Genomic DNA, 72,089 nt, shown 5'->3' with positions numbered 1-72,089 from the left:
ATCAGGGGTTTCATGCCCTCGCATGCTCTGGATACAGGCTGCCACTCTAGGGCACATTAAGGCATCATCAGGTTTTTCATGCCCTCACATGCTCTGGATAAAAGCTGCCACTCTAGGGCACATTAAGGCATCATCAGGGTTTTCATGCCCTCGCATGCACTGGATGCAGGCTGCCACTCTAGGGAACATTAAGGCATCAGCAGGGTTTTCATGCCCTCGAATGCACTGCATGCAGACTGCCACTCTAGGGCACATTAAAGCATCATCAGGGCTTTCATGCCCTTGCATGCACTGCATGCAGGCTGCCACTCTAGGGTACATTAAGGCATAATCACGGCTGGCATGCCCTCGCATGCACTGGATACAGGCTGCCACTCTAGGGCACATTAAGGCATCATGAGGTTTTCCATGCCCTCGCATGCTCTGGATACAAGCTTCCACTCTAGGGCACATTAAGGCATCATGAGGGGTTTCATGCTCTCGCATGCACTGTATACAGGCTGCCACTCTAGGGCACATTAAGGCATCATCAGGGTTTTCATGCCCTCGCATGCACTGCATGCAGGGTGCCACTCTAGGGCACATTAAGGCATAATCACGGCTGGCATGCCCTCGCATGCTCTCGATACAGGCTGCCACTCTAGGGCACATTAAGGCATCATGAGGTTGTTCATGCCCTCGCATGCTCTGGATACAAGCTTCCACTCTAGGGCACATAAAGGCATCATCAGGGGTTTCAGGCCCTCACATGCTCTGGATACAAGCTGCCACTCTATGGCACATTAAGGCATCATCAGGGTTTTCTTGCCCTTGCATGCACTGGATACAGGCTGCCACTCTAGGGCACATAAAGGCATAATCAGGGGTTTCATGCCCTTGCATGGTCCTGATACAAGCTGCCACTCTAGGGCACATTAAGACATCATCAGGGTTTTCCTCCCCTCGCATGCACTGGATACAGGCTGCCACTCTAGGGAATATTAAGGCATCATCATGGTTTTCATGCCCTCGCATGCACTGCATGCAGGCTGCCACTCTAAGGCACATTAAGGCATCATCACGGCTGTAATGCCCTTGCATTCACTGGATACAGGCTGCCACTCTAGGGCGTCTTAAGGCATCATCATGGCTGTCATGCCCTCGCATGCACTGGATACAGGCTTCCACTCTAGGGCACATTAAGGCATCATCAGGGATTTCATGCCCTCCCATGCACTGGATACAGGCTTCCACTCTAGGGTACATTAAGGCATCATCAGGGTTTTCATGCCCTCGCATTCACTGGATACAGGCTGCCACTCTAGGGCGCCTTAAGGCATCATCAGAGGTTTCATGCCCTCACCTGCCTTGGATACAAGCTGCCACTGTAGGGCACATTAAGGCATCATCAGGGTTTTCATGCCCTCGCCTGCACTGGATACAGGCACATTAAGGGCACATTAAGGCATCATCAGGGTTTTCATGTCCTCGCATGCACTGCACGCAGGCTGCCACTCTAGGGCACATTAAGGCATCATCGCGGCTGTCATGCCCTCCCATGCTCTGGATACAGGCTGCCACTCGAGGGCACATTAAGGCATCATCAAGTTTTTCATGCCCTTGCATGCTCTGGATACAAGCTGCCACTCTAGGGTACATTAAGGCATCATCAGGGGTTTCATGCTCTCGCATTCACTGGATACAGGCTGCCACTCTAGGGCACATTAAGGCATCATTCATCACGGCTGTCATGCCCTCGCATGCACTGGATAAAGGCTGCCACTCTAGGGAATATTAAGGCATCATCAGGGGTTTCATGCCCTCACATGCACTGGATACAGGCTGCTACTCAAGGGCACATTAAGGCATCATCAGGGGTTTCATGCCCTCGCATGCACTGGATACAGGCTGCCACTCTAGAGCACATTAAGGTATCATCAGGATTTACATGCCCTCGCATGCACTGGATGCAGGCTGCCACTCTAGGGAACGTTAAGTCATCAGCAGGGTTTTCATGCCCTCGAATGCACTGGATACAGGCTTCCACTCTAGGGCATCATCAGGGGTTGCATGCCCTCGCATGCACTGGATACAGGCTTCCACTCTAGGGCACATTAAGGCATCATTAGGGTTTTCATGCCCTCGCATTCACTGGATACAGGCTGCCACTCTAGTGCGCCTTAAGGCATCATCAGGGGTTTCATGCCCTCACCTGCTTTGGATACAAGCTGCCACTGTAGGGCACATTAAGGCATCATCAGGGTTTTCATGCCCTCGCCTGCACTAGATACAGGCTGCCACTCTAGGGCTCATTAAGGCATCATCAGGGTTTTCATGCCCTCGTATGCACTGCACACAGGCTGCCACTCTAGGGCACATTGAGGCATCATCACGGCTGTCATGCCCTCGCATGCACTGGATACAGGCTGCCACTCTAGGGCACATTAAGGCATCATCAGGGGTTTCATGCTCTCGCATGCTCTGGATACAAGCTGCCACTCTTGGGCACATTAAGGCATCATCAGTGGTTTCATGCCCTCACATGCACTGGATACAGGCTGCCACTCTAGGGCACATTAAGGCATCATCAGGGTTTTCATGCCCTCGCATGCACTGGATGCAGGCTGCCACTCTAGGGAACATTAAGGCATCAGCAGGGTTTTCATGCCCTCGAATGCACTGCATGCAGACTGCCACTCTAGGGCACATTAAAGCATCATCAGGGCTTTCATGCCCTCGCATGCACTGGATACAGGCTTCCCCTCAAGGGCACATTAAGGCATCATCAGGGGTTTCATGCCCTCGCATGCACTGTATACAGGCTGCCACTCTAGGGCACATTAAGGCATCATCAGGGTTTTCATGCCCTCGCATGCACTGCATGCAGGCTGCCACTCTGGGGTACATAAAGGCATAATCACGGCTGGCATGCCCTCGCATGCACTGGATACAGGCTGCCACTCTAGGGCACATTAAGGCATCATGAGGTTTTCCATGCCCTCGCATGCTCTGGTTACAAGCTTCCACTCTAGGGCACATTAAGTCATCATCAGGGGTTTCATGCTGTCGCATGCACTGTATACAGGCTGCCACTCTAGGGCACATTAAGGCATCATCAAGGTTTTCATGCCCTCGCATGCACTGCATGCAGGCTGCCACTCTAGGGCACATTAAGGCATAATCAAGGCTGGCATGCCCTCGCATGCTCTGGATACAGGCTGCCACTCTAGGGCACATTAAGGTCATGAGGTTTTTCATGCCCTCGTATGCTCTGGATACAAGCTTCCACTCTAGCGCACATAAAGGCATCATCAGGGGTTTCAGGCCCTCACATGCTCTGGATACAAGCTGCCACTCTATGGCACATTAAGGCATCATCAGGGTTTTCTTGCCCTCGCATGCACTGGATACAGGCTGCCACTCTAGGGCACATAAAGGCATCATCAGGGGTTTCATGCCCTTGCATGCTCTTGATACAAGATGCCACTCTAGGGCACATTAAGACATAATCAGGGTTTTCCTCCCCTCGCATGCACTGGATACAGGCTGCCACTCTAGGGAACATTAAGGCATCATCATGGTTTTTTAGCCCTCGCATGCACTGCATGCAGGCTGCCACTCTAAGGCACATTAAGGCATCATCACGGCTGTAATGCCCTTGCATTCACTGGATACAGGCTGCCACTCTAGGGCGTCTTAAGGCATCATCATGGCTGCCATGCCCTCGCATGCACTGGATACAGGCTTCCACTCTAGGTCACATTAAGGCATCATCAGGGGTTTCATGCCCTCCCATGCACTGGATACAGGCTTCCACTCTAGGGTACATTAAGGCATCATCAGGGTTTTCATGCCCTCGCATTCACTGGATACAGGCTGCCACTCTAGGGCGCCTTAAGGCATCATCAGGGGTTTCATGCCCTCACCTGCTTTGGATACAAGCTGCCACTGTAGGGCACATTAAGGCATCATCAGGGTTTTCATGCCCTTGCCTGCACTAGATACAGGCTGCCACTCTAGGGCACATTAAGGCATCATCAGGGTTTTCATGCCCTCGCATGCACTGCACGCAGGCTGCCACTCTAGGGCACATTAAGGCATCATCACGGCTGTCATGCCCTCCCATGCTCTGGATACAGGCTGCCACTTGAGGGCACATTAAGGCATCATCAAGTTTTTCATGCCCTTGCATGCTCTGGATACAAGCTGCCACTCTAGGGTACATTAAGGCATCATCAGGGGTTTCATGCTCTCGCATTCACTGGATACAGGCTGCCACTCTAGGGCACATTAAGGCATCATTCCTCACGGCTGTCATGCCCTCGCATGCACTGGATAAAGGCTGCCACTCTAGGGAACATTAAGGCATCATCAAGGGTTTCATGCCCTCACATGCACTGGATACAAGCTGCTACTCAAGGGCACATTAAGGCATCATCAGGGGTTTCATGCCCTTGCATGCACTGGATACAGGCTGCCACTCTAGAGCACATTAAGGTATCATCAGGATTTTCATGCCCTCGCATGCAATGGATGCAGGCTGCCACTCTAGGGAACGTTAAGGCATCAGCAGGGTTTTCATGCCCTCGAATGCACTGGATACAGGTTTCCACTCTAGGGCACATTAAGGCATCATCAGGGGTTTCATGCCCTCGCATGCACTGGATACAGGCTTCCACTCTAGGGCACATTAAGGCATCATCAGGGTTTTCATGCCCTCGCATTCACTGGATACAGGCTGCCACTCTAGGGCGCCTTAAGGCATCATCAGGGGTTTCATGCCCTCACCTGCTTTGGATACAAGCTGCAACTGTAGGGCACATTAAGGCATCATCAGGGGTTTCATGCTCTCGCATGCTCTGGATACAAGCTGCCACTCTTGGGCACATTAAGGCATCATCAGGGGTTTCATGCCCTTGCATGCACTGGATAAAGGCTGCCACTCTAGGGCACCTTAAAGCATCATCAGGGGTTTCATGCCTTCGCATGCACTGGATACATGCTGCCACTCTAGGGCACATTAAGGCACCATCAGGGGTGTCATGCCCTCGCATGTTCTGGATACAGGCTGCCACTCGAGGGCACATTAAGGCATCATCAGGTTTTTCATGCCCTCGCATGCTCTGGATACAAGCTGCCACTCTAGGGTACATTAAGGCATCATCAGGGGTTTAAAGCTCTCGCATTCACTGGATACAGGATGCCACTCTAGGGCACATTAAGGCATCAGACATCACGGCTGTCATGCCCTTGCATGCACTGGATAAAGGCTGCCACTCTAGGGAACATTAAGGCATTATCAGGGGTTTCATGCCCTCACATGCACTGGATACAGTCTGCCACTCAAGGGCACATTAAGGCATCATCAGGGGTTTCATGCCCTTGCATGCACTGGATACAGGCTGCCACTCTAGAGCACATTAAGGTATCATCAGGGTTTTCATGCCCTCGCATGCACTGGATACAGGCTGCCACTGTATGGCACATTAAGGCATCATCAAGGTTTTGATGCCCTCGCATGCACTCGATACAGGCTGCCACTCTAGGGCACATTAAGGCATCATCAGTGGTTTCATGCCCTCGTATGCACTGGATACAGGCTGCCACTCTAGAGCACATTAAGGTATCATCAGGGTTTTCATGCCCTCGCATGCACTGGATGCAGCCTGCCACTCTAGGGAACATTAAGGCATCATCAGGGCTTTCATGCCCTCGCATGCACTGGATACAAGCTTCCACTCTAGGGAACATAAAGGCCTCCTCAGGGGTTTCAGGCCCTCACATGCTCTGGATACAAGCTGCCACTCTAGGGCAAATTAAGGCATCATCAGGGTTTTCTTGCCCTCGCATGCACTGGATACAGGCTTCCACTCTAGGGCACATAAAGGCATCATCAGGGGTTTCATGCCCTTGGATGCTCTTGATACAAGCTGCCACTCTAGGGCACATTAAGACATCATCAGGGGTTTCCTGCCCTCGCATGCACTGGATACAGGCTGCCACTCTAGGGAACATTAAGGCATCATCAGGGTTTTCATGCCCTCGCATGCACTGCATGCAGGCTGCCACTCTAGGGCACATTAAGGCATCATCACGGCTGTAGTGCCCTCGCATTCACTGGATACAGGCTGCCACTTTGGGGTGTCTTAAGACATCATCACGGCTGTCATGCCCTTGCATGCACTGGATACAGGCTTCCACTCTAGGGCACATTAAGGCATCATCAGGGGTTTCATGCCCTCGTATGCACTGTGTACTGGCTTCCACTCTAGGGCACATTAAGGCATCATCAGGGTTTTCATGCCCTCACATTCACTGGATACAGGCTGCCACTCTAGGGCGTCTTAATGCATCATCAGGGGTTTCATGCCCTCACCTGCTTTGGATACAAGCTGCCACTCTAGGGCACATTAAGGCATCATCAGGGTTTTCATGCCCTCGCCTGCACTGGATACAGGCTGCTACTCTAGGGCACATTAAGGCATCATCAGGGTTTTGATGCCCTCGCATGCACTGCACGCAGGCTGCCACTCTAGGGCACATTAAGGCATCATCACGGCTGTCATGCCCTCGCATGCACTGGATACAGGCTGCCACTCTAGGGCACATTAAGGCATCATCAGGGGTTTCATGCCCTCGCATGCACTGGATACAGGCTGCCACTCTAGAGCACCTTAAAGCATTATCAGGGGTTTCATGCCCTCGCATGCACTAGATACAGGCTGCCACTCTAGGGCACATTAAGGCATCATCAGGGGTTTCATGCCCTCGCATGCTCTGGATACAGGCTGCCACTCTAGGGCACATTAAGGCATCATCAGGTTTTTCATGCCCTCACATGCTCTGGATACAAGCTGCCACTCTAGGGCACATTAAGGCATCATCAGTGGTTTCATGCCCTCGCATGCACTGGATACAGGCTGCCACTCTAGGGCACATTAAGGCATCATCAGGGTTTTCATGCCCTCGCATGCACTGGATGCAGGCTGCTACTCTAGGGAACATTAAGGCATCAGCAGGGTTTTCATGCCCTCGAATGCACTGCATGCAGACTGCCACTCTAGGGCACATTAAATCATCATCAGGGCTTTCATGCCCTCGCATGCACTGGATACAGGCTTTCCCTCAAGGGCACATTAAGGCATCATCAGGGGTTTCATGCCCTGCATGCACTGTATACAGGCTGCCACTCTAGGGCACATTAAGGCATCATCAGGGTTTTCATGCCCTCGCATGCACTGCATGCAGGCTGCCACTCTAGGGTACATTAAGGCATAATCACGGCTGGCATGCCCTCGCATGCACTGGATACAGGCTGCCACTCTAGGGCACATTAAGGCATCATGAGGTTTTCCATGCCCTCGCATGCTCTGGATACAAGCTTCCACTCTAGGGCACATTAAGGCATCATCAGGGGTTTCATGCTCTCGCATGCACTGTATACAGGCTGCCACTCTAGGGCACATTAAGGCATCATCAGAGTTTTCATGCCCTCGCATGCACTGCATGCAGGCTGCCACTCTAGGGCACATTAAGGCATAATCACGGCTGGCATGCCCAAGCATGCTCTGGATACAGGCTGCCACTCTAGGGCACATTAAGGCATCATGAGGTTTTTCATGCCCTCGCATGCTCTGGATACAAGCTTCCACTCTAGGGCACATAAAGGCATCATCAGGGGTTTCAGGCCCTCACATGCTCTGGATACAAGCTGCCACTCTATGGCACATTAAGGCATCATCAGGGTTTTCTTGCCCTCGCATGCACTGGATACAGGCTGCCACTCTAGGGCACATAAAGGCATCATCAGGGGTTTCATGCCCTTGCATGCTCTTGATACAAGCTGCCACTCTAGGGCACATTAAGACATCATCAGGGTTTTCCTCCCCTCGCATGCACTGGATACAGGCTGCCACTCTAGGGAACATTAAGGCATCATCATGGTTTTCATGCCCTCGCATGCACTGCATGCAGGCTGCCACTCTAAGGCACATTAAGGCATCATCACGGCTCTAATGCCCTTGCATTCACTGGATACAGGCTGCCACTCTAGGGCGTCTTAAGGCATCATCATGGCTGTCATGCCCTCGCATGCACTGGATACAGGCTTCCACTCTAGGGCACATTAAGGCATCATCAGGGGTTTCATGCCCTCCCATGCACTGGATACAGGCTTCCACTCTAGGGTACATTAAGGCATCATCAGGGTTTTCATGCCCTCGCATTCACTGGATACAGGCTGCCACTCTAGGACGCCTTAAGGCATCATCAGGGGTTTCATGCCCTCACCTGCTTTGGATACAAGCTGCCACTGTAGGGCACATTAAGGCATCATCAGGGTTTTCATGCCCTCGCCTGCACTGGATACAGGCTGCCACTCTAGGGCACATTAAGGCATCATCAGGGTTTTCATGCCCTCGCCTGCACTGCACGCAGGCTGCCACTCTAGGGCACATTAAGGCATCATCACGGCTGTCATGCCCTCCCATGCTCTGGATACAGGCTGCCACTCGAGGGCACATTAAGGCATCATCAAGTTTTTCATGCCCTTGCATGCTCTGGATACAAGCTGCCACTCTAGGGTACATTAAGGCATCATCAGGGGTTTCATGCTCTCGCATTCACTGGATACAGGCTGCCACTCTAGGGCACATTAAGGCATCATTCATCACGGCTGTCATGCCCTCGCATGCACTGGATAAAGGCTGCCACTCTAGGGAACATTAAGGCATCATCAGGGGTTTCATGCCCTCGCATGCACTGGATACAGGCTTCCACTCTAGAGCACATTAAGGTATCATCAGGATTTTCATGCCCTTGCATGCACTGGATGCAGGCTGCCACTCTAGGGAACGTTAAGGCATCAGCAGGGTTTTCATGCCCTCGAATGCACTGGATACAGGCTTCCACTCTAGGGCACATTAAGGCATCATCAGGGGTTTCATGCCCTCGCATGCCCTGGATACAGGCTTCCACTCTAGGGCACATTAAGGCATCATCAGGGTTTTCATGCCCTCGCATTCACTGGATACAGGCTGCCACTCTAGGGCGCCTTAAGGCATCATCAGGGGTTTCATGCCCTCACCTGCTTTGGATACAAGCTGCCACTGTAGGGCACATTAAGGCATCATCAGGGTTTTCATGCCCTCGCCTGCACTAGATACAGGCTGCCACTCTAGGGCACATTAAGGCATCATCAGGGTTTTCATGCCCTCGCATGCACTGCACACAGGCTGCCACTCTAGGGCACATTAAGGCATCATCACGGCTGTCATGCCCTTGCATGCACTGGATACAGGCTGCCACTCTAGGGCACATTAAGGCATCATCAGGGGTTTCATGCTCTCGCATGCTCTGGATACAAGCTGCCACTCTTGGGCACATTAAGGCATCATCAGGGGTTTCATGCCCTTGCATGCACTGGATAAAGGCTGCCACTCTAGGGCACCTAAAAGCATCATCAGGGGTTTCATGCCTTCACATGCACTGGATACAGGCTGCCACTCTAGGGCACATTAAGGCACCATCAGGGGTTTCATGCCCTCGCATGCTCTGGATACAGGCTGCCACCCGAGGGCACATTAAGGCATCATCAGGTTTTTCATGCCCTCGCATGCTCTGGATACAAGCTGCCACTCTAGGGTACATTAAGGCATCATCAGGGGTTTAAAGCTCTCGCATTCACTGGATACAGGATGCCACTCTAGGGCACATTAAGGCATCATACATCACGGCTGTCATGCCCTCGCATGCACTGGATAAAGGCTGCCACTCTAGGGAACATTAAGGCATCATCAGGGGTTTCATGCCCGCACATGCACTGGATACAGGCTGCTACTCAAGGGCACATTAAGGCATCATCAGGGGTTTCATGCCCTCGCATGCACTGGATACAGGCTGCCACTCTAGAGCACATTAAGGTATCATCAGGATTTTCATGCCCTCGCATGCAATGGATGCAGGCTGCCACTCTAGGGAACGTTAAGGCATCAGCAGGGTTTTCATGCCCTCGAATGCACTGGATACAGGCTTCCACTCTAGGGCACATTAAGGCATCATCAGGGTTTTCATGCCCTCGCATTCACTGGATACAGGCTGCCACTCTAGGGCGCCTTAGGGCATCATCAGGGGTTTCATGCCCTCACCTGCTTTGGATACAAGCTGCAACTGTAGGGCACATTAAGGCATCATCAGGGTTTTCATGCCCTCGCCTGCACTAGATACAGGCTGCCACTCTAGGGCACATTAAGGCATCATCAGGGGTTTCATGCTCTCGCATGCTCTGGATACAAGCTGCCACTCTTGGGCACATTAAGGCATCATCAGGGGGTTCATGCCCTTGCATGCACTGGATAAAGGCTGCCACTCTAGGGCACCTTAAAGCATCATCAGGGGTTTCATGCCTTCGCATGCACTGGATACAGGCTGCCACTCTAGGGCACATTAAGGCACCATCAGGGGTGTCATGCCCTCGCATGCTCTGGATACAGGCTGCCACACGAGGGCACATTAAGGCATCATCAGGTTTTTCATGCCCTCGCATGCTCTGGATACAAGCTGCCACTCTAGGGTACATTAAGGCATCATCAGGGGTTTAAAGCTCTCGCATTCACTGGATACAGGATGCCACTCTAGGGCACATTAAGGCATCATACATCACGGCTGTCATGCCCTCGCATGCACTGGATAAAGGCTGCCACTCTAGGGAACATTAAGGCATTATCAGGGGTTTCATGCCCTTACATGCACTGGATACAGTCTGCCACTCAAGGGCACATTACGGCATCATCAGGGGTTTCATGCCCTCGCATGCACTGGATACAGGCTGCCACTCTAGAGCACATTAAGGTATCATCAGTGTTTTCATGCCCTCGCATGCACTGGATACAGGCTGCCACTGTATGGCACATTAAGGCATCATCAAGGTTTTGATGCCCTCGCATGCACTCGATACAGGCTGCCACTCTAGGGCACATTAAGGCATCATCAGTGGTTTCATGCCCTCGTATGCACTGGATACAGGCTTCCACTCTAGAGCACATTAAGGTATCATCAGGGTTTTCATGCCCTCGCATGCACTGGATGCAGGCTGCCACTCTAGGGAACATTAAGGCATCAGCAGGGTTTTCATGCCCTCGAATGCACTGCATGCAGGCTGCCACTCTAGGGCACATTAAGGCATCATCAGGGCTTTCATGCCCTCGCATGCACTGGATACAAGCTTCCACTCTAGGGAACATAAAGGCCTCTTCAGGGGTTTCAGGCCCTCACATGCTCTGGATACGAGCTGCCACTCTAGGGCACATTAAGGCATCATCAGGGTTTTCTTGCCCTCGCATGCACTGGATACAGGCTTCCACTCTAGGGCACATAAAGGCATCATCAGGGGTTTCATGCCCTTGGATGCTCTTGATACAAGCTGCCACTCTAGGGCACATTAAGACATCATCAGGGGTTTCCTGCCCTCGCATGCACTGGATACAGGCTGCCACTCTAGTGAACGCATTAAGGCATCATCATGGTTTTCATGCCCTCGCATGCACTGGATACAGGCTGCCACTCTAGGGCACATTAAGGCATCATCACGGCTGTAGTGCCCTCGCATTCACTGGATACAGGCTGCCACTTTAGGGTGTCTTAAGACATCATCACGGCTGTCATTCCCTCGCATGCACTGGATACAGGCTTCCACTCTAGGGCACATTAAGGCATCATCAGGGGTTTCATGCCCTCGTATGCACTGGATACTGGCTTCCACTCTAGGGCACATTAAGGCATCATCAGGGTTTTCATGCCCTCACATTCACTGGATACAGGCTGCCACTCTAGGGCGTCTTAAGGCATCATCAGGGGTTTCATGCCCTCACCTGCTTTGGATACAAGCTGCCACTCTAGGGCACATTAAGGCATCATCAGGGTTTTCATGCCCTCGCCTGCACTGGATACAGGCTGCTACTCTAGGGCACATTAAGGCATCATCAGGGTTTTCATGCCCTTGCATGCACTGCATGCAGGCTGCCACTCTAGGGCACATTAAGGCATAATCAAGGCTGGCATGCCCTCGCATGTTCTGGATACAGGCTGCCACTCTAGGGCACATTAAGGTCATGAGGTTTTTCATGCCCTCGCATGCTCTGGATACAAGCTTCCACTCTAGCGCACATAAAGGCATCATCAGGGGTTTCAGGCCCTCACATGCTCTGGATACAAGCTGCCACTCTATGGCACATTAAGGCATCATCAGGCTTTTCTTGCCCTAGCATGCACTGGATACAGGCTGCCACTCTAGGGCACATAAAGGCATCATCAGGGGTTTCATGCCCTTGCATGCTCTTGATACAAGATGCCACTCTAGGGCACATTAAGACATAATCAGGGTTTTCCTCCCCTCGCATGCACTGGATACAGGCTGCCACTCTAGGGAACATTAAGGCATCATCATGGTTTTCATGCCCTCGCATGCACTGCATGCAGGCTGCCACTCTAAGGCACATTAAGGCATCATCACGGCTGTAATGCCCTTGCATTCACTGGATACAGGCTGCCACTCTAGGGCGTCTTAAGGCATCATCATGGCTGCCATGCCCTCGCATGCACTGGATACAGGCTTCCACTCTAGGTCACATTAAGGCATCATCAGGGGTTTCATGCCCTCCCATGCACTGGATACAGGCTTCCACTCTAGGGTACATTAAGGCATCATCAGGGCTTTCATGCCCTCGCATTCACTGGATACAGGCTGCCACTCTAGGGCGCCTTAAGGCATCATCAGGGGTTTCATGCCCTCACCTGCTTTGGATACAAGCTGCCACTGTAGGGCACATTAAGGCATCATCAGGGTTTTCATGCCCTTGCCTGCACTGGATACAGGCTGCCACTCTAGGGCACATTAAGGCATCATCAGGGTTTTCATGCCCTCGCATGCACTGCACGCAGGCTGCCACTCTAGGGCACATTAAGGCATCATCACGGCTGTCATGCCCTCCCATGCTCTGGATACAGGCTGCCACTTGAGGGCACATTAAGGCATCATCAAGTTTTTCATGCCCTTGCATGCTCTGGATACAAGCTGCCACTCTAGGGTACATTAAGGCATCATCAGGGGTTTCATGCTCTCGCATTCACTGGATACAGGCTGCCACTCTAGGGCACATTAAGGCATCATTCATCACGGCTGTCATGCCCTCGCATGCACTGGATAAAGGCTGCCACTCTAGGGAACATTAACGCATCATCAGGGGTTTCATGCCCTCACATGCACTGGATACAAGCTGCTACTCAAGGGCACATTAAGGCATCATCAGGGGTTTCATGCCCTCGCATGCACTGGATACAGGCTGCCACTCTAGAGCACATTAAGGTATCATCAGGATTTTCATGCCCTCGCATGCAATGGATGCAGGCTGCCACTCTAGGGAACGTTAAGGCATCAGCAGGGTTTTCATGCCCTTGCCTGCACTGGATACAGGCTGCCACTCTAGGGCACATTAAGGCATCATCAGGGTTTTCATGCCCTCGCATGCACTGCACGCAGGCTGCCACTCTAGGGCACATTAAGGCATCATCACGGCTGTCATGCCCTCCCATGCTCTGGATACAGGCTGCCACTTGAGGGCACATTAAGGCATCATCAAGTTTTTCATGCCCTTGCATGCTCTGGATACAAGCTGCCACTCTAGGGTACATTAAGGCATCATCAGGGGTTTCATGCTCTCGCATTCACTGGATACAGGCTGCCACTCTAGGGCACATTAAGGCATCATTCCTCACGGCTGTCATGCCCTCGCATGCACTGGATAAAGGCTGCCACTCTAGGGAACATTAAGGCATCATCAAGGGTTTCATGCCCTCACATGCACTGGATACAAGCTGCTACTCAAGGGCACATTAAGGCATCATCAGGGGTTTCATGCCCTCGCATGCACTGGATACAGGCTGCCACTCTAGAGCACATTAAGGTATCATCAGGATTTTCATGCCCTCGCATGCAATGGATGCAGGCTGCCACTCTAGGGAACGTTAAGGCATCAGCAGGGTTTTCATGCCCTCGAATGCACTGGATACAGGTTTCCACTCTAGGGCACATTAAGGCATCATCAGGGGTTTCATGCCCTCGCATGCACTGGATACAGGCTTCCACTCTAGGGCACATTAAGGCATCATCAGGGTTTTCATGCCCTCGCATTCACTGGATACAGGCTGCCACTCTAGGGCGCCTTAAGGCATCATCAGGGGTTTCATGCCCTCACCTGCTTTGGATACAAGCTGCAACTGTAGGGCACATTAAGGCATCATCAGGGTTTTCATGCCCTCGCCTGCACTAGATACAGGCTGCCACTCTAGGGCACATTAAGGCATCATCAGGGGTTTCATGCTCTCGCATGCTCTGGATACAAGCTGCCACTCTTGGGCACATTAAGGCATCATCAGGGGTTTCATGCCCTTGCATGCACTGGATAAAGGCTGCCACTCTAGGGCACCTTAAAGCATCATCAGGGGTTTCATGCCTTCGCATGCACTGGATACAGGCTGCCACTCTAGGGCACATTAAGGCACCATCAGGGGTGTCATGCCCTCGCATGCTCTGGATACAGGCTGCCACTCGAGGGCACATTAAGGCATCATCAGGTTTTTCATGCCCTCGCATGCTCTGGATACAAGCTGCCACTCTAGGGTACATTAAGGCATCATCAGGGGTTTAAAGCTCTCGCATTCACTGGATACAGGATGCCACTCTAGGGCACATTAAGGCATCATACATCACGGCTGTCATGCCCTTGCATGCACTGGATAAAGGCTGCCACTCTAGGGAACATTAAGGCATTATCAGGGGTTTCATGCCCTCACATGCACTGGATACAGTCTGCCACTCAAAGGCACACTAAGGCATCATCAGGTGTTTCATGCCCTCGCATGCACTGGATACAGGCTGCCACTCTAGAGCACATTAAGGTATCATCAGGGTTTTCATGCCCTCGCATGCACTGGATACAGGCTGCCACTGTATGGCACATTAAGGCATCATCAAGATTTTGATGCCCTCGCATGCACTCGATACAGGCTGCCACTCTAGGGCACATTAAGGCATCATCAGTGGTTTCATGCCCTCGTATGCACTGGATACAGGCTGCCACTCTAGAGCACATTAAGGTATCATCAGGGTTTTCATGCCCTCGCATGCACTGGATGCAGGCTGCCACTCTAGGGAACATTAAGGCATCAGCAGGGTTTTCATGCCCTCGAATGCACTGCATGCAGGCTGCCACTCTAGGGCACATTAAGGCATCATCAGGGCTTTCATGCCCTCGCATGCACTGGATACAAGCTTCCACTCTAGGGAACATAAAGGCCTCCTCAGGGGTTTCAGGCCCTCACATGCTCTGGATACAAGCTGCCACTCTAGGGCACATTAAGGCATCATCAGGGTTTTCTTGCCCTCGCATGCACTGGATACAGGCTTCCACTCTAGGGCACATAAAGGCATCATCAGGGGTTTCATGCCCTTGGATGCTCTTGATACAAGCTGCCACTCTAGGGCACATTAAGACATCATCAGGGGTTTCCTGCCCTCGCATGCACTGGATACAGGCTGCCACTCTAGGGAACATTAAGGCATCATCAGGGTTTTCATGCCCTCGCATGCACTCCATGCAGGCTGGCACTCTAGGACACATTAAGGCATCATCACGGCTGTAGTGCCCTCGCATTCACTGGATACAGGCTGCCACTTTAGGGTGTCTTAAGACATCATCACGGCTGTCATGCCCTTGCATGCACTGGATACAGGCTTCCACTCTAGGGCACATTAAGGCATCATCAGGGGTTTCATGCCCTCGTATGCACTGTGTACTGGCTTCCACTCTAGGGCACATTAAGGCATCATCAGGGTTTTCATGCCCTCACATTCACTGGATACAGGCTGCCACTCTAGGGCGTCTTAATGCATCATCAGGGGTTTCATGCCCTCACCTGCTTTGGATACAAGCTGCCACTCTAGGGCACATTAAGGCATCATCAGGGTTTTCATGCCCTCGCCTGCACTGGATACAGGCTGCTACTCTAGGGCACATTAAGGCATCATCAGGGTTTTGATGCCCTCGCATGCACTGCACGCAGGCTGCCACTCTAGGGCACATTAAGGCATCATCACGGCTGTCATGCCCTCGCATGCACTGGATACAGGCTGCCACTCTAGGGCACATTAAGGCATCATCAGGGGTTTCATGCCCTCGCATGCACTGGATACAGGCTGCCACTCTAGAGCACCTTAAAGCATTATCAGGGGTTTCATGCCCTTGCATGCACTAGATACAGGCTGCCACTCTAGGGCACATTAAGGCATCATCAGGGGTTTCATGCCCTCGCATGCTCTGGATACAGGCTGCCACTCTAGGGCACATTAGGGCATCATCAGGTTTTTCATGCCCTCACATGCTCTGGATACAAGCTGCCACTCTAGGGCACATTAAGGCATCATCAGTGGTTTCATGCCCTCGCATGCACTGGATACAGGCTGCCACTCTAGGGCACATTAAGGCATCATCAGGGTTTTCATGCCCTCGCATGCACTGGATGCAGGCTGCTACTCTAGGGAACATTAAGGCATCAGCAGGGTTTTCATGCCCTCGAATGCACTGCATGCAGACTGCCACTCTAGGGCACATTAAATCATCATCAGGGCTTTCATGCCCTCACATGCACTGGATACAGGCTTCCCCTCAAGGGCACATTAAGGCATCATCAGGGGTTTCATGCCCTGCATGCACTGTATACAGGCTGCCACTCTAGGGCACATTAAGGCATCATCAGGGTTTTCATGCCCTCGCATGCACTGCATGCAGGCTGCCACTCTAGGGTACATTAAGGCATAATCACGGCTGGCATGCCCTCGCATGCACTGGATACAGGCTGCCACTCTAGGGCACATTAAGGCATCATGAGGTTTTCCATGCCCTCGCATGCTCTGGATACAAGCTTCCACTCTAGGGCACATTAAGGCATCATCAGGGGTTTCATGCTCTCGCATGCACTGTATACAGGCTGCCACTCTAGGGCACATTAAGGCATCATCAGGGTTTTCATGCCCTCGCATGCACTGCATGCAGGCTGCCACTCTAGGGCACATTAAGGCATAATCACGGCTGGCATGCCCAAGCATGCTCTGGATACAGGCTGCCACTCTAGGGCACATTAAGGCATCATGAGGTTTTTCATGCCCTCGCATGCTCTGGATACAAGCTTCCACTCTAGGGCACATAAAGGCATCATCAGGGGTTTCAGGCCCTCACATGCTCTGGATACAAGCTGCCACTCTATGGCACATTAAGGCATCATCAGGGTTTTCTTGCCCTCGCATGCACTGGATACAGGCTGCCACTCTAGGGCACATAAAGGCATCATCAGGGGTTTCATGCCCTTGCATGCTCTTGATACAAGCTGCCACTCTAGGGCACATTAAGACATCATCAGGGTTTTCCTCCCCTCGCATGCACTGGATACAGGCTGCCACTCTAGGGAACATTAAGGCATCATCATGGTTTTCATGCCCTCGCATGCACTGCATGCAGGCTGCCACTCTAAGGCACTGTCAAGACCGGTGGGGGGGTCTGTACTTCCGCTCTCTATATGGTAGAGGAGAGGCACAGAGGACCCCAGCCAAGATTCTCGATTGTGGTAGCAATGGACGAGCAATCAAGGCCTAGCTTCTCAGGAGGTGATGCAGGCTGGTTCTTAAGTACAGTGTATCCCCAAGCCCCCACAAAGGAATGTCCACACACTGTATTACTGAAAACACAGTCTTTATATAATTAATATTCAAAGGTTATGTACACTTATCACAATAACGCACTTTGTGCTCAGGAAAATCAATAATGATAAATATCTACAATTCTAAAGTGGTACCACTAATATTAGACCTCATAACAGTGCATTCACAATACTGTAGCAATGGCACGCGGATCAATAAGAAGGAAACCAGCAATAGAGAGAGGGGAGATACCAGAGGGTTGAAACAATAGGCAGAAGACTGGCCCTTGCTACTGGACACAGTTCTGTGTGGAGATCCCCCCACCTGGGCAACCTGTAAAATAAAGAGATATAACACAAGCCCAGTCCATATATTGTTCAACAGTCTTATTCTCTCCTACAATATTTTTACCCCCCCAATGTACCTGGTGGAGTCGAGTTCTTCGAAGAGGCGTCGACAGATCCTTCTTGAATGACCCCCTTTAAAGCAGGAGTCACGGATCGTCGAGAGGCGTCGAGAAACGTCGAAGACCTCGGGGTTCGGCGACGGGGAATCGACGGCCCTTCTTGAATGCCTTCCCTTTCAAGCGGGAGACACGGGGCGTCGAACGTCCGTCGACAAACGAGGTAGAACGATGTCGAGGAGGCGGCAGCTTTGTCCGAGCGGTGCTCGTCGGCGTCGGGGCGTCGGCGTCCTGCAAGGCGGAGGTGTGCGGGGCACCTCGATGACAATAGTTCTGGACCGCAAAGATTGTAGAGACGGGAGCCCAGCAAGGGCGTCGAGTCGCTCGAGTCTTTGGGATCGTGAGGTGGCGGGAAACCCACCGGCGGATTCTCCTCGGCGCGTTGGTCGTCCTCGACTTTCTCCGGCAGGACAAAAGCGGTCGACGGTGCGGACGAGGGAGTCCTTCGAGTCAAATGTTCTTAGGCAAGGAGCGGACGGCTCCGGTCGTCGGCGGCTCGGCGTCAAGTGGTTCCCACGGCTGGGCAACACAACTTCGACGGGCCTCCAGCGGTTGCACAGACCTGCGAACCCTGGTCGACGGCAATGGACTTCGACAGCGTCGATGTCCGGGTGCTTTACTTCGGTCTCCTCGGCAGTCCCCTTCTCCGGTCGGCAGCCTTTCGATGGTCTGGCGTCCAGGGAGCTTCGGCGAAGATTCAGCGGTGCTCGATGGTCCCTCGGAGCACGGGAAGAGGGCGCCTAGCCAGGTCCTCTCTCGGGTCAGTCCTCGACGATTTCGACAACCTTCAGTTCCGTCGAAGCAAATGCCACAGCAAGTCTTCTTCTTCCAGCTGGACGTCGAGGATCAGCAAATCCAGTTACTCTTGAGTGGAGACTCAACTTCTGAATGCTTCTGAACAATTTCCAGTGGTGAGAGGTCCCCAGATATACTATTCTGTCTCTCATCCACACTGCTGGCACACACACAGCAGCCAATCACACAGAAGGGCATTCATGCAGTCAGTCAGCCAATCAGGCACACAGTGCATTCAGGCCACACTCCTCCCTTTCAGACACTCACAACAAGGAATGTGGATTGGGACAAGTACCCAGCCATTCAACACTACACACTGCATTCAGGCCAGTTTCGGGCAGGGCTGTCTCAGTCTTTGTCTCTCATGCCAGAAACCAGACAACCACAACAAGGAGTGTATATTGGTCACACACTCCATTCACCCAGGTCCCACCCACAGGAGGTACCCATAACATACAGTCACTGGGAAGGCTCCAGTCAGTCTAGCTGGGCCTTCACAACAACACCATATATGGAACTTCCACCCAACAGCCAGCCAGGGGGAAGGGACAGAGCCAGGGCTTCCCAGGACTTTGGGAAAAACAAGACAACAGGCAATAGAAAGCAAGAGGCCACAGGGGCCATCTTGTTTCTATCAGGAATCAACTGATCCCAATGGCAGGGCCTGGGTATCCCAAAATGGAGGACACCCAGAGCACCTGTCAAGTTTAGCATGGAGCTGCCACCAGCCCATACCCTGCTCTGTGGGCCACCCACAGGTGCCCAAAAACATACACTAGGGGCACAGGGTTGTACCCCTACCCATGGGTGCCATAAGGGTATCCCATGGGTCTGTTCACCAAACCAAAAGAGAGCTGCACTGCCAGGAGTCCCTCATGGACTCCTGGGCAGAAAACATGACAGAACACACGGTAAAAACAGAAAAAGGACAAGGATTCAGAGGCCCTGTCCCTCAGATGCATTTCCGGCATCACAGTCGCCCCCCCCAGACTGAGGTGGAGGGTGCCTAATCTCCCACGGGATAGACACCCTCATCCAGACGGTCAACATACCTTCTGGAAAGGCCATCTGCATTATCGTGACTCTTCCCTGGTCTGTGCTCTATGGTGAAGTCTAGCCCTTGTAGGCTAATCGACCACCTGAGCAATTTCGGATTCTCACCCTTCATCTGCATAAGCCACTTCAGGGGCTTATGATCTGTTTGGACCTTGAAGGTGGACCCCGTAAGGTAGGGCCTAAAACGCCTAAGGCTCCAAACTATACTAAAACATTCCTTTTCAACAGTAGCCCACCTAAGTTCTCTACCCTTGAGTTGTCTACTGATGAATATGATAGGATGTTCTCTCCCTTTGTCATCTAACTGGGACAAGACAGCTCCAATTCCGGTGTCGCAGGCATCCGTCTGGACGATAAAGGGTCGGCTGTAGTCAGGCGCACTCAACACAGGTGCCCTACACAGACTTTCTTTCAAGCCATCAAAGGCCCTCTGACAGTCTTCAGTCCAATTAACCTTCCTAGGCTGTTTGGGTGAAGTTAGAGCTGTCAGGGGTGCAGCTATGGTTCCATAGTCTGCCATGAAATTGCGATAGTACCCAGTGAGGCCCAAAAAGGCTCTCACCTGGGTTTGAGTAGTGGGAGTCTCCCAGTTCTGTACGTCCTGTACTTTACTGGAGAGAGGTTGGATTTGACCCCCTCCTACCTCATGACCAAGATAGGTAACTTTCCCCTGAGCTATCTGGCACTTGGTGGCCTTGATAGTGAGGTTAGCCCTTTTCAAGGCCTGCAACACCTTATCCAGATGTGTCAAATGCTCTTCCCAGGTGGAACTGTAGACGGCAATGTCGTCTAAGTAAGCCACACAAAAGGCTTCCAGCCCACTGAGCGCATGGTTGACCAATCTCTGGAAGGTGGCAGGGGCATTCTTCAACCCAAAGGGCATGACCCTAAACTGGTAGAGTCCCTCAGGTGTGGAGAATGCCGTCTTTTCCTTGGCATGGTCCGTCAGAGCTATTTGCCAATAGCCTGAGGTAAGGTCAAAGGTGCTCACAAATTTGGCAGCACCTATAGTGTCCACGAGCTCATCAGCCCTGGGCAATGGGTGCGCGTCAGTTTTGGTGACGGCATTGACTCCTCGGTAGTCCACACAGAACCTCCAATCCTTGGTACCCGCCGGGGAACTTGCCTTGGGGACAAGGACCACTGGACTGGACCAGGGACTGGTGGAGGGTTCAATAACACCCAGATCCAACATCTTGGCGACCTCAGCCTGGATGTGGTTTTTGACGGTATCTGACATACGATAGCTCCTGCTTTTGACAGGCACACTGTCACCAGTGTCAATTTCGTGCTTACACCACGGTGTAAGGCCCGGTGTCAGTGAAAACAGAGGGGCATACTGCTGGAGCAAAGCCCGGCAGGCCCTCTGCTGCTCTGTTGTCAAATCTGGAGAGAGTTGTACTCCCTCCACTGAGCCATCCTGAGGGTTGCTATGCAGCAAATCAGGAAGGGGCTCACTCTCATCCTCTTCTTGCCCTGAAGCTAGCAAGAGACATGAGACCTCTGCTCGCCTGTGGAAAGGCTTGAGCCTGTTGACATGGAATACCTGGGGGGCTACCCCAGAGGCTCCCATGTCCACCAGATAATTGACTTTGCCCATCTTGGAGATGATCCTGAAGGGTCCAGTCCACTTGTCTGCCAAAGCTCTAGGCTTGGTAGGCTCCATCACAAGGATTTCCTGTCCCGGAGTCCAATCCACTTGCGAAGCTTTCAGGTCATGCCAGTACTTATTCAATTCCTGGCTGGCCTTGAGATTTGCTGTTGCCTGACCCATCATTTGTGTCATCCTCCGCCTGAGGCCTAACACATAGTCCCCCACTTGCTTGGCGGGACCTGGAGGGGTGGCTTCCAAGCCTTCTCGGATCAAGGCGAGGGGCCCACTCACGGGATGTCCAAAGAGTAACTCAAAGGGGCTGAAACCAACACCCTCTTGAGGTACCTCTCTGTAAGCAAACAGCAGGCATGGCAGGAGGAGATCCCATTTCCTCCTTAGGGGCTCTTCCAAAGCACCTAGCATGCCCTTGAGAGTTTTGTTAAATCTCTCAACCAGACCATTGGTCTGGGGGTGGTAAGAGGTGGAGAACTTGTAGGTTACCCCGCACTCTTTCCACATGGTTTTCATGTAACTAGACATGAAGTTGGATCCTCGGTCAGAGACAACCTCCTTGGGGAATCCAACACGGGTGAAAATGCCCAGGAGAGCCCTGGCAACCACCTTGGCAGTAACAGTCCGAAGGGGTATTGCCTCAGGGTACCTGGTGGCATGATCTACCAAGACCAGGATGAACCGATGTCCACCTGAAGTGGGAGGGTCAAGGGGACCGACGATGTCGATGCCCACCCTCTCAAATGGTGTGCCAACCACTGGTAATGGCTGCAGTGGGGCAATGACCCTGCCTCCAGTCTTGCCAGACAACTGACAAGTTGGGCAGGTCCTGCAGTGGGACTCCACCTCTACTCCCATCCGTGGCCAGTAGAAATGGGCAGAGAGCCTCTGCTTAGTCTTCTTGGTCCCAAGATGACCAGCCAAGGGCACCTCATGCGCCAACTGCAGTAGGAAGGGCCTGTAAACCTGGGGTACCACCAACCTCTTGCGGGCACCAGGTTCGGGCTTAGTGGGCTAACTAACAAGGAACTCACCCTCCCAATAAATCTTGAATGTCCTAGGCACTTCACCTTGTGCCTGGGACAGGGCCTGTTTCCTCAGGCCCTCGAGAGAGTGGCACTCTCTCTGTCCCTTACAGAAGTCTGCCCGGGAGGGTCCCCCTTCAGCTAACAAGCATTGAAGGTCGGGATGATCCTCCGGGTTGAGAACCTCTCCCACAGGAGAGTCTTCTGTCTCTTCTCCCACAGGAGTTGAGTTTGGGTTTTCCACTGGACCCAGCCCGTCCGGAGCATGGATCCCAATGGGTGCTGTCGGAACAGCAGGAAGAGAAGGTGTTCCCTCCACAGAGGTGGCCTTCTTGGTCTTCCTTCTTCTTGCCTTAGGCCTCGCCTTTGGCTCGGGTACCTGACTCACAGCCAGACCCGGTGTCACCTGTGACCTAGTGACTGCAGCAGCAGTCATGGGAAGACCATCTGAGATCAACCCCAACTCTACTAGATCATTTCCTAACAGAATGTTAGCAGGGACATTGTCCTGAACCAGGACAGGAAGCTTTGCTGTCTTGTCTCCAATCATGAGTGTGACTAGGGCTACAGGCGATAATTTGGGAGGCCCACCAGCTAACCTGGTGGTTCTCAGAGGAGCACCTACATAGTCCTCTGGCTTGAGCAGGGTCCTGTCCACCACTGTCATGCTTGCCCCAGTGTCTCTCAAACCAGTAGAAGGCTGGCCATTCAAGAGGACACTTCTCAAAAACCTACGGGTGTTCTGCGGGATAGTTGCCAGTACTTCTGCGTACTGGTCCCAGGCCCCAAGGGACACTAAGGAAATCTCTACCGGAGCACCAAATGTGATTCCTGTAGAGGAGGGGAGGACAGTGGCCTCCACCTCAGCCACGGGGTAAGGGTAGGTCAGGCTGACAGCCTGTACTCCAAGTGCCTTACCTTTACACTTGGGGTCACCCCTTTTGTGATCCAGAGCCCCACAATCCCAACAAGTGCCAGGAGTGTGGGGTACGGTACTGGAACCACTGGGAACCTGCTTTGCAGCAGGTGGACCACTACTCTTATTCCCACCCACAGAGGACTTATCCCCACCAGATTTTTGGGTCTTAGGAGAGGAAGGTTTTGGTTTACCCGACTGTGATTGCTTTTGGGACTCCTCAGCTTTCTGAGAGGTCCCCTTTTCTTTGTCCTTGTCCTTCCCACTGGAGTCCTTAGGGGACACCCGGTGGGAGACCCACTTGTCAGCCAACCTAGCCAGCTTAAAGGGGTCCAAAATGTTCTGGTCAGCCACATACTGACGCAGCTCTGGTGAACAGGCTTCAGAAAAATGCTCAAAAAACAAGAGGTGGGACAACTCAACAAAAGTTTTCACCTTGTAACCGTCAATCCACCCCATCATGTTCATGTGCGCAGTACTCACCCAGTCAACCCAAGACACATTCTCTCTTTTCTTAAAATCCCTGAACCTTTTAAGGTATTGGGTAGGTGTCTTGCCAAACTTGGCAATCAAAGCAGACTTCATACACTCATACTGACCCCTTTCTTCCACACTCAGCTTCAGAATACAGTCATATCCAGTTTGAGGCACTCTGCTTAACAAACACTTAGCCCAATCTCTTTTATCTACATCATGAATTGCACAAGCCATTTCAAACGCTTCAATCCATTGGAGGATATCTGAACCCTCCACAAACACACCAACCAAATCTTTCATAAACTTGGTGGCTGGGGACCTGCCACTCTCAATTGGTCTAGCTGAAGTCTCCACTCTAGCTCTCTCTAGCTGGATTCTCTGACATTCAGTGTCCTTGTCTTTGAGCGCAAGATCCCTATTCTTGAGTTCCACTTGCTGTGCCAGCTCCTCTTTCTTAAGCTCAGCTTCTATTTCCAACTTGCGATATTCAAAGGCCAATTTCATCCTTAATAACTCAAGTTCCATGGAATTGCTGGGGTTTGGAACAGAGGCAGCAGGAATGGCGGCATTCCCAGAAACAGATTCAGCGACAACCCCAGGGGCAGAGTCCTCACTGGTTGCATCCCCCCCTTCATCAAGGGTTTCACCATCAGTCTGGTAGTCCACCAGGGCAGCTATCAGCTCAGCCCTAGACTTATCCACAAAGTCTAACTCCCTGGCTTCACAACCACTCTGGAGAGCCTCTAAGCTCATCCGAGTCAATTTACCATTTGCAATGGGCTCCATTGCCTGTAATGCAGTTATTTGGTACACACCCAAACCTTAATCTAATAAAGTGCGGATATTTTGTAAGTGGCACGGTTATACACTGAGTCTTAAAACCATAAGCATCCCACCGCTGCCACCAGCTTGTCAAGACCGGTGGGGGGGTCTGTACTTCCGCTCTCTATATGGTAGAGGAGAGGCACAGAGGACCCCAGCCAAGATTCTCGATTGTGGTAGCAATGGACGAGCAATCAAGGCCTAGCTTCTCAGGAGGTGATGCAGGCTGGTTCTTAAGTACAGTGTATCCCCAAGCCCCCACAAAGGAATGTCCACACACTGTATTACTGAAAACACAGTCTTTATATAATTAATATTCAAAGGTTATGTACACTTATCACAATAACGCACTTTGTGCTCAGGAAAATCAATAATGATAAATATCTACAATTCTAAAGTGGTACCACTAATATTAGACCTCATAACAGTGCATTCACAATACTGTAGCAATGGCACGCGGATCAATAAGAAGGAAACCAGCAATAGAGAGAGGGGAGATACCAGAGGGTTGAAACAATAGGCAGAAGACTGGCCCTTGCTACTGGACACAGTTCTGTGTGGAGATCCCCCCACCTGGGCAACCTGTAAAATAAAGAGATATAACACAAGCCCAGTCCATATATTGTTCAACAGTCTTATTCTCTCCTACAATGTTTTTACCCCCCCAATGTACCTGGTGGAGTCGAGTTCTTCGAAGAGGCGTCGACAGATCCTTCTTGAATGACCCCCTTTAAAGCAGGAGTCACGGATCGTCGAGAGGCGTCGAGAAACGTCGAAGACCTCGGGGTTCGGCGACGGGGAATCGACGGCCCTTCTTGAATGCCTTCCCTTTCAAGCGGGAGACACGGGGCGTCGAACGTCCGTCGACAAACGAGGTAGAACGATGTCGAGGAGGCGGCAGCTTCGTCTGAGCGGTGCTCGTCGGCGTCGGGGCGTCGGCGTCCTGCAAGGCGGAGGTGTGCGGGGCACCTCGATGACAATAGTTCTGGACCGCAAAGATTGTAGAGACGGGAGCCCAGCAAGGGCGTCGAGTCGCTCGAGTCTTTGGGATCGTGAGGTGGCGGGAAACCCACCGGCGGATTCTCCTCGGCGCGTTGGTCGTCCTCGACTTTCTCCGGCAGGACAAAAGCGGTCGACGGTGCGGACGAGGGAGTCCTTCGAGTCAAATGTTCTTAGGCAAGGAGCGGACGGCTCCGGTCGTCGGCGGCTCGGCGTCAAGTGGTTCCCACGGCTGGGCAACACAACTTCGACGGGCCTCCAGCGGTTGCACAGACCTGCGAACCCTGGTCGACGGCAATGGACTTCGACAGCGTCGATGTCCGGGTGCTTTACTTCGGTCTCCTCGGCAGTCCCCTTCTCCGGTCGGCAGCCTTTCGATGGTCTGGCGTCCAGGGAGCTTCGGCGAAGATTCAGCGGTGCTCGATGGTCCCTCGGAGCACGGGAAGAGGGCGCCTAGCCAGGTCCTCTCTCGGGTCAGTCCTCGACGATTTCGACAACCTTCAGTTCCGTCGAAGCAAATGCCACAGCAAGTCTTCTTCTTCCAGCTGGACGTCGAGGATCAGCAAATCCAGTTACTCTTGAGTGGAGACTCAACTTCTGAATGCTTCTGAACAATTTCCAGTGGTGAGAGGTCCCCAGATATACTATTCTGTCTCTCATCCACACTGCTGGCACACACACAGCAGCCAATCACACAGAAGGGCATTCATGCAGTCAGTCAGCCAATCAGGCACACAGTGCATTCAGGCCACACTCCTCCCTTTCAGACACTCACAACAAGGAATGTGGATTGGGACAAGTACCCAGCCATTCAACACTACACACTGCATTCAGGCCAGTTTCGGGCAGGGCTGTCTCAGTCTTTGTCTCTCATGCCAGAAACCAGACAACCACAACAAGGAGTGTATATTGGTCACACACTCCATTCACCCAGGTCCCACCCACAGGAGGTACCCATAACATACAGTCACTGGGAAGGCTCCAGTCAGTCTAGCTGGGCCTTCACAACAACACCATATATGGAACTTCCACCCAACAGCCAGCCAGGGGGAAGGGACAGAGCCAGGGCTTCCCAGGACTTTGGGAAAAACAAGACAACAGGCAATAGAAAGCAAGAGGCCACAGGGGCCATCTTGTTTCTATCAGGAATCAACTGATCCCAATGGCAGGGCCTGGGTATCCCAAAATGGAGGACACCCAGAGCACCTGTCAAGTTTAGCATGGAGCTGCCACCAGCCCATACCCTGCTCTGTGGGCCACCCACAGGTGCCCAAAAACATACACTAGGGGCACAGGGTTGTACCCCTACCCATGGGTGCCATAAGGGTATCCCATGGGTCTGTTCACCAAACCAAAAGAGAGCTGCACTGCCAGGAGTCCCTCATGGACTCCTGGGCAGAAAACATGACAGAACACACGGTAAAAACAGAAAAAGGACAAGGATTCAGAGGCCCTGTCCCTCAGATGCATTTCCGGCATCACAGGCACATTAAGGCATCATCACGGCTCTAATGCCCTTGCATTCACTGGATACCGGCTGCCACTCTAGGGCGTCTTAAGGCATCATCATGGCTTTCATGCCCTCGCATGCACTGGATACAGGCTTCCACTCTAGGGCACATTAAGGCATCATCAGGGGTTTCATGCCCTCCCATGCACTGGATACAGGCTTCCACTCTAGGGTACATTAAGGCATCATCAGGGTTTTCATGCCCTCGCATTCACTGGATACAGGCTGCCACTCTAGGACGCCTTAAGGCATCATCAGGGGTTTCATGCCCTCACCTGCTTTGGATACAAGCTGCCACTGTAGGGCACATTAAGGCATCATCAGGGTTTTCATGCCCTCGCCTGCACTGGATACAGGCTGCCACTCTAGGGCACATTAAGGCATCATCAGGGTTTTCATGCCCTCGCCTGCACTGCACGCAGGCTGCCACTCTAGGGCACATTAAGGCATCATCACGGCTGTCATGCCCTCCCATGCTCTGGATACAGGCTGCCACTCGAGGGCACATTAAGGCATCATCAAGTTTTTCATGCCCTTGCATGCTCTGGATACAAGCTGCCACTCTAGGGTACATTAAGGCATCATCAGGGGTTTCATGCTCTCGCATTCACTGGATACAGGCTGCCACTCTAGGGCACATTAAGGCATCATTCATCACGGCTGTCATGCCCTCGCATGCACTGGATAAAGGCTGCCACTCTAGGGAACATTAAGGCATCATCAGGGGTTTCATGCCCTCACATGCACTGGATACAGGCTGCTACTCAAGGGCACATTAAGGCATCATCAGGGGTTTCATGCCCTCGCATGCACTGGATACAGGCTTCCACTCTAGAGCACATTAAGGTATCATCAGGATTTTCATGCCCTTGCATGCACTGGATGCAGGCTGCCACTCTAGGGAACGTTAAGGCATCAGCAGGGTTTTCATGCCCTCGAATGCACTGGATACAGGCTTCCACTCTAGGGCACATTAAGGCATCATCAGGGGTTTCATGCCCTCGCATGCCCTGGATACAGGCTTCCACTCTAGGGCACATTAAGGAATCATCAGGGTTTTCATGCCCTCGCATTCACTGGATACAGGCTGCCACTCTAGGGCGCCTTAAGGCATCATCAGGGGTTTCATGCCCTCACCTGCTTTGGATACAAGCTGCCACTGTAGGGCACATTAAGGCATCATCAGGGTTTTCATGCCCTCGCCTGCACTAGATACAGGCTGCCACTCTAGGGCACATTAAGGCATCATCAGGGTTTTCATGCCCTCGCATGCACTGCACACAGGCTGCCACTCTAGGGCACATTAAGGCATCATCACGGCTGTCATGCCCTTGCATGCACTGGATACAGGCTGCCACTCTAGGGCACATTAAGGCATCATCAGGGATTTCATGCTCTCGCATGCTCTGGATACAAGCTGCCACTCTTGGGCACATTAAGGCATCATCAGGGGTTTCATGCCCTTGCATGCACTGGATAAAGGCTGCCACTCTAGGGCACCTAAAAGCATCATCAGGGGTTTCATGCCTTCACATGCACTGGATACAGGCTGCCACTCTAGGGCACATTAAGGCACCAGCAGGGTTTTCATGCCCTCGAATGCACTGGATACAGGCTTCCACTCTAGGGCACATTAAGGCATCATCAGGGGTTTCATGCCCTCGCATGCCCTGGATACAGGCTTCCACTCTAGGGCACATTAAGGAATCATCAGGGTTTTCATGCCCTCGCATTCACTGGATACAGGCTGCCACTCTAGGGCGCCTTAAGGCATCATCAGGGGTTTCATGCCCTCACCTGCTTTGGATACAAGCTGCCACTGTAGGGCACATTAAGGCATCATCAGGGTTTTCATGCCCTCGCCTGCACTAGATACAGGCTGCCACTCTAGGGCACATTAAGGCATCATCAGGGTTTTCATGCCCTCGCATGCACTGCACACAGGCTGCCACTCTAGGGCACATTAAGGCATCATCACGGCTGTCATGCCCTTGCATGCACTGGATACAGGCTGCCACTCTAGGGCACATTAAGGCATCATCAGGGGTTTCATGCTCTCGCATGCTCTGGATACAAGCTGCCACTCTTGGGCACATTAAGGCATCATCAGGGGTTTCATGCCCTTGCATGCACTGGATAAAGGCTGCCACTCTAGGGCACCTAAAAGCATCATCAGGGGATTCATGCCTTCACATGCACTGGATACAGGCTGCCACTCTAGGGCACATTAAGGCACCATCAGGGGTTTCATGCCCTCGCATGCTCTGGATACAGGCTGCCACCCGAGGGCACATTAAGGCATCATCAGGTTTTTCATGCCCTCGCATGCTCTGGATACAAGCTGCCACTCTAGGGTACATTAAGGCATCATCAGGGGTTTAAAGCTCTCGCATTCACTGGATACAGGATGCCACTCTAGGGCACATTAAGGCATCATACATCACGGCTGTCATGCCCTCGCATGCACTGGATAAAGGCTGCCACTCTAGGGAACATTAAGGCATCATCAGGGGTTTCATGCCCTCACATGCACTGGATACAGGCTGCTACTCAAGGGCACATTAAGGCATCATCAGGGGTTTCATGCCCTCGCATGCACTGGATACAGGCTGCCACTCTAGAGCACATTAAGGTATCATCAGGATTTTCATGCCCTCGCATGCAATGGATGCAGGCTGCCACTCTAGGGAACGTTAAGGCATCAGCAGGGTTTTCATGCCCTCGAATGCACTGGATACAGGCTTCCACTCTAGGGCACATTAAGGCATCATCAGGGGTTTCATGCCCTCGCATGCACTGGATACAGGCTTCCACTCTAGGGCACATTAAGGCATCATCAGGGTTTTCATGCCCTCGCATTCACTGGATACAGGCTGCCACTCTAGGGCGCCTTAGGGCATCATCAGGGGTTTCATGCCCTCACCTGCTTTGGATACAAGCTGCAACTGTAGGGCACATTAAGGCATCATCAGGGTTTTCATGCCCTCGCCTGCACTAGATACAGGCTGCCACTCTAGGGCACATTAAGGCATCATCAGGGGTTTCATGCTCTCGCATGCTCTGGATACAAGCTGCCACTCTTGGGCACATTAAGGCATCATCAGGGGGTTCATGCCCTTGCATGCACTGGATAAAGGCTGCCACTCTAGGGCACCTTAAAGCATCATCAGGGGTTTCATGCCTTCGCATGCACTGGATACAGGCTGCCACTCTAGGGCACATTAAGGCACCATCAGGGGTGTCATGCCCTCGCATGCTCTGGATACAGGCTGCCACTCGAGGGCACATTAAGGCATCATCAGGTTTTTCATGCCCTCGCATGCTCTGGATACAAGCTGCCACTCTAGGGTACATTAAGGCATCATCAGGGGTTTAAAGCTCTCGCATTCACTGGATACAGGATGCCACTCTAGGGCACATTAAGGCATCATACATCACGGCTGTCATGCCCTCGCATGCACTGGATAAAGGCTGCCACTCTAGGGAACATTAAGGCATTATCAGGGGTTTCATGCCCTTACATGCACTGGATACAGTCTGCCACTCAAGGACACATTACGGCATCATCAGGGGTTTCATGCCCTCGCATGCACTGGATACAGGCTGCCACTCTAGAGCACATTAAGGTATCATCAGTGTTTTCATGCCCTCGCATGCACTGGATACAGGCTGCCACTGTATGGCACATTAAGGCATCATCAAGGTTTTGATGCCCTCGCATGCACTCGATACAGGCTGCTACTCTAGGGCACATTAAGGCATCATCAGTGGTTTCATGCCCTCGTATGCACTGGATACAGGCTGCCACTCTAGAGCACATTAAGGTATCATCAGGGTTTTCATGCCCTCGCATGCACTGGATGGAGGCTGCCACTCTAGGGAACATTAAGGCATCAGCAGGGTTTTCATGCCCTCGAATGCACTGCATGCAGGCTGCCACTCTAGGGCACATTAAGGCATCATCAGGGTTTTCATGCCCTCGCATGCACTGGATACAAGCTTCCACTCTAGGGAACATAAAGGCCTCTTCAGGGGTTTCAGGCCCTCGTATGCACTGGATACTGGCTTCCACTCTAGGGCACATTAAGGCATCATCAGGGTTTTCATGCCCTCACATTCACTGGATACAGGCTGCCACTCTAGGGCGTCTTAAGGCATCATCAGGGGTTTCATGCCCTCACCTGCTTTGGATACAAGCTGCCACTTTAGGGTGTCTTAAGACATCATCACGGCTGTCATTCCCTCGCATGCACTGGATACAGGCTTCCACTCTAGGGCACATTAAGGCATCATCAGGGGTTTCATGCCATCGTATGCACTGGATACTGGCTTCCACTCTAGGGCACATTAAGGCATCATCAGGGTTTTCATGCCCTCACATTCACTGGATACAGGCTGCCACTCTAGGGCGTCTTAAGGCATCATCAGGGGTTTCATGCCCTCACCTGCTTTGGATACAAGCTGCCACTCTAGGGCACATTAAGGCATCATCAGGGTTTTTATGTCCTCGTCTGCACTGGATACAGGCTGCTACTCTAGGGCACATTAAGGCATCATCAGGGTTTTGATGCCCTCGCATGCACTGCAGGCAGGCTGCCACTCTAGGGCACATTAAGGCATCATCACGGCTGTCATGCCCTCGCATGCACTGGATACAGGCTGCCACTCTGGGGCACATTAAGGCATCATCAGGGGTTTCATGCCCTCGCATGCTCTGGATACAAGCTGCCACTCTTGGGCACATTAAGGCATCATCAGGAGTTTCATGCCCTCGCATGCACTGGATACAGGCTGCCACTCTAGGGCACCTTAAAGCATTATCAGGGGTTTCATGCCCTCGCATGCACTAGATACAGGCTGCCACTCTAGGGCACATTAAGGCATCATCAGGGGTTTCATGCCCTCGCATGCTCTGGATACAGGCTGCCACTCTAGGGCACATTAAGGCATCATCAGGTTTTTCATGCCCTCACATGCTCTGGATACAAGCTGCCACTCTAGGGCACATTAAGGCATCATCAGTGGTTTCATGCCCTCTCATGCACTGGATACAGGCTGCCACTCTAGGGCACATTAAGGCATCATCAGGGTTTTCATGCCCTCGCATGCACTGGATGCAGGCTGCTACTCTAGGGAACATTAAGGCATCAGCAGGGTTTTCATGCCCTCAAATGCACTGCATGCAGACTGCCACTCTAGGGCACATTAAATCATCATCAGGGCTTTCATGCCCTCGCATGCACTGGATACAGGCTTCCCCTCAAGGGCACATTAAGGCATCATCAGGGGTTTCATGCCCTCGCATGCACTGTATACAGGCTGCCAATCTAGGGCACATTAAGGCATCATCAGGGTTTTCATGCCCTCGCATGCACTGCATGCAGGCTGCCACTCTAGGGTACATTAAGGCATAATCACGGCTGGCATGCCCTCGCATGCACTGGATACAGGCTGCCACTCTAGGGCACATTAAGGCATCATGAGGTTTTCCATGCCCTCGCATGCTCTGGATACAAGCTTCCACTCTAGGGCATATTAAGGCATCATCAGGGGTTTCATGCTCTCGCATGCACTGTATACAGGCTGCCACTCTAGGGCACATTAAGGCATCATCAGGGTTTTCATGCCCTCGCATGCACTGCATGCAGGCTGCCACTCTAGGGCACATTAAGGCATAATCACGGCTGGCATGCCCAAGCATGCTCTGGATACAGGCTGCCACTCTAGGGCACATTAAGGCATCATGAGGTTTTTCATGCCCTCGCATGCTCTGGATACAAGCTTCCACTCTAGGGCACATAAAGGCATCATCAGGGTTTTCTTGCCCTCGCATGCACTGGATACGGGCTGCCACTCTAGGGCACATAAAGGCATCATCAGGGGTTTCATGCCCTTGCATGCTCTTGATACAAGCTGCCACTCTAGGGCACATTAAGACATCATCAGGGTTTTCCTCCCCTCGCATGCACGGATACAGGCTGCCAATATAGGGAACATTAAGGCATCATCATGGTTTTCATGCCCTCGCATGCACTGCATGCAGGCTGCCACTCTAGGGCGTCTTAAGGCATCATCATGGCTGTCATGCCCTCGCATGCACTGGATACAGGCTTCCACTCTAGGGCACATTAAGGCATCATCAGGGGTTTCATGCCCTCCCATGCACTGGATACAGGCTTCCACTCTAGGGTACATTAAGGCATCATCAGGGTTTTCATGCCCTCGCATTCACTGGATACAGGCTGCCACTCTAGGGCGCCTTAAGGCATCATCAGGGGTTTCATGCCCTCACCTGCCTTGGACACAAGCTGCCACTGTAGGGCACATTAAGGCATCATCAGGTTTTTCATGCCCTCACATGCTCTGGATACAAGCTGCCACTCTAGGGCACATTAAGGCATCATCAGTGGTTTCATGCTCTCGCATGCACTGGATACAGGCTGCCACTCTAGGGCACATTAAGGCATCATCAGGGTTTTCATGCCCTCGCATGCACTGGATGCAGGCTGCCACTCTAGGGAACATTAAGGCATCAGCAGGGTTTTCATGCCCTCGAATGCACTGCATGCAGACTGCCACTCTAGGGCACATTAAAGCATCATCAGGGCTTTCATGCCCTCGCATGCACTGCATGCAGGCTGACACTCTAGGGTACATTAAGGCATAATCACGGCTGGCATGCCCTCGCATGCACTGGATACAGGCTGCCACTCTAGGGCACATTAAGGCATCATGAGGTTTTCCATGCCCTCGCATGCTCTGGATACAAGCTTCCACTCTAGGGCACATTAAGGCATCATCAGGGGTTTCATGCTCTCGCATGCACTGTATACAGGCTGCCACTCTAGGGCACATTAAGGCATCATCAGGGTTTTCATGCCCTCGCATGCACTGCATGCAGGGTGCCACTCTAGGGCACATTAAGGCATAATCACGACTGGCATGTCCTCGCATGCTCTGGATACAGGCTGCCACTCTAGGGTACATTAAGGCATCATGAGGTTGTTCATGCCCTCGCATGCTCTGGATACAAGCTTCCACTCTAGGGCACATAAAGGCATCATCAGGGGTTTCAGGCCCTCACATGCTCTGGATACAAGCTGCCACTCTATGGCACATTAAGGCATCATCAGGGTTTTCTTGCCCTCGCATGCACTGGATACAGGCTGCCACTCTAGGGCACATAAAGGCATCATCAGGGGTTTCATGCCCTTGCATGCTCTTGATACAAGCTGCCACTCTAGGGCACATTAAGACATCATCAGGGTTTTCCTACCCTCGCATGCACTGGATAAAGGCTGCCACTCTAGGGAATATTAAGGCATCATCATGGTTTTCATGCCCTCGCATGCACTGCATGCAGGCTGCCACTCTAAGGCACATTAAGGCATCATCACGGCTGTAATGCCCTTGCATTCACTGGATACAGGCTGCCACTCTAGGGCGTCTTAAGGCATCATCATGGCTGTCATGCCCTCGCATGCACTGGATACAGGCTGCCACTCTAGGGCACATTAAGGCATCATCAGGGTTTTCATGTCCTCGCATGCACTGCACGCAGGCTGCCACTCTAGGGCACATTAAGGCATCATCGCGGATGTCATGCCCTCCCATGCTATGGATACAGGCTGCCACTCGAGGGCACATTAAGGCATCATCAAGTTTTTCATGCCCTTGCATGCTCTGGATACAAGCTGCCACTCTAGGGTACATTAAGGCATCATCAGGGGTTTCATGCTCTCACATTCACTGGATACAGGCTGCCACTCTAGGGCACATTAAGGCATCATTCATCACGGCTGTCATGCCCTCGCATGCACTGGATAAAGGCTGCCACTCTAGGGAATATTAAGGCATCATCAGGGGTTTCATGCCCTCACATGCACTGGATACAGGCTGCTACTCAAGCGCACATTAAGGCATCATAAGGGGTTTCATGCCCTCGCATGCACTGGATACAGGCTGCCACTCTAGAGCACATCAAGGTATCATCAGGATTTTCATGCCCTCGCATGCACTGGATGCAGGCTGCCACTCTAGGGAACGTTAAGTCATCAGCAGGGTTTTCATGCCCTCGAATGCACTGGATACAGGCTTCCACTCTAGGGCACATTAAGGCACCATCAGGGGTTTCATGCCCTCGCATGCACTGGATACAAGCTTCCACTCTAGGGCACATTAAGGCATCATCAGGGTTTTCATGCCCTCGCATTCACTGGATACAGGCTGCCACTCTAGTGCGCCTTAAGGCATCATCAGGGGTTTCATGCCCTCACCTGCTTTGGATACAAGCTGCCACTGTAGAGCACATTAAGGCATCATCAGGGTGTTCATGCCCTCGCCTGCACTAGATACAGGCTGCCACTCTAGGGCTCATTAAGGCATCATCAGGGTTTTCATGCCCTCGCATGCACTGCACACAGGCTGCCACTCTAGGGCACATTAAGGCATCATCACGGCTGTCATGCCCTCGCATGCACTGGATACAGGTTGCCACTCTAGGGCACATTAAGGCATCATCAGGGGTTTCATGCTCTCGCATGCTCTGGATACAAGCTGCCACTCTTGGGCACATTAAGGCATCATCAGTGGTTTCATGCCCTCACATGCACTGGATACAGGCTGCCACTCTAGGGCACATTGAGGCATCATCAGGGTTTTCATGCCCTCGCATGCACTAGATGCAGGCTGCCACTCTAGGGAACATTAAGGCATCAGCAGGGTTTTCATGCCCTCGAATGCACTGCATGCAGACTGCCACTCTAGGGCACATTAAAGCATCATCAGGGCTTTCATGCCCTCGCATGCACTGGATACAGGCTTCCCCTCAAGGGCAAATTAAGGCATCATCATGGGTTTCATGCCCTCGCATGCACTGGATACAGGCTTCCACTCTAGGGCACAACAAGGCATCATCAGGGTTTTCATGCCCTCGCATTCACTGGATACAGGCTGCCACTCTAGGGCGCCTTAGGGCATCATCAGGGGTTTCATGCCCTCACCTGCTTTGGATACAAGCTGCAACTGAAGGGCACATTAAGGCATCATCAGGGTTTTCATGCCCTCGCCTGCACTAGATACAGGCTGCCACTCTAGGGCACATTAAGGCATCATCAGGGGTTTCATGCTCTCGCATGCTCTGGATACAAGCTGCCACTCTTGGGCACATTAAGGCATCATCAGGGGGTTCATGCCCTTGCATGCACTGGATAAAGGCTGCCACTCTAGGGCACCTTAAAGCATCATCAGGGGTTTCATGCCTTCGCATGCACTGGATACAGGCTGCCACTCTAGGGCACATTAAGGCACCATCAGGGGTGTCATGCCCTCGCATGCTCTGGATACAGGCTGCCACTCGAGGGCACATTAAGGCATCATCAGGTTTTTCATGCCCTCGCATGCTCTGGATACAAGCTGCCACTCTAGGGTACATTAAGGCATCATCAGGGGTTTAAAGCTCTCGCATTCACTGGATACAGGATGCCACTCTAGGGCACATTAAGGCCTCATACATCACGACTGTCATGCCCTCGCATGCACTGGATAAAGGCTGCCACTCTAGGGAACATTAAGTATTATCAGGGGTTTCATGCCCTTACATGCACTGGATACAGTCTGCCACTCAAGGGCACATTACGGCATCATCAGGGGTTTCATGCCCTCGCATGCACTGGATACAGGCTGCCACTCTAGAGCACATTAAGGTATCATCAGTGTTTTCATGCCCTCGCATGCACTGGATACAGGCTGCCACTGTATGGCACATTAAGGCATCATCAAGGTTTTGATGCCCTCGCATGCACTCGATACAGGCTGCCACTCTAGGGCACATTAAGGCATCATCAGTGGTTTCATGCCCTCGTATGCACTGGATACAGGCTGCCACTCTAGAGCACATTAAGGTATCATCAGGGTTTTCATGCCCTCGCATGCACTGGATGCAGGCTGCCACTCTAGGGAACATTAAGGCATCAGCAGGGTTTTCATGCCCTCGAATGCACTGCATGCAGGCTGCCACTCTAGGGCACATTAAGGCATCATCAGGGCTTTCATGCCCTCGCATGCACTGGATACAAGCTTCCACTCTAGGGAACATAAAGGCCTCTTCAGGGGTTTCAGGCCCTCACATGCTCTGGATACAAGCTGCCACTCTAGGGCACATTAAGGCATCATCAGGGTTTTCTTGCCCTCGCATGCACTGGATACAGGCTTCCACTCTAGGGCACATAAAGGCATCATCAGGGGTTTCATGCCCTTGGATGCTCTTGATACAAGCTGCCACTCTAGGGCACATTAAGACATCATCAGGGGTTTCCTGCCCTCGCATGCACTGGATACAGGCTGCCACTCTAGTGAACGCATTAAGGCATCATCATGGTTTTCATGCCCTCGCATGCACTGGATACAGGCTGCCACTCTAGGGCACATTAAGGCATCATCACGGCTGTAGTGCCCTCGCATTCACTGGATACAGGCTGCCACTTTAGGGTGTCTTAAGACATCATCACGGCTGTCATTCCCTCGCATGCACTGGATACAGGCTTCCACTCTAGGGCACATTAAGGCATCATCAGGGGTTTCATGCGCTCGTATGCACTGGATACTGGCTTCCACTCTAGGGTACATTAAGGCATCATCAGGGTTTTCATGCCCTCACATTCACTGGATACAGGCTGCCACTCTAGGGCGTCTTAAGGCATCATCAGGGGTTTCATGCCCTCACCTGCTTTGGATACAAGCTGCCACTCTAGGGCACATTAAGGAATCATCAGGGTTTTCATGCCCTCACCTGCACTGGATACAGGCTGCTACTCTAGGGCACATTAAGGCATCATCAGGGTTTTGATGCCCTCGCATGCACTGCAGGCAGGCTGCCACTCTAGGGCACATTAAGGCATCATCACGGCTGTCATGCCCTCGCATGCACTGGATACAGGCTGCCACTCTAGGGCACATTAAGGCATCATCAGGGGTTTCATGCCCTCGCATGCTCTGGATACAAGCTGCCACTCTTGGGCACATTAAGGCATCATCAGGAGTTTCATGCCCTCGCATGCACTGGATACAGGCTGCCACTCTAGGGCACCTTAAAGCATTATCAGGGGTTTCATGCCCTCGCATGCACTAGATACAGGCTGCCACTCTAGGGCACATTAAGACATCATCAGGGGTTTCATGCCCTCGCATGCTCTGGATACAGGCTGCCACTCTAGGGCACATTAAGGCATCATCAGGTTTTTCATGCCCTCACATGCTCTGGATACAAGCTGCCACTCTAGGGCACATTAAGGCATCATCAGTGGTTTCATGCCCTCTCATGCACTGGATACAGGCTGCCACTCTAGGGCACATTAAGGCATCATCAGGGTTTTCATGCCCTCGCATGCACTGGATGCAGGCTGCTACTCTAGGGAACATTAAGGCATCAGCAGGGTTTTCATGCCCTCAAATGCACTGCATGCAGACTGCCACTCTAGGGCACATTAAATCATCATCAGGGCTTTCATGCCCTCGCATGCACTGGATACAGGCTTCCCCTCAAGGGCACATTAAGGCATCATCAGGGGTTTCATGCCCTCGCATGCACTGTATACAGGCTGCCACTCTAGGGCACATTAAGGCATCATCAGGGTTTTCATGCCCTCGCATGCACTGCATGCAGGCTGCCACTCTAGGGTACATTAAGGCATAATCACGGCTGGCATGCCCTCGCATGCACTGGATACAGGCTGCCACTCTAGGTCACATTAAGGCATCATGAGGTTTTCCATGCCCTCGCATGCTCTGGATACAAGTTTCCACTCTAGGGCATATTAAGGCATCATCAGGGGTTTCATGCTCTCGCATGCACTGTATACAGGCTGCCACTCTAGGGCACATTAAGGCATCATCAGGGTTTTCATGCCCTCGCATGCACTGCATGCAGGCTGCCACTCTAGGGCACATTAAGGCATAATCACAGCTGGCATGCCCAAGCATGCTCTGGATACAGGCTGCCACTCTAGGGCACATTAAGGCATCATGAGGTTTTTCATGCCCTCGCATGCTCTGGATACAAGCTTCCACTCTAGGGCACATAAAGGCATCATCAGGGTTTTCTTGCCCTCGCATGCACTGGATACGGGCTGCCACTCTAGGGCACATAAAGGCATCATCAGGGGTTTCATGCCCTTGCATGCTCTTGATACAAGCTGCCACTCTAGTGCACATTAAGACATCATCAGGGTTTTCCTCCCCTCGCATGCACGGATACAGGCTGCCAATATAGGGAACATTAAGGCATCATCATGGTTTTCATGCCCTCGCATGCACTGCATGCAGGCTGCCACTCTAAGGCACATTAAGGCATCATCACGGCTGTAATGCCCTTGCATTCACTGGATACAGGCTGCCACTCTAGGGCGTCTTAAGGCATCATCATGGCTGTCATGCCCTCGCATGCACTGGATACAGGCTTCCACTCTAGGGCACATTAAGGCATCATCAGGGGTTTCATGCCCTCCCATGCACTGGATACAGGCTTCCACTCTAGGGTACATTAAGGCATCATCAGGGTTTTCATGCCCTCGCATTCACTGGATACAGGCTGCCACTCTAGGGCGCCTTAAGGCATCATCAGGGGTTTCATGCCCTCACCTGCCTTGGACACAAGCTGCCACTGTAGGGCACATTAAGGCATCATCAGGTTTTTCATGCCCTCACATGCTCTGGATACAAGCTGCCACTCTAGGGCACATTAAGGCATCATCAGTGGTTTCATGCTCTCGCATGCACTGGATACAGGCTGCCACTCTAGGGCACATTAAGGCATCATCAGGGTTTTCATGCCCTCGCATGCACTGGATGCAGGCTGCCACTCTAGGGAACATTAAGGCATCAGCAGGGTTTTCATGCCCTCGAATGCACTGCATGCAGACTGCCACTCTAGGGCACATTAAAGCATCATCAGGGCTTTCATGCCCTCGCATGCACTGCATGCAGGCTGCCACTCTAGGGTACATTAAGGCATAATCACGGCTGGCATGCCCTCGCATGCACTGGATACAGGCTGCCACTCTAGGGCACATTAAGGCATCATGAGGTTTTCCATGCCCTCGCATGCTCTGGATACAAGCTTCCACTCTAGGGCACATTAAGGCATCATCAGGGGTTTCATGCTCTTGCATGCACTGTATACAGGCTGCCACTCTAGGGCACATTAAGGCATCATCAGGGTTTTCATGCCCTCGCATGCACTGCATGCAGGGTGCCACTCTAGGGCACATTAAGGCATAATCACGACTGGCATGCCCTCGCATGCTCTGGATACAGGCTGCCACTCTAGGGCACATTAAGGCATCATGAGGTTGTTCATGCCCTCGCATGCTCTGGATACAAGCTTCCACTCTAGGGCACATAAAGGCATCATCAGGGGTTTCAGGCCCTCACATGCTCTGGATACAAGCTGCCACTCTATGGCACATTAAGGCATCATCAGGGTTTTCTTGCCCTCGCATGCACTGGATACAGGCTGCCACTCTATGGCACATAAAGGCATCATCAGGGGTTTCATGCCCTTGCATGCTCTTGATACAAGCTGCCACTCTAGGGCACATTAAGACATCATCAGGGTTTTCCTACCCTCGCATGCACTGGATAAAGGCTGCCACTCTAGGGAATATTAAGGCATCATCATGGTTTTCATGCCCTCGCATGCACTGCATGCAGGCTGCCACTCTAAGGCACATTAAGGCATCATCACGGCTGTAATGCCCTTGCATTCACTGGATACAGGCTGCCACTCTAGGGCGTCTTAAGGCATCATCATGGCTGTCATGCCCTCGCATGCACTGGATACAGGCTTCCACTCTAGGGCACATTAAGGCATCATCAGGGGTTTCATGCCCTCCCATGCACTGGATACAGGCTGCCACTCTAGGGCACATTAAGGCACCATCAGGGGTTTCATGCCCTCGCATGCTCTGGATACAGGCTGCCACCCGAGGGCACATTAAGGCATCATCAGGTTTTTCATGCCCTCGCATGCTCTGGATACAAGCTGCCACTCTAGGGTACATTAAGGCATCATCAGGGGTTTAAAGCTCTCGCATTCACTGGATACAGGATGCCACTCTAGGGCACATTAAGGCATCATACATCACGGCTGTCATGCCCTCGCATGCACTGGATAAAGGCTGCCACTCTAGGGAACATTAAGGCATCATCAGGGGTTTCATGCCCTCACATGCACTGGATACAGGCTGCTACTCAAGGGCACATTAAGGCATCATCAGGGGTTTCATGCCCTCGCATGCACTGGATACAGGCTGCCACTCTAGAGCACATTAAGGTATCATCAGGATTTTCATGCCCTCGCATGCAATGGATGCAGGCTGCCACTCTAGGGAACGTTAAGGCATCAGCAGGGTTTTCATGCCCTCGAATGCACTGGATACAGGCTTCCACTCTAGGGCACATTAAGGCATCATCAGGGGTTTCATGCCCTCGCATGCACTGGATACAGGCTTCCACTCTAGGGCACATTAAGGCATCATCAGGGTTTTCATGCCCTCGCATTCACTGGATACAGGCTGCCACTCTAGGGCGCCTTAGGGCATCATCAGGGGTTTCATGCCCTCACCTGCTTTGGATACAAGCTGCAACTGTAGGGCACATTAAGGCATCATCAGGGTTTTCATGCCCTCGCCTGCACTAGATACAGGCTGCCACTCTAGGGCACATTAAGGCATCATCAGGGGTTTCATGCTCTCGCATGCTCTGGATACAAGCTGCCACTCTTGGGCACATTAAGGCATCATCAGGGGGTTCATGCCCTTGCATGCACTGGATAAAGGCTGCCACTCTAGGGCACCTTAAAGCATCAACAGGGGTTTCATGCCTTCGCATGCACTGGATACAGGCTGCCACTCTAGGGCACATTAAGGCACCATCAGGGGTGTCATGCCCTCGCATGCTCTGGATACAGGCTGCCACTCGAGGGCACATTAAGGCATCATCAGGTTTTTCATGCCCTCACATGCTCTGGATACAAGCTGCCACTCTAGGGTACATTAAGGCATCATCAGGGGTTTAAAGCTCTCGCATTCACTGGATACAGGATGCCACTCTAGGGCACATTAAGGCATCATACATCACGGCTGTCATGCCCTCGCATGCACTGGATAAAGGCTGCCACTCTAGGGAACATTAAGGCATTATCAGGGGTTTCATGCCCTTACATGCACTGGATACAGTCTGCCACTCAAGGACACATTACGGCATCATCAGGGGTTTCATGCCCTCGCATGCACTGGATACAGGCTGCCACTCTAGAGCACATTAAGGTATCATCAGTGTTTTCATGCCCTCGCATGCACTGGATACAGGCTGCCACTGTATGGCACATTAAGGCATCATCAAGGTTTTGATGCCCTCGCATGCACTCGATACAGGCTGCTACTCTAGGGCACATTAAGGCATCATCAGTGGTTTCATGCCCTCGTATGCACTGGATACAGGCTGCCACTCTAGAGCACATTAAGGTATCATCAGGGTTTTCATGCCCTCGCATGCACTGGATGGAGGCTGCCACTCTAGGGAACATTAAGGCATCAGCAGGGTTTTCATGCCCTCGAATGCACTGCATGCAGGCTGCCACTCTAGGGCACATTAAGGCATCATCAGGGTTTTCATGCCCTCGCATGCACTGGATACAAGCTTCCACTCTAGGGAACATAAAGGCCTCTTCAGGGGTTTCAGGCCCTCGTATGCACTGGATACTGGCTTCCACTCTAGGGCACATTAAGGCATCATCAGGGTTTTCATGCCCTCACATTCACTGGATACAGGCTGCCACTCTAGGGCGTCTTAAGGCATCATCAGGGGTTTCATGCCCTCACCTGCTTTGGATACAAGCTGCCACTTTAGGGTGTCTTAAGACATCATCACGGCTGTCATTCCCTCGCATGCACTGGATACAGGCTTCCACTCTAGGGCACATTAAGGCATCATCAGGGGTTTCATGCCATCGTATGCACTGGATACTGGCTTCCACTCTAGGGCACATTAAGGCATCATCAGGGTTTTCATGCCCTCACATTCACTGGATACAGGCTGCCACTCTAGGGCGTCTTAAGGCATCATCAGGGGTTTCATGCCCTCACCTGCTTTGGATACAAGCTGCCACTCTAGGGCACATTAAGGCATCATCAGGGTTTTTATGTCCTCGTCTGCACTGGATACAGGCTGCTACTCTAGGGCACATTAAGGCATCATCAGGGTTTTGATGCCCTCGCATGCACTGCAGGCAGGCTGCCACTCTAGGGCACATTAAGGCATCATCACGGCTGTCATGCCCTCGCATGCACTGGATACAGGCTGCCACTCTGGGGCACATTAAGGCATCATCAGGGGTTTCATGCCCTCGCATGCTCTGGATACAAGCTGCCACTCTTGGGCACATTAAGGCATCATCAGGAGTTTCATGCCCTCGCATGCACTGGATACAGGCTGCCACTCTAGGGCACCTTAAAGCATTATCAGGGGTTTCATGCCCTCGCATGCACTAGATACAGGCTGCCACTCTAGGGCACATTAAGGCATCATCAGGGGTTTCATGCCCTCGCATGCTCTGGATACAGGCTGCCACTCTAGGGCACATTAAGGCATCATCAGGTTTTTCATGCCCTCACATGCTCTGGATACAAGCTGCCACTCTAGGGCACATTAAGGCATCATCAGTGGTTTCATGCCCTCTCATGCACTGGATACAGGCTGCCACTCTAGGGCACATTAAGGCATCATCAGGGTTTTCATGCCCTCGCATGCACTGGATGCAGGCTGCTACTCTAGGGAACATTAAGGCATCAGCAGGGTTTTCATGCCCTCAAATGCACTGCATGCAGACTGCCACTCTAGGGCACATTAAATCATCATCAGGGCTTTCATGCCCTCGCATGCACTGGATACAGGCTTCCCCTCAAGGGCACATTAAGGCATCATCAGGGGTTTCATGCCCTCGCATGCACTGTATACAGGCTGCCAATCTAGGGCACATTAAGGCATCATCAGGGTTTTCATGCCCTCGCATGCACTGCATGCAGGCTGCCACTCTAGGGTACATTAAGGCATAATCACGGCTGGCATGCCCTCGCATGCACTGGATACAGGCTGCCACTCTAGGGCACATTAAGGCATCATGAGGTTTTCCATGCCCTCGCATGCTCTGGATACAAGCTTCCACTCTAGGGCATATTAAGGCATCATCAGGGGTTTCATGCTCTCGCATGCACTGTATACAGGCTGCCACTCTAGGGCACATTAAGGCATCATCAGGGTTTTCATGCCCTCGCATGCACTGCATGCAGGCTGCCACTCTAGGGCACATTAAGGCATAATCACGGCTGGCATGCCCAAGCATGCTCTGGATACAGGCTGCCACTCTAGGGCACATTAAGGCATCATGAGGTTTTTCATGCCCTCGCATGCTCTGGATACAAGCTTCCACTCTAGGGCACATAAAGGCATCATCAGGGTTTTCTTGCCCTCGCATGCACTGGATACGGGCTGCCACTCTAGGGCACATAAAGGCATCATCAGGGGTTTCATGCCCTTGCATGCTCTTGATACAAGCTGCCACTCTAGGGCACATTAAGACATCATCAGGGTTTTCCTCCCCTCGCATGCACGGATACAGGCTGCCAATATAGGGAACATTAAGGCATCATCATGGTTTTCATGCCCTCGCATGCACTGCATGCAGGCTGCCACTCTAGGGCGTCTTAAGGCATCATCATGGCTGTCATGCCCTCGCATGCACTGGATACAGGCTTCCACTCTAGGGCACATTAAGGCATCATCAGGGGTTTCATGCCCTCCCATGCACTGGATACAGGCTTCCACTCTAGGGTACATTAAGGCATCATCAGGGTTTTCATGCCCTCGCATTCACTGGATACAGGCTGCCACTCTAGGGCGCCTTAAGGCATCATCAGGGGTTTCATGCCCTCACCTGCCTTGGACACAAGCTGCCACTGTAGGGCACATTAAGGCATCATCAGGTTTTTCATGCCCTCACATGCTCTGGATACAAGCTGCCACTCTAGGGCACATTAAGGCATCATCAGTGGTTTCATGCTCTCGCATGCACTGGATACAGGCTGCCACTCTAGGGCACATTAAGGCATCATCAGGGTTTTCATGCCCTCGCATGCACTGGATGCAGGCTGCCACTCTAGGGAACATTAAGGCATCAGCAGGGTTTTCATGCCCTCGAATGCACTGCATGCAGACTGCCACTCTAGGGCACATTAAAGCATCATCAGGGCTTTCATGCCCTCGCATGCACTGCATGCAGGCTGACACTCTAGGGTACATTAAGGCATAATCACGGCTGGCATGCCCTCGCATGCACTGGATACAGGCTGCCACTCTAGGGCACATTAAGGCATCATGAGGTTTTCCATGCCCTCGCATGCTCTGGATACAAGCTTCCACTCTAGGGCACATTAAGGCATCATCAGGGGTTTCATGCTCTCGCATGCACTGTATACAGGCTGCCACTCTAGGGCACATTAAGGCATCATCAGGGTTTTCATGCCCTCGCATGCACTGCATGCAGGGTGCCACTCTAGGGCACATTAAGGCATAATCACGACTGGCATGTCCTCGCATGCTCTGGATACAGGCTGCCACTCTAGGGTACATTAAGGCATCATGAGGTTGTTCATGCCCTCGCATGCTCTGGATACAAGCTTCCACTCTAGGGCACATAAAGGCATCATCAGGGGTTTCAGGCCCTCACATGCTCTGGATACAAGCTGCCACTCTATGGCACATTAAGGCATCATCAGGGTTTTCTTGCCCTCGCATGCACTGGATACAGGCTGCCACTCTAGGGCACATAAAGGCATCATCAGGGGTTTCATGCCCTTGCATGCTCTTGATACAAGCTGCCACTCTAGGGCACATTAAGACATCATCAGGGTTTTCCTACCCTCGCATGCACTGGATAAAGGCTGCCACTCTAGGGAATATTAAGGCATCATCATGGTTTTCATGCCCTCGCATGCACTGCATGCAGGCTGCCACTCTAAGGCACATTAAGGCATCATCACGGCTGTAATGCCCTTGCATTCACTGGATACAGGCTGCCACTCTAGGGCGTCTTAAGGCATCATCATGGCTGTCATGCCCTCGCATGCACTGGATACAGGCTGCCACTCTAGGGCACATTAAGGCATCATCAGGGTTTTCATGTCCTCGCATGCACTGCACGCAGGCTGCCACTCTAGGGCACATTAAGGCATCATCGCGGATGTCATGCCCTCCCATGCTATGGATACAGGCTGCCACTCGAGGGCACATTAAGGCATCATCAAGTTTTTCATGCCCTTGCATGCTCTGGATACAAGCTGCCACTCTAGGGTACATTAAGGCATCATCAGGGGTTTCATGCTCTCACATTCACTGGATACAGGCTGCCACTCTAGGGCACATTAAGGCATCATTCATCACGGCTGTCATGCCCTCGCATGCACTGGATAAAGGCTGCCACTCTAGGGAATATTAAGGCATCATCAGGGGTTTCATGCCCTCACATGCACTGGATACAGGCTGCTACTCAAGCGCACATTAAGGCATCATAAGGGGTTTCATGCCCTCGCATGCACTGGATACAGGCTGCCACTCTAGAGCACATCAAGGTATCATCAGGATTTTCATGCCCTCGCATGCACTGGATGCAGGCTGCCACTCTAGGGAACGTTAAGTCATCAGCAGGGTTTTCATGCCCTCGAATGCACTGGATACAGGCTTCCACTCTAGGGCACATTAAGGCACCATCAGGGGTTTCATGCCCTCGCATGCACTGGATACAAGCTTCCACTCTAGGGCACATTAAGGCATCATCAGGGTTTTCATGCCCTCGCATTCACTGGATACAGGCTGCCACTCTAGTGCGCCTTAAGGCATCATCAGGGGTTTCATGCCCTCACCTGCTTTGGATACAAGCTGCCACTGTAGAGCACATTAAGGCATCATCAGGGTGTTCATGCCCTCGCCTGCACTAGATACAGGCTGCCACTCTAGGGCTCATTAAGGCATCATCAGGGTTTTCATGCCCTTGCATGCACTGCACACAGGCTGCCACTCTAGGGCACATTAAGGCATCATCACGGCTGTCATGCCCTCGCATGCACTGGATACAGGTTGCCACTCTAGGGCACATTAAGGCATCATCAGGGGTTTCATGCTCTCGCAGGCTCTGGATACAAGCTGCCACTCTTGGGCACATTAAGGCATCATCAGTGGTTTCATGCCCTCACATGCACTGGATACAGGCTGCCACTCTAGGGCACATTGAGGCATCATCAGGGTTTTCATGCCCTCGCATGCACTAGATGCAGGCTGCCACTCTAGGGAACATTAAGGCATCAGCAGGGTTTTCATGCCCTCGAATGCACTGCATGCAGACTGCCACTCTAGGGCACATTAAAGCATCATCAGGGCTTTCATGCCCTCGCATGCACTGGATACAGGCTTCCCCTCAAGGGCAAATTAAGGCATCATCATGGGTTTCATGCCCTCGCATGCACTGGATACAGGCTTCCACTCTAGGGCACAACAAGGCATCATCAGGGTTTTCATGCCCTCGCATTCACTGGATACAGGCTGCCACTCTAGGGCGCCTTAGGGCATCATCAGGGGTTTCATGCCCTCACCTGCTTTGGATACAAGCTGCAACTGAAGGGCACATTAAGGCATCATCAGGGTTTTCATGCCCTCGCCTGCACTAGATACAGGCTGCCACTCTAGGGCACATTAAGGCATCATCAGGGGTTTCATGCTCTCGCATGCTCTGGATACAAGCTGCCACTCTTGGGCACATTAAGGCATCATCAGGGGGTTCATGCCCTTGCATGCACTGGATAAAGGCTGCCACTCTAGGGCACCTTAAAGCATCATCAGGGGTTTCATGCCTTCGCATGCACTGGATACAGGCTGCCACTCTAGGGCACATTAAGGCACCATCAGGGGTGTCATGCCCTCGCATGCTCTGGATACAGGCTGCCACTCGAGGGCACATTAAGGCATCATCAGGTTTTTCATGCCCTCGCATGCTCTGGATACAAGCTGCCACTCTAGGGTACATTAAGGCATCATCAGGGGTTTAAAGCTCTCGCATTCACTGGATACAGGATGCCACTCTAGGGCACATTAAGGCCTCATACATCACGACTGTCATGCCCTCGCATGCACTGGATAAAGGCTGCCACTCTAGGGAACATTAAGTATTATCAGGGGTTTCATGCCCTTACATGCACTGGATACAGTCTGCCACTCAAGGGCACATTACGGCATCATCAGGGGTTTCATGCCCTCGCATGCACTGGATACAGGCTGCCACTCTAGAGCACATTAAGGTATCATCAGTGTTTTCATGCCCTCGCATGCACTGGATACAGGCTGCCACTGTATGGCACATTAAGGCATCATCAAGGTTTTGATGCCCTCGCATGCACTCGATACAGGCTGCCACTCTAGGGCACATTAAGGCATCATCAGTGGTTTCATGCCCTCGTATGCACTGGATACAGGCTGCCACTCTAGAGCACATTAAGGTATCATCAGGGTTTTCATGCCCTCGCATGCACTGGATGCAGGCTGCCACTCTAGGGAACATTAAGGCATCAGCAGGGTTTTCATGCCCTCGAATGCACTGCATGCAGGCTGCCACTCTAGGGCACATTAAGGCATCATCAGGGCTTTCATGCCCTCGCATGCACTGGATACAAGCTTCCACTCTAGGGAACATAAAGGCCTCTTCAGGGGTTTCAGGCCCTCACATGCTCTGGATACAAGCTGCCACTCTAGGGCACATTAAGGCATCATCAGGGTTTTCTTGCCCTCGCATGCACTGGATACAGGCTGCCACTCTAGAGCACATTAAGGTATCATCAGGATTTTCATGCCCTCGCATGCACTGGATGCAGGCTGTCACTCTAGGGAACGTTAAGTCATCAGCAGGGTTTTCATGCCCTCGAATGCACTGGATACAGGCTTCCACTCTAGGGCACATTAAGGCATCATCAGGGGTTTCATGCCCTTGCATGCACTGGATACAAGCTTCCACTCTAGGGCACATTAAGGCATCATCAGGGTTTTCATGCCCTCGCATTCACTGGATACAGGCTGCCACTTTAGGGTGTCTTAAGACATCATCACGGCTGTCATTCCCTCGCATGCACTGGATACAGGCTTCCACTCTAGGGCACATTAAGGCATCATCAGGGGTTTCATGCGCTCGTATGCACTGGATACTGGCTTCCACTCTAGGGTACATTAAGGCATCATCAGGGTTTTCATGCCCTCACATTCACTGGATACAGGCTGCCACTCTAGGGCGTCTTAAGGCATCATCAGGGGTTTCATGCCCTCACCTGCTTTGGATACAAGCTGCCACTCTAGGGCACATTAAGGAATCATCAGGGTTTTCATGCCCTCACCTGCACTGGATACAGGCTGCTACTCTAGGGCACATTAAGGCATCATCAGGGTTTTGATGCCCTCGCATGCACTGCAGGCAGGCTGCCACTCTAGGGCACATTAAGGCATCATCACGGCTGTCATGCCCTCGCATGCACTGGATACAGGCTGCCACTCTAGGGCACATTAAGGCATCATCAGGGGTTTCATGCCCTCGCATGCTCTGGATACAAGCTGCCACTCTTGGGCACATTAAGGCATCATCAGGAGTTTCATGCCCTCGCATGCACTGGATACAGGCTGCCACTCTAGGGCACCTTAAAGCATTATCAGGGGTTTCATGCCCTCGCATGCACTAGATACAGGCTGCCACTCTAGGGCACATTAAGACATCATCAGGGGTTTCATGCCCTCGCATGCTCTGGATACAGGCTGCCACTCTAGGGCACATTAAGGCATCATCAGGTTTTTCATGCCCTCACATGCTCTGGATACAAGCTGCCACTCTAGGGCACATTAAGGCATCATCAGTGGTTTCATGCCCTCTCATGCACTGGATACAGGCTGCCACTCTAGGGCACATTAAGGCATCATCAGGGTTTTCATGCCCTCGCATGCACTGGATGCAGGCTGCTACTCTAGGGAACATTAAGGCATCAGCAGGGTTTTCATGCCCTCAAATGCACTGCATGCAGACTGCCACTCTAGGGCACATTAAATCATCATCAGGGCTTTCATGCCCTCGCATGCACTGGATACAGGCTTCCCCTCAAGGGCACATTAAGGCATCATCAGGGGTTTCATGCCCTCGCATGCACTGTATACAGGCTGCCACTCTAGGGCACATTAAGGCATCATCAGGGTTTTCATGCCCTCGCATGCACTGCATGCAGGCTGCCACTCTAGGGTACATTAAGGCATAATCACGGCTGGCATGCCCTCGCATGCACTGGATACAGGCTGCCACTCTAGGTCACATTAAGGCATCATGAGGTTTTCCATGCCCTCGCATGCTCTGGATACAAGTTTCCACTCTAGGGCATATTAAGGCATCATCAGGGGTTTCATGCTCTCGCATGCACTGTATACAGGCTGCCACTCTAGGGCACATTAAGGCATCATCAGGGTTTTCATGCCCTCGCATGCACTGCATGCAGGCTGCCACTCTAGGGCACATTAAGGCATAATCACAGCTGGCATGCCCAAGCATGCTCTGGATACAGGCTGCCACTCTAGGGCACATTAAGGCATCATGAGGTTTTTCATGCCCTCGCATGCTCTGGATACAAGCTTCCACTCTAGGGCACATAAAGGCATCATCAGGGTTTTCTTGCCCTCGCATGCACTGGATACGGGCTGCCACTCTAGGGCACATAAAGGCATCATCAGGGGTTTCATGCCCTTGCATGCTCTTGATACAAGCTGCCACTCTAGTGCACATTAAGACATCATCAGGGTTTTCCTCCCCTCGCATGCACGGATACAGGCTGCCAATATAGGGAACATTAAGGCATCATCATGGTTTTCATGCCCTCGCATGCACTGCATGCAGGCTGCCACTCTAAGGCACATTAAGGCATCATCACGGCTGTAATGCCCTTGCATTCACTGGATACAGGCTGCCACTCTAGGGCGTCTTAAGGCATCATCATGGCTGTCATGCCCTCGCATGCACTGGATACAGGCTTCCACTCTAGGGCACATTAAGGCATCATCAGGGGTTTCATGCCCTCCCATGCACTGGATACAGGCTTCCACTCTAGGGTACATTAAGGCATCATCAGGGTTTTCATGCCCTCGCATTCACTGGATACAGGCTGCCACTCTAGGGCGCCTTAAGGCATCATCAGGGGTTTCATGCCCTCACCTGCCTTGGACACAAGCTGCCACTGTAGGGCACATTAAGGCATCATCAGGTTTTTCATGCCCTCACATGCTCTGGATACAAGCTGCCACTCTAGGGCACATTAAGGCATCATCAGTGGTTTCATGCTCTCGCATGCACTGGATACAGGCTGCCACTCTAGGGCACATTAAGGCATCATCAGGGTTTTCATGCCCTCGCATGCACTGGATGCAGGCTGCCACTCTAGGGAACATTAAGGCATCAGCAGGGTTTTCATGCCCTCGAATGCACTGCATGCAGACTGCCACTCTAGGGCACATTAAAGCATCATCAGGGCTTTCATGCCCTCGCATGCACTGCATGCAGGCTGCCACTCTAGGGTACATTAAGGCATAATCACGGCTGGCATGCCCTCGCATGCACTGGATACAGGCTGCCACTCTAGGGCACATTAAGGCATCATGAGGTTTTCCATGCCCTCGCATGCTCTGGATACAAGCTTCCACTCTAGGGCACATTAAGGCATCATCAGGGGTTTCATGCTCTTGCATGCACTGTATACAGGCTGCCACTCTAGGGCACATTAAGGCATCATCAGGGTTTTCATGCCCTCGCATGCACTGCATGCAGGGTGCCACTCTAGGGCACATTAAGGCATAATCACGACTGGCATGCCCTCGCATGCTCTGGATACAGGCTGCCACTCTAGGGCACATTAAGGCATCATGAGGTTGTTCATGCCCTCGCATGCTCTGGATACAAGCTTCCACTCTAGGGCACATAAAGGCATCATCAGGGGTTTCAGGCCCTCACATGCTCTGGATACAAGCTGCCACTCTATGGCACATTAAGGCATCATCAGGGTTTTCTTGCCCTCGCATGCACTGGATACAGGCTGCCACTCTATGGCACATAAAGGCATCATCAGGGGTTTCATGCCCTTGCATGCTCTTGATACAAGCTGCCACTCTAGGGCACATTAAGACATCATCAGGGTTTTCCTACCCTCGCATGCACTGGATAAAGGCTGCCACTCTAGGGAATATTAAGGCATCATCATGGTTTTCATGCCCTCGCATGCACTGCATGCAGGCTGCCACTCTAAGGCACATTAAGGCATCATCACGGCTGTAATGCCCTTGCATTCACTGGATACAGGCTGCCACTCTAGGGCGTCTTAAGGCATCATCATGGCTGTCATGCCCTCGCATGCACTGGATACAGGCTTCCACTCTAGGGCACATTAAGGCATCATCAGGGGTTTCATGCCCTCCCATGCACTGGATACAGGCTTCCACTCTAGGGTACATTAAGGCATCATCAGGGTTTTCATGCCCTCGCATTCACTGGATACAGGCTGCCACTCTAGGGCGCCTTAAGGCATCATCAGGGGTTTCATGCCCTCACCTGCCTTGGATACAAGCTGCCACTGTAGGGCACATTAAGGCATCATCAGGGTTTTCATGCCCTCGCCTGCACTGGATACAGGCTGCCACTCTAGGGCACATTAAGGCATCATCAGGGTTTTCATGTCCTCGCATGCACTGCACGCAGGCTGCCACTCTAGGGCACATTAAGGCATCATCGCGGCTGTCATGCCCTCCCATGCTCTGGATACAGGCTGCCACTCGAGGGCACATTAAGGCATCATCAAGTTTTTCATGCCCTTGCATGCTCTGGATACAAGCTGCCACTCTAGGGTACATTAAGGCATCATCAGGGGTTTCATGCTCTCGCATTCACTGGATACAGGCTGCCACTCTAGGGCACATTAAGGCATCATTCATCACGGCTGTCATGCCCTCGCATGCACTGGATAAAGGCTGCCACTCTAGGGAATATTAAGGCATTATCAGGGGTTTCATGCCCTCACATGCACTGGATACAGGCTGCTACTCAAGGGCACATCAAGGCATCATAAGGGGTTTCATGCCCTCGCATGCACTGGATACAGGCTGCCACTCTAGAGCACATTAAGGTATCATCAGGATTTTCATGCCCTCGCATGCACTGGATGCAGGCTGCCACTCTAGGGAACGTTAAGTCATCAGCAGGGTTTTCATGCCCTCGAATGCACTGGATACAGGCTTCCACTCTAGGGCACATTAAGGCATCATCAGGGGTTTCATGCCCTCGCATGCACTGGATACAAGCTTCCACTCTAGGGCACATTAAGGCATCATCAGGGTTTTCATGCCCTTGCATGCTCTGGATACAAGCTGCCACTCTAGGGTACATTAAGGCATCATCAGGGGTTTCATGCTCTCGCATTCACTGGATACAGGCTGCCACTCTAGAGCACATTAAGGTATCATCAGGATTTTCATGCCCTCGCATGCACTGGATGCAGGCTGTCACTCTAGGGAACGTTAAGTCATCAGCAGGGTTTTCATGCCCTCGAATGCACTGGATACAGGCTTCCACTCTAGGGCACATTAAGGCATCATCAGGGGTTTCATGCCCTTGCATGCACTGGATACAAGCTTCCACTCTAGGGCACATTAAGGCATCATCAGGGTTTTCATGCCCTCGCATTCACTGGATACAGGCTGCCACTCTAGTGCGCCTTAAGGCATCATCAGGGGTTTCATGCCCTCACCTGCTTTGGATACAAGCTGCCACTGTAGAGCACATTAAGGCATCATCAGGGTTTTCATGCCCTCGCCTGCACTAGATACAGGCTGCCACTCTAGGGCTCATTAAGGCATCATCAGGGTTTTCATGCCCTCGCATGCACTGCACACAGGCTGCCACTCTAGGGCACATTAAGGCATCATCACGGCTGTCATGCCCTCGCATGCACTGGATACAGGTTGCCACTCTAGGGCACATTAAGGCATCATCAGGGGTTTCATGCTCTCGCATGCTCTGGATAGAAGCTGCTACTCTTGGGCACATTAAGGCATCATCAGTGGTTTCATGCCCTCACATGCACTGGATAAAGGCTGCCACTCTAGGGCACATTGAGGCATCATCAGGGTTTTCATGCCCTCGCATGCACTGGATGCAGGCTGCCACTCTAGGGAACATTAAGGCATCAGCAGGGTTTTCATGCCCTCGAATGCACTGCATGCAGACTGCCACTCTAGGGCACATTAAAGCATCATCAGGGCTTTCATGCCCTCGCATGCACTGGATACAGGCTTCCCCTCAAGGGCACATTAAGGCATCATCAGGGGTTTCATGCCCTCGCATGCACTGTATAGAGGCTGCCACTCTAGGGCACCTTAAAGCATCAACAGGGGTTTCATGCCTTCGCATGCACTGGATACAGGCTGCCACTCTAGGGCACATTAAGGCACCATCAGGGGTGTCATGCCCTCGCATGCTCTGGATACAGGCTGCCACTCGAGGGCACATTAAGGCATCATCAGGTTTTTCATGCCCTCACATGCTCTGGATACAAGCTGCCACTCTAGGGTACATTAAGGCATCATCAGGGGTTTAAAGCTCTCGCATTCACTGGATACAGGATGCCACTCTAGGGCACATTAAGGCATCATACATCACGGCTGTCATGCCCTCGCATGCACTGGATAAAGGCTGCCACTCTAGGGAACATTAAGGCATTATCAGGGGTTTCATGCCCTTACATGCACTGGATACAGTCTGCCACTCAAGGACACATTACGGCATCATCAGGGGTTTCATGCCCTCGCATGCACTGGATACAGGCTGCCACTCTAGAGCACATTAAGGTATCATCAGTGTTTTCATGCCCTCGCATGCACTGGATACAGGCTGCCACTGTATGGCACATTAAGGCATCATCAAGGTTTTGATGCCCTCGCATGCACTCGATACAGGCTGCTACTCTAGGGCACATTAAGGCATCATCAGTGGTTTCATGCCCTCGTATGCACTGGATACAGGCTGCCACTCTAGAGCACATTAAGGTATCATCAGGGTTTTCATGCCCTCGCATGCACTGGATGGAGGCTGCCACTCTAGGGAACATTAAGGCATCAGCAGGGTTTTCATGCCCTCGAATGCACTGCATGCAGGCTGCCACTCTAGGGCACATTAAGGCATCATCAGGGTTTTCATGCCCTCGCATGCACTGGATACAAGCTTCCACTCTAGGGAACATAAAGGCCTCTTCAGGGGTTTCAGGCCCTCGTATGCACTGGATACTGGCTTCCACTCTAGGGCACATTAAGGCATCATCAGGGTTTTCATGCCCTCACATTCACTGGATACAGGCTGCCACTCTAGGGCGTCTTAAGGCATCATCAGGGGTTTCATGCCCTCACCTGCTTTGGATACAAGCTGCCACTTTAGGGTGTCTTAAGACATCATCACGGCTGTCATTCCCTCGCATGCACTGGATACAGGCTTCCACTCTAGGGCACATTAAGGCATCATCAGGGGTTTCATGCCATCGTATGCACTGGATACTGGCTTCCACTCTAGGGCACATTAAGGCATCATCAGGGTTTTCATGCCCTCACATTCACTGGATACAGGCTGCCACTCTAGGGCGTCTTAAGGCATCATCAGGGGTTTCATGCCCTCACCTGCTTTGGATACAAGCTGCCACTCTAGGGCACATTAAGGCATCATCAGGGTTTTTATGTCCTCGTCTGCACTGGATACAGGCTGCTACTCTAGGGCACATTAAGGCATCATCAGGGTTTTGATGCCCTCGCATGCACTGCAGGCAGGCTGCCACTCTAGGGCACATTAAGGCATCATCACGGCTGTCATGCCCTCGCATGCACTGGATACAGGCTGCCACTCTGGGGCACATTAAGGCATCATCAGGGGTTTCATGCCCTCGCATGCTCTGGATACAAGCTGCCACTCTTGGGCACATTAAGGCATCATCAGGAGTTTCATGCCCTCGCATGCACTGGATACAGGCTGCCACTCTAGGGCACCTTAAAGCATTATCAGGGGTTTCATGCCCTCGCATGCACTAGATACAGGCTGCCACTCTAGGGCACATTAAGGCATCATCAGGGGTTTCATGCCCTCGCATGCTCTGGATACAGGCTGCCACTCTAGGGCACATTAAGGCATCATCAGGTTTTTCATGCCCTCACATGCTCTGGATACAAGCTGCCACTCTAGGGCACATTAAGGCATCATCAGTGGTTTCATGCCCTCTCATGCACTGGATACAGGCTGCCACTCTAGGGCACATTAAGGCATCATCAGGGTTTTCATGCCCTCGCATGCACTGGATGCAGGCTGCTACTCTAGGGAACATTAAGGCATCAGCAGGGTTTTCATGCCCTCAAATGCACTGCATGCAGACTGCCACTCTAGGGCACATTAAATCATCATCAGGGCTTTCATGCCCTCGCATGCACTGGATACAGGCTTCCCCTCAAGGGCACATTAAGGCATCATCAGGGGTTTCATGCCCTCGCATGCACTGTATACAGGCTGCCAATCTAGGGCACATTAAGGCATCATCAGGGTTTTCATGCCCTCGCATGCACTGCATGCAGGCTGCCACTCTAGGGTACATTAAGGCATAATCACGGCTGGCATGCCCTCGCATGCACTGGATACAGGCTGCCACTCTAGGGCACATTAAGGCATCATGAGGTTTTCCATGCCCTCGCATGCTCTGGATACAAGCTTCCACTCTAGGGCATATTAAGGCATCATCAGGGGTTTCATGCTCTCGCATGCACTGTATACAGGCTGCCACTCTAGGGCACATTAAGGCATCATCAGGGTTTTCATGCCCTCGCATGCACTGCATGCAGGCTGCCACTCTAGGGCACATTAAGGCATAATCACGGCTGGCATGCCCAAGCATGCTCTGGATACAGGCTGCCACTCTAGGGCACATTAAGGCATCATGAGGTTTTTCATGCCCTCGCATGCTCTGGATACAAGCTTCCACTCTAGGGCACATAAAGGCATCATCAGGGTTTTCTTGCCCTCGCATGCACTGGATACGGGCTGCCACTCTAGGGCACATAAAGGCATCATCAGGGGTTTCATGCCCTTGCATGCTCTTGATACAAGCTGCCACTCTAGGGCACATTAAGACATCATCAGGGTTTTCCTCCCCTCGCATGCACGGATACAGGCTGCCAATATAGGGAACATTAAGGCATCATCATGGTTTTCATGCCCTCGCATGCACTGCATGCAGGCTGCCACTCTAGGGCGTCTTAAGGCATCATCATGGCTGTCATGCCCTCGCATGCACTGGATACAGGCTTCCACTCTAGGGCACATTAAGGCATCATCAGGGGTTTCATGCCCTCCCATGCACTGGATACAGGCTTCCACTCTAGGGTACATTAAGGCATCATCAGGGTTTTCATGCCCTCGCATTCACTGGATACAGGCTGCCACTCTAGGGCGCCTTAAGGCATCATCAGGGGTTTCATGCCCTCACCTGCCTTGGACACAAGCTGCCACTGTAGGGCACATTAAGGCATCATCAGGTTTTTCATGCCCTCACATGCTCTGGATACAAGCTGCCACTCTAGGGCACATTAAGGCATCATCAGTGGTTTCATGCTCTCGCATGCACTGGATACAGGCTGCCACTCTAGGGCACATTAAGGCATCATCAGGGTTTTCATGCCCTCGCATGCACTGGATGCAGGCTGCCACTCTAGGGAACATTAAGGCATCAGCAGGGTTTTCATGCCCTCGAATGCACTGCATGCAGACTGCCACTCTAGGGCACATTAAAGCATCATCAGGGCTTTCATGCCCTCGCATGCACTGCATGCAGGCTGACACTCTAGGGTACATTAAGGCATAATCACGGCTGGCATGCCCTCGCATGCACTGGATACAGGCTGCCACTCTAGGGCACATTAAGGCATCATGAGGTTTTCCATGCCCTCGCATGCTCTGGATACAAGCTTCCACTCTAGGGCACATTAAGGCATCATCAGGGGTTTCATGCTCTCGCATGCACTGTATACAGGCTGCCACTCTAGGGCACATTAAGGCATCATCAGGGTTTTCATGCCCTCGCATGCACTGCATGCAGGGTGCCACTCTAGGGCACATTAAGGCATAATCACGACTGGCATGTCCTCGCATGCTCTGGATACAGGCTGCCACTCTAGGGTACATTAAGGCATCATGAGGTTGTTCATGCCCTCGCATGCTCTGGATACAAGCTTCCACTCTAGGGCACATAAAGGCATCATCAGGGGTTTCAGGCCCTCACATGCTCTGGATACAAGCTGCCACTCTATGGCACATTAAGGCATCATCAGGGTTTTCTTGCCCTCGCATGCACTGGATACAGGCTGCCACTCTAGGGCACATAAAGGCATCATCAGGGGTTTCATGCCCTTGCATGCTCTTGATACAAGCTGCCACTCTAGGGCACATTAAGACATCATCAGGGTTTTCCTACCCTCGCATGCACTGGATAAAGGCTGCCACTCTAGGGAATATTAAGGCATCATCATGGTTTTCATGCCCTCGCATGCACTGCATGCAGGCTGCCACTCTAAGGCACATTAAGGCATCATCACGGCTGTAATGCCCTTGCATTCACTGGATACAGGCTGCCACTCTAGGGCGTCTTAAGGCATCATCATGGCTGTCATGCCCTCGCATGCACTGGATACAGGCTGCCACTCTAGGGCACATTAAGGCATCATCAGGGTTTTCATGTCCTCGCATGCACTGCACGCAGGCTGCCACTCTAGGGCACATTAAGGCATCATCGCGGATGTCATGCCCTCCCATGCTATGGATACAGGCTGCCACTCGAGGGCACATTAAGGCATCATCAAGTTTTTCATGCCCTTGCATGCTCTGGATACAAGCTGCCACTCTAGGGTACATTAAGGCATCATCAGGGGTTTCATGCTCTCACATTCACTGGATACAGGCTGCCACTCTAGGGCACATTAAGGCATCATTCATCACGGCTGTCATGCCCTCGCATGCACTGGATAAAGGCTGCCACTCTAGGGAATATTAAGGCATCATCAGGGGTTTCATGCCCTCACATGCACTGGATACAGGCTGCTACTCAAGCGCACATTAAGGCATCATAAGGGGTTTCATGCCCTCGCATGCACTGGATACAGGCTGCCACTCTAGAGCACATCAAGGTATCATCAGGATTTTCATGCCCTCGCATGCACTGGATGCAGGCTGCCACTCTAGGGAACGTTAAGTCATCAGCAGGGTTTTCATGCCCTCGAATGCACTGGATACAGGCTTCCACTCTAGGGCACATTAAGGCACCATCAGGGGTTTCATGCCCTCGCATGCACTGGATACAAGCTTCCACTCTAGGGCACATTAAGGCATCATCAGGGTTTTCATGCCCTCGCATTCACTGGATACAGGCTGCCACTCTAGTGCGCCTTAAGGCATCATCAGGGGTTTCATGCCCTCACCTGCTTTGGATACAAGCTGCCACTGTAGAGCACATTAAGGCATCATCAGGGTGTTCATGCCCTCGCCTGCACTAGATACAGGCTGCCACTCTAGGGCTCATTAAGGCATCATCAGGGTTTTCATGCCCTTGCATGCACTGCACACAGGCTGCCACTCTAGGGCACATTAAGGCATCATCACGGCTGTCATGCCCTCGCATGCACTGGATACAGGTTGCCACTCTAGGGCACATTAAGGCATCATCAGGGGTTTCATGCTCTCGCAGGCTCTGGATACAAGCTGCCACTCTTGGGCACATTAAGGCATCATCAGTGGTTTCATGCCCTCACATGCACTGGATACAGGCTGCCACTCTAGGGCACATTGAGGCATCATCAGGGTTTTCATGCCCTCGCATGCACTAGATGCAGGCTGCCACTCTAGGGAACATTAAGGCATCAGCAGGGTTTTCATGCCCTCGAATGCACTGCATGCAGACTGCCACTCTAGGGCACATTAAAGCATCATCAGGGCTTTCATGCCCTCGCATGCACTGGATACAGGCTTCCCCTCAAGGGCAAATTAAGGCATCATCATGGGTTTCATGCCCTCGCATGCACTGGATACAGGCTTCCACTCTAGGGCACAACAAGGCATCATCAGGGTTTTCATGCCCTCGCATTCACTGGATACAGGCTGCCACTCTAGGGCGCCTTAGGGCATCATCAGGGGTTTCATGCCCTCACCTGCTTTGGATACAAGCTGCAACTGAAGGGCACATTAAGGCATCATCAGGGTTTTCATGCCCTCGCCTGCACTAGATACAGGCTGCCACTCTAGGGCACATTAAGGCATCATCAGGGGTTTCATGCTCTCGCATGCTCTGGATACAAGCTGCCACTCTTGGGCACATTAAGGCATCATCAGGGGGTTCATGCCCTTGCATGCACTGGATAAAGGCTGCCACTCTAGGGCACCTTAAAGCATCATCAGGGGTTTCATGCCTTCGCATGCACTGGATACAGGCTGCCACTCTAGGGCACATTAAGGCACCATCAGGGGTGTCATGCCCTCGCATGCTCTGGATACAGGCTGCCACTCGAGGGCACATTAAGGCATCATCAGGTTTTTCATGCCCTCGCATGCTCTGGATACAAGCTGCCACTCTAGGGTACATTAAGGCATCATCAGGGGTTTAAAGCTCTCGCATTCACTGGATACAGGATGCCACTCTAGGGCACATTAAGGCCTCATACATCACGACTGTCATGCCCTCGCATGCACTGGATAAAGGCTGCCACTCTAGGGAACATTAAGTATTATCAGGGGTTTCATGCCCTTACATGCACTGGATACAGTCTGCCACTCAAGGGCACATTACGGCATCATCAGGGGTTTCATGCCCTCGCATGCACTGGATACAGGCTGCCACTCTAGAGCACATTAAGGTATCATCAGTGTTTTCATGCCCTCGCATGCACTGGATACAGGCTGCCACTGTATGGCACATTAAGGCATCATCAAGGTTTTGATGCCCTCGCATGCACTCGATACAGGCTGCCACTCTAGGGCACATTAAGGCATCATCAGTGGTTTCATGCCCTCGTATGCACTGGATACAGGCTGCCACTCTAGAGCACATTAAGGTATCATCAGGGTTTTCATGCCCTCGCATGCACTGGATGCAGGCTGCCACTCTAGGGAACATTAAGGCATCAGCAGGGTTTTCATGCCCTCGAATGCACTGCATGCAGGCTGCCACTCTAGGGCACATTAAGGCATCATCAGGGCTTTCATGCCCTCGCATGCACTGGATACAAGCTTCCACTCTAGGGAACATAAAGGCCTCTTCAGGGGTTTCAGGCCCTCACATGCTCTGGATACAAGCTGCCACTCTAGGGCACATTAAGGCATCATCAGGGTTTTCTTGCCCTCGCATGCACTGGATACAGGCTTCCACTCTAGGGCACATAAAGGCATCATCAGGGGTTTCATGCCCTTGGATGCTCTTGATACAAGCTGCCACTCTAGGGCACATTAAGACATCATCAGGGGTTTCCTGCCCTCGCATGCACTGGATACAGGCTGCCACTCTAGTGAACGCATTAAGGCATCATCATGGTTTTCATGCCCTCGCATGCACTGGATACAGGCTGCCACTCTAGGGCACATTAAGGCATCATCACGGCTGTAGTGCCCTCGCATTCACTGGATACAGGCTGCCACTTTAGGGTGTCTTAAGACATCATCACGGCTGTCATTCCCTCGCATGCACTGGATACAGGCTTCCACTCTAGGGCACATTAAGGCATCATCAGGGGTTTCATGCGCTCGTATGCACTGGATACTGGCTTCCACTCTAGGGTACATTAAGGCATCATCAGGGTTTTCATGCCCTCACATTCACTGGATACAGGCTGCCACTCTAGGGCGTCTTAAGGCATCATCAGGGGTTTCATGCCCTCACCTGCTTTGGATACAAGCTGCCACTCTAGGGCACATTAAGGAATCATCAGGGTTTTCATGCCCTCACCTGCACTGGATACAGGCTGCTACTCTAGGGCACATTAAGGCATCATCAGGGTTTTGATGCCCTCGCATGCACTGCAGGCAGGCTGCCACTCTAGGGCACATTAAGGCATCATCACGGCTGTCATGCCCTCGCATGCACTGGATACAGGCTGCCACTCTAGGGCACATTAAGGCATCATCAGGGGTTTCATGCCCTCGCATGCTCTGGATACAAGCTGCCACTCTTGGGCACATTAAGGCATCATCAGGAGTTTCATGCCCTCGCATGCACTGGATACAGGCTGCCACTCTAGGGCACCTTAAAGCATTATCAGGGGTTTCATGCCCTCGCATGCACTAGATACAGGCTGCCACTCTAGGGCACATTAAGACATCATCAGGGGTTTCATGCCCTCGCATGCTCTGGATACAGGCTGCCACTCTAGGGCACATTAAGGCATCATCAGGTTTTTCATGCCCTCACATGCTCTGGATACAAGCTGCCACTCTAGGGCACATTAAGGCATCATCAGTGGTTTCATGCCCTCTCATGCACTGGATACAGGCTGCCACTCTAGGGCACATTAAGGCATCATCAGGGTTTTCATGCCCTCGCATGCACTGGATGCAGGCTGCTACTCTAGGGAACATTAAGGCATCAGCAGGGTTTTCATGCCCTCAAATGCACTGCATGCAGACTGCCACTCTAGGGCACATTAAATCATCATCAGGGCTTTCATGCCCTCGCATGCACTGGATACAGGCTTCCCCTCAAGGGCACATTAAGGCATCATCAGGGGTTTCATGCCCTCGCATGCACTGTATACAGGCTGCCACTCTAGGGCACATTAAGGCATCATCAGGGTTTTCATGCCCTCGCATGCACTGCATGCAGGCTGCCACTCTAGGGTACATTAAGGCATAATCACGGCTGGCATGCCCTCGCATGCACTGGATACAGGCTGCCACTCTAGGTCACATTAAGGCATCATGAGGTTTTCCATGCCCTCGCATGCTCTGGATACAAGTTTCCACTCTAGGGCATATTAAGGCATCATCAGGGGTTTCATGCTCTCGCATGCACTGTATACAGGCTGCCACTCTAGGGCACATTAAGGCATCATCAGGGTTTTCATGCCCTCGCATGCACTGCATGCAGGCTGCCACTCTAGGGCACATTAAGGCATAATCACAGCTGGCATGCCCAAGCATGCTCTGGATACAGGCTGCCACTCTAGGGCACATTAAGGCATCATGAGGTTTTTCATGCCCTCGCATGCTCTGGATACAAGCTTCCACTCTAGGGCACATAAAGGCATCATCAGGGTTTTCTTGCCCTCGCATGCACTGGATACGGGCTGCCACTCTAGGGCACATAAAGGCATCATCAGGGGTTTCATGCCCTTGCATGCTCTTGATACAAGCTGCCACTCTAGTGCACATTAAGACATCATCAGGGTTTTCCTCCCCTCGCATGCACGGATACAGGCTGCCAATATAGGGAACATTAAGGCATCATCATGGTTTTCATGCCCTCGCATGCACTGCATGCAGGCTGCCACTCTAAGGCACATTAAGGCATCATCACGGCTGTAATGCCCTTGCATTCACTGGATACAGGCTGCCACTCTAGGGCGTCTTAAGGCATCATCATGGCTGTCATGCCCTCGCATGCACTGGATACAGGCTTCCACTCTAGGGCACATTAAGGCATCATCAGGGGTTTCATGCCCTCCCATGCACTGGATACAGGCTTCCACTCTAGGGTACATTAAGGCATCATCAGGGTTTTCATGCCCTCGCATTCACTGGATACAGGCTGCCACTCTAGGGCGCCTTAAGGCATCATCAGGGGTTTCATGCCCTCACCTGCCTTGGACACAAGCTGCCACTGTAGGGCACATTAAGGCATCATCAGGTTTTTCATGCCCTCACATGCTCTGGATACAAGCTGCCACTCTAGGGCACATTAAGGCATCATCAGTGGTTTCATGCTCTCGCATGCACTGGATACAGGCTGCCACTCTAGGGCACATTAAGGCATCATCAGGGTTTTCATGCCCTCGCATGCACTGGATGCAGGCTGCCACTCTAGGGAACATTAAGGCATCAGCAGGGTTTTCATGCCCTCGAATGCACTGCATGCAGACTGCCACTCTAGGGCACATTAAAGCATCATCAGGGCTTTCATGCCCTCGCATGCACTGCATGCAGGCTGCCACTCTAGGGTACATTAAGGCATAATCACGGCTGGCATGCCCTCGCATGCACTGGATACAGGCTGCCACTCTAGGGCACATTAAGGCATCATGAGGTTTTCCATGCCCTCGCATGCTCTGGATACAAGCTTCCACTCTAGGGCACATTAAGGCATCATCAGGGGTTTCATGCTCTTGCATGCACTGTATACAGGCTGCCACTCTAGGGCACATTAAGGCATCATCAGGGTTTTCATGCCCTCGCATGCACTGCATGCAGGGTGCCACTCTAGGGCACATTAAGGCATAATCACGACTGGCATGCCCTCGCATGCTCTGGATACAGGCTGCCACTCTAGGGCACATTAAGGCATCATGAGGTTGTTCATGCCCTCGCATGCTCTGGATACAAGCTTCCACTCTAGGGCACATAAAGGCATCATCAGGGGTTTCAGGCCCTCACATGCTCTGGATACAAGCTGCCACTCTATGGCACATTAAGGCATCATCAGGGTTTTCTTGCCCTCGCATGCACTGGATACAGGCTGCCACTCTATGGCACATAAAGGCATCATCAGGGGTTTCATGCCCTTGCATGCTCTTGATACAAGCTGCCACTCTAGGGCACATTAAGACATCATCAGGGTTTTCCTACCCTCGCATGCACTGGATAAAGGCTGCCACTCTAGGGAATATTAAGGCATCATCATGGTTTTCATGCCCTCGCATGCACTGCATGCAGGCTGCCACTCTAAGGCACATTAAGGCATCATCACGGCTGTAATGCCCTTGCATTCACTGGATACAGGCTGCCACTCTAGGGCGTCTTAAGGCATCATCATGGCTGTCATGCCCTCGCATGCACTGGATACAGGCTTCCACTCTAGGGCACATTAAGGCATCATCAGGGGTTTCATGCCCTCCCATGCACTGGATACAGGCTTCCACTCTAGGGTACATTAAGGCATCATCAGGGTTTTCATGCCCTCGCATTCACTGGATACAGGCTGCCACTCTAGGGCGCCTTAAGGCATCATCAGGGGTTTCATGCCCTCACCTGCCTTGGATACAAGCTGCCACTGTAGGGCACATTAAGGCATCATCAGGGTTTTCATGCCCTCGCCTGCACTGGATACAGGCTGCCACTCTAGGGCACATTAAGGCATCATCAGGGTTTTCATGTCCTCGCATGCACTGCACGCAGGCTGCCACTCTAGGGCACATTAAGGCATCATCGCGGCTGTCATGCCCTCCCATGCTCTGGATACAGGCTGCCACTCGAGGGCACATTAAGGCATCATCAAGTTTTTCATGCCCTTGCATGCTCTGGATACAAGCTGCCACTCTAGGGTACATTAAGGCATCATCAGGGGTTTCATGCTCTCGCATTCACTGGATACAGGCTGCCACTCTAGGGCACATTAAGGCATCATTCATCACGGCTGTCATGCCCTCGCATGCACTGGATAAAGGCTGCCACTCTAGGGAATATTAAGGCATTATCAGGGGTTTCATGCCCTCACATGCACTGGATACAGGCTGCTACTCAAGGGCACATCAAGGCATCATAAGGGGTTTCATGCCCTCGCATGCACTGGATACAGGCTGCCACTCTAGAGCACATTAAGGTATCATCAGGATTTTCATGCCCTCGCATGCACTGGATGCAGGCTGCCACTCTAGGGAACGTTAAGTCATCAGCAGGGTTTTCATGCCCTCGAATGCACTGGATACAGGCTTCCACTCTAGGGCACATTAAGGCATCATCAGGGGTTTCATGCCCTCGCATGCACTGGATACAAGCTTCCACTCTAGGGCACATTAAGGCATCATCAGGGTTTTCATGCCCTTGCATGCTCTGGATACAAGCTGCCACTCTAGGGTACATTAAGGCATCATCAGGGGTTTCATGCTCTCGCATTCACTGGATACAGGCTGCCACTCTAGAGCACATTAAGGTATCATCAGGATTTTCATGCCCTCGCATGCACTGGATGCAGGCTGTCACTCTAGGGAACGTTAAGTCATCAGCAGGGTTTTCATGCCCTCGAATGCACTGGATACAGGCTTCCACTCTAGGGCACATTAAGGCATCATCAGGGGTTTCATGCCCTTGCATGCACTGGATACAAGCTTCCACTCTAGGGCACATTAAGGCATCATCAGGGTTTTCATGCCCTCGCATTCACTGGATACAGGCTGCCACTCTAGTGCGCCTTAAGGCATCATCAGGGGTTTCATGCCCTCACCTGCTTTGGATACAAGCTGCCACTGTAGAGCACATTAAGGCATCATCAGGGTTTTCATGCCCTCGCCTGCACTAGATACAGGCTGCCACTCTAGGGCTCATTAAGGCATCATCAGGGTTTTCATGCCCTCGCATGCACTGCACACAGGCTGCCACTCTAGGGCACATTAAGGCATCATCACGGCTGTCATGCCCTCGCATGCACTGGATACAGGTTGCCACTCTAGGGCACATTAAGGCATCATCAGGGGTTTCATGCTCTCGCATGCTCTGGATAGAAGCTGCCACTCTTGGGCACATTAAGGCATCATCAGTGGTTTCATGCCCTCACATGCACTGGATAAAGGCTGCCACTCTAGGGCACATTGAGGCATCATCAGGGTTTTCATGCCCTCGCATGCACTGGATGCAGGCTGCCACTCTAGGGAACATTAAGGCATCAGCAGGGTTTTCATGCCCTCGAATGCACTGCATGCAGACTGCCACTCTAGGGCACATTAAAGCATCATCAGGGCTTTCATGCCCTCGCATGCACTGGATACAGGCTTCCCCTCAAGGGCACATTAAGGCATCATCAGGGGTTTCATGCCCTCGCATGCACTGTATAGAGGCTGCCACTCTAGGGCACATTAAGGCATCATCAGGGTTTTCATGCCCTCGCATGCACTGCATGCAGGCTGCCACTCTGGGGTACATAAAGGCATAATCACGGCTGGCATGCCCTCATATGCAGTGGATACAGGCTGCCACTCTAGGGCACATTAAGGCATCATGAGGTTTTCCATGCCCTCGCATGCTCTGGATACAAGCTTCCACTCTAGGGCACATTAAGTCATCATCAGGGGTTTCATGCTGTCGCATGCACTGTATACAGGCTGCCACTCTAGGGCACATTAAGGCATCATCAGGGTTTTCATGCCCTCGCATGCACTGCATGCAGGCTGCCACTCTAGGGCACATAAAGGCATCATCAGGGGTTTCAGGCCCTCACATGCTCTGGATACAAGCTGCCACTCTATGGCACATTAAGGCATCATCAGGGTTTTCTTGCCCTCGCATGCACTGGATACAAGCTTCCACTCTAGGGCACATTAAGGCATCATCAGGGTTTTCATGCCCTTGCATGCTCTGGATACAAGCTGCCACTCTAGGGTACATTAAGGCATCATCAGGGGTTTCATGCTCTCGCATTCACTGGATACAGGCTGCCACTCTAGAGCACATTAAGGTATCATCAGGATTTTCATGCCCTCGCATGCACTGGATGCAGGCTGCCACTCTAGGGAACGTTAAGTCATCAGCAGGGTTTTCATGCCCTCGAATGCACTGGATACAGGCTTCCACTCTAGGGCACATTAAGGCATCATCAGGGGTTTCATGCCCTCGCATGCACTGGATACAAGCTTCCACTCTAGGGCACATTAAGGCATCATCAGGGTTTTCATGCCCTCGCATTCACTGGATACAGGCTGCCACTCTAGTGCGCCTTAAGGCATCATCAGGGGTTTCATGCCCTCACCTGCTTTGGATACAAGCTGCCACTGTAGAGCACATTAAGGCATCATCAGGGTTTTCATGCCCTCGCCTGCACTAGATACAGGCTGCCACTCTAGGGCTCATTAAGGCATCATCAGGGTTTTCATGCCCTCGCATGCACTGCACACAGGCTGCCACTCTAGGGCACATTAAGGCATCATCACGGCTGTCATGCCCTCGCATGCACTGGATACAGGTTGCCACTCTAGGGCACATTAAGGCATCATCAGGGGTTTCATGCTCTCGCATGCTCTGGATAGAAGCTGCCACTCTTGGGCACATTAAGGCATCATCAGTGGTTTCATGCCCTCACATGCACTGGATAAAGGCTGCCACTCTAGGGCACATTGAGGCATCATCAGGGTTTTCATGCCCTCGCATGCACTGGATGCAGGCTGCCACTCTAGGGAACATTAAGGCATCAGCAGGGTTTTCATGCCCTCGAATGCACTGCATGCAGACTGCCACTCTAGGGCACATTAAAGCATCATCACGGCTTTCATGCCCTCGCATGCACTGGATACAGGCTTCCCCTCAAGGGCACATTAAGGCATCATCAGGGGTTTCATGCCCTCGCATGCACTGTATAGAGGCTGCCACTCTAGGGCACATTAAGGCATCATCAGGGTTTTCATGCCCTCGCATGCACTGCATGCAGGCTGCCACTCTGGGGTACATAAAGGCATAATCACGGCTGGCATGCCCTCATATGCAGTGGATACAGGCTGCCACTCTAGGGCACATTAAGGCATCATGAGGTTTTCCATGCCCTCGCATGCTCTGGATACAAGCTTCCACTCTAGGGCACATTAAGTCATCATCAGGGGTTTCATGCTGTCGCATGCACTGTATACAGGCTGCCACTCTAGGGCACATTAAGGCATCGTCAGGGTTTTCATGCCCTCGCATGCACTGCATGCAGGCTGCCACTCTAGGGCACATTAAGGCATAATCAAGGCTGGCATGCCCTCGCATGCTCTGGATACAGGCTGCCACTCTAGGGCACATTAAGGTCATGAGGTTTTTCATGCCCTCGCATGCTCTGGATACAAGCTTCCACTCTAGCACACATAAAGGCATCATCAGGGGTTTCAGGCCCTCCCATGCTCTGGATACAAGCTGCCACTCTAGCGCACATAAAGGCATCATCAGGGGTTTCATGCCCTCGCATGCACTGGATACAGGCTGCCACTCTAGGGCACATAAAGGCATCATCAGGGGTTTCATGCCCTTGCATGCTCTTGATACAAGATGCCACTCTAGGGCACATTAAGACATAATCAGGGTTTTCCTCCCCTCGCATGCACTGGATACAGGCTGCCACTCTAGGGAACATTAAGGCATCATCATGGTTTTCATGCCCTCGCATGCACTGCATGCAGGCTGCCACTCTAAGGCACATTAAGGCATCATCACGGCTGTAATGCCCTTGCATTCACTGGATACAGGCTGCCACTCTAGGGCGTCTTAAGGCATCATCATGGCTGCCATGCCCTTGCATGCACTGGATACAGGCTTCCACTCTAGGGCACATTAAGCCATCATCAGGGGTTTCATGCCCTCCCATGCACTGGATACAGGCTTTCACTCTAGGGTACATTAAGGCATCATCAGGGCTTTTATGCCCTCGCATTCACTGGATACAGGCTGCCACTCTAGGGCGCCTTAAGGCATCATCAGGGGTTTCATGCCCTCACCTGCTTTGGATACAAGCTGCCACTGTAGGGCATATTAAGGCATCATCAGGGTTTTCATACCCTTGCCTGCACTGGATACAGGCTGCCACTCTAGGGCACATTAAGGCATCATCAGGGTTTTCATGCCCTCGCATGCACTGCACACAGGCTGCCACTCTAGGGCACATTAAGGCATCATCACGGCTGTCATGCCCTCCCATGCTCTGGATACAGGCTGCCACTTGAGGGCACATTAAGGCATCATCAAGTTTTTCATGCCCTTGCATGCTCTGGATACAAGCTGCCACTCTAGGGTACATTAAGGCATCATCAGGGGTGTCATGCTCTCGCATTCACTGGATACAGGCTGCCACTCTAGGGCACATTAAGGCATCATTCATCACGGCTGTCATGCCCTCGCATGCACTGGATAAAGGCTGCCACTCTAGGGAACATTAAGGCATCATCAGGGGTTTCATGCCCTCACATGCACTGGATACAAGCTGCTACTCAAGGGCACATTAAGGCATCATCAGGGGTTTCATGCCCTCGCATGCACTGGATACAGGCTGCCACTCTAGAGCACATTAAGGTATCATCAGGATTTTCATGCCCTCGCATGCAATGGATGCAGGCTGCCACTCTAGGGAAAGTTAAGGCATCAGCAGGGTTTTCATGCCCTCGAATGCACTGGATACAGGTTTCCACTCTAGGGCACATTAAGGCATCATCAGGGGTTTCATGCCCTTGCATTCACTGGATACAGGCTTCCACTCTAAGGCACATTAAGGCATCATCAGGGTTTTCATGCCCTCGCATTCACTGGATACAGGCTGCCACTCTAGGGCGCCTTAAGGCATCATCAGGGGTTTCATGCCCTCACCTGCTTTGGATACAAGCTGCAACTGTAGGGCACATTAAGGCATCATCAGGGTTTTCATGCCCTCGCCTGCACTAGATACAGGCTGCCACTCTAGGGCACATTAAGGCATCATCAGGGGTTTCATGCTCTCGCATGCTCTGGATACAAGATGCCACTCTTGGGCACATTAAGGCATCATCAGGGGTTTCATGCCCTTGCATGCACTGGATAAAGGCTGCCACTCTAGGGCACCTTAAAGCATCATCAGGGGTTTCATGCCTTCGCATGCACTGGATACAGGCTGCCACTCTAGGGCACATTAAGGCACCATCAGGGGTGTCATGCCCTCGCATGCTCTGGATACAGGCTGCCACTTGAGGGCACATTAAGGCATCATCAGGTTTTTCATGCCCTCGCATGCTCTGGATACAAGCTGCCACTCTAGGGTACATTAAGGCATCATCAGGGGTTTAAAGCTCTCGCATTCACTGGATACAGGATGCCACTCTATGGCACATTAAGGCATCATACATCACGGCTGTCATGCCCTCGCATGCACTGGATAAAGGCTGCCACTCTAGGGCACATTAAGGCATCATCAGGGCTTTCATGCCCTTGCATGCACTGGATACAAGCTTCCACTCTAGGGAACATAAAGGCCTCTTCAGGGGTTTCAGGCCCTCACATGCTCTGGATACAAGCTGCCACTCTAGGGCACATTAAGGCATCATCAGGGTTTTCTTGCCCTCGCATGCACTGGATACAGGCTTCCACTCTAGGGCACATAAAGGCATCATCAGGGGTTTCATGCCCTTGGATGCTCTTGATACAAGCTGCCACTCTAGGGCACATTAAGACATCATCAGGGGTTTCCTGCCCTCGCATGCACTGGATACAGGCTGCCACTCTAGTGAACGCATTAAGGCATCATCATGGTTTTCATGCCCTCGCATGCACTGGATACAGGCTGCCACTCTAGGGAACATTAAGGCATCATCAGGGTTTTCATGCCCTCGCATGCACTGC

This window comes from Ambystoma mexicanum, chromosome 8 (assembly GCF_040938575.1).
Source record: "Ambystoma mexicanum isolate Mex_15411 chromosome 8, UKY_AmexF1_1, whole genome shotgun sequence".
In the NCBI taxonomy this organism is placed as follows: Eukaryota; Metazoa; Chordata; class Amphibia; order Caudata; family Ambystomatidae; genus Ambystoma; species Ambystoma mexicanum.
The sequence above is the reverse complement of the archived record's forward strand: the minus strand, read 5'-3'. Positions refer to the sequence as shown.